This window comes from Bidens hawaiensis, unplaced genomic scaffold (genome assembly GCF_021521415.1).
Source record: "Bidens hawaiensis isolate Kalapana, Puna unplaced genomic scaffold, B.hawaiensis_p1.1 tig00019080_1, whole genome shotgun sequence".
Lineage (NCBI taxonomy): Eukaryota > Viridiplantae > Streptophyta > Magnoliopsida > Asterales > Asteraceae > Bidens > Bidens hawaiensis.
This window is the reverse complement of record NW_027492897.1, coordinates 198,705-270,793: the sequence shown is the minus strand read 5'-3', so window position 1 is coordinate 270,793 and position 72,089 is coordinate 198,705. Positions and strand designations below refer to the sequence as shown.

Here is a 72,089-nt window from a genome sequence, read left to right as displayed (position 1 = left end):
AGATGAGAAAGTGATGTGTAATTCCTTGGAAATTCATTGAGTGTAAACTGTAACGTATGATTTAATATATGTTAATGACAAATTCACTAAGTGTGAATTGTAACATATATGACGTACTAACTCTTTGGAAATTCACTAAGTATGAATTATAACATATGAATTAATATATGTTAATGACGTATTAACTCCTTGGAAATTCACTAAGTGTAGATTGTAATATATGAATTAATATATGTTAATGATGGATTAACTCCTTGGAAATTCACTAAGTGTGGATTGTAACATATGAATTAATATATGTTAATGATGGATTAACTCCTTGGAAATTCACTAAGTGTGAATTGTAACATATGAATTAATATATGGTAATGAGATATTTAAATCCTTAGATATTCATCATTGAAGATTCACCGAACCCCTCGAGATGATTCACACCGATGTGTGTAATTTAAAAGCAATTCCTACTCGTGGTGGGAACAAGTACTTCATCATGTTTCATTGATGATAGTACAAGATATTGCTATGTTTACTTAATAAAAAGTAAAGACGAGGCTATTGATAAGTTTATCTTATTTAAATCCGAAGTTGAGAATCAACTAAATCGAAAAATTAAAAGAGTAAGGAGTGATCGAGGAGGTGAATATATTTCACCTTTTATTGACGTGTGTGAAAAAGAAGGAATCATACATGAAGTCACGCCTCCTTACTTCCCTCAATCAAATGGCATAGCGGAACGTAAGAACCGAACCTTGAAAGAAATTATGAATGCCATGATGATAAGTTCTGGGGTAAGCCCGGACATGTGGGGGAAGCAATCTTATCGGATAATTATGTCTTAAACATGATACCGAATAAGAAGAAAGATCTAACTCCATATGAGTTATGGACGAGAATTAAACCACCATAAAAATACTTGCGAGTGTGGGGGTGCCTAGCCAAGGTAGTGGTGACTCCACCAAAACGCCGACTAATAGGACCCAAAACCGTGGATTGTGTGTTTATAGGATATTCCCTTCCCGGTGGTGCATATGGATTTCTTGTCCATGATTCCAAGAATCCTGGAATAAACAATGGCACTATAATAGAAGCAAAGGATGCATCATGGTTTGAATATAAGTTCTCATGTTTGGATAAGGGAAAACCGAGCTATTCTAGACCGGTTGAGGAAAGTATTCAAAACGAGAGTACTGGAGATGAACCTCGGGAACAATCCGAGACAGAGGAGGTTGAAATCAGAAAAAGTAAACGGCAAAGGATTGAAAAATCCTTCGGCCCTGATTTCCTTACCTACATGGTAGAAGAGGAACCTCAAACGTATCAACAAGCGGTGAATTCCGCTGAAGGGCCTCAGTGGATGGAGGCCATCAAATTTGAGATAGATTCTATATTACAAAATCATACGTGGGAACTAGTGGATCTTCCTCAAGGGTTCCTTACCTACATGGTAGAAGAGGAACCTCAAACGTATCAACAAGCGGTGAATTCCGCTGAAGGACCTCAGTGGATGGAGGCCATCAAATGTGAGATAGATTATATCTTACAAAATCATACGTGGGAACTAGTGGATCTTCCTCAAGGGTGTAAACCATTAGGATATCGATGGATCTTCAAGAAGAATATGAAACCTGATGGCACCATCGATAAGTATAAGGCAAGATTGGTGATCAAAGGATATAAACAACGAAAAGGTTTAGATTACTTTGATACATATTCGCCGGTTACGCGAATAACATCTATAAAGTTGGTGCTTGCCATTGACGCCATTAGAAACTTGGAAGTTCACCAAATGGATGTAAAAACGGCTTTCTTGAATGGAAATCCAGAGGAAGAGATTTACATGGAACAACTCGAAGGCTTCATAGCCGTTGGGCAAGAAAAGAAAGTATGTAAACTTGTGAAATCCTTGTATGGATTGAAACAAGCTACTAAACAATGGCACCAAAAGTTTGATCATGTCATGCTTGATGCTGGGTTCAAAATCAATGAATGTGACAAATGTGTGTACGTGAAGGACACATCCGATGGATATGTCATTTTGTGTCTATACGTAGATGATATGCTCATTGCTGGTAGTGATGACAAAATCATAACGTTCACTAAGAACATGTTAAAAGCAAGATTTGACATAAAGGACATGGGTCTTGCGGATGTGATTTTGGGAGTTAAAATCACAGGAACCCAAAATGGACTTGTTTTAAGTCAATCCCATTACGTGAGCAAAATTCTTGAGAAGTTTAATTCGAATGACTCTAATGTAGCTAGAACTCCCATTGACACGAGTCAACATCTAGCTAAGAATAGAGGTGAACCCGTTAACCAGTTGGAAGACTCAAGAATTATTGGCAGCTTGATGTATCTTATGAGTTGCACTAGACCCGACTTAGCATATGCTGTGAGCAAGCTAAGTAGATACACAAGCAACCCAAGTTCAAGTCATTGGAACTGTGTGATTCGGTTGCTTCGGTACCTAAGATACACTAGAGAATACGGGTTACATTATAACAGATATCCTGCAGTTGTCAAAGGACATTGTGATGCAAATTGGATATCTGACACGAATGATTCCAGAGCAACAAGTGGGTATGTATTCACACTTGGAGGTGTTGCTATATCGTGGAAATCGTCTAAACAAACAGTTATAGCTAGATCCACGATGGAATCAGAATTCATCGCCCTAGATAAAGCGGGCGAAGAGGCAGAATGGTTACGTCAATTTGTTGATATACCAAGATGGCCTAAGCCGGCATCGGCCATCTGTATACATTGTGATAGCCAATCGGCAATTGGCAGAGCTCATAGCACAATGTATAATGGTAAGAATAGACATATTAGATGTAGACATAATACGGTACGACAACTAATATCTACTAGAATTATCACTGTTGACTATGTGAAGTCAAAGGATAATATTGCGGATCCGCTAACAAAAGGCCTAAGTAGAGAGTTAGTTCAGAAGTCGTCCATGGGAATGGGACTGAAGCCCTTGGAAAATTAAAGTTCATGCGAAGGAAACCTAACTCAACAGACTGGATATCCCAAGAATTGAGTTCAATAGGAAAACCTAATTGTAAGAATTAGTGCGGTCACTGTGGGGGGGGGGGATAACCCTACAATTTTAAGAGGGAGTTTACCACGTGGCAAGGTAACCTTCCTAGTCCATTCCTAAAAGTGACAAGTGTGAGGCTAAGCATATGGCTTTTAATGATTCGACCAAGGTATTCATACATGGTGAATCACCTATGTGAGAAAGAAGTGGGGTCGCTTCGAAGGGTATTGTTGGGCACAATACTTAATAGCTCTTGCAGAACCAGGCGCATGTTCATGACCATAACGAACATAACTATGAGGACTTGACTTTGTCAGGGAGAGTCTTGTATGAAGTGTATTGTCGTCTACACAAACGGCCTCGAGTTCAAAGACATCACCGTCTACTCAGAGCCAGTGGGCTAAGTATGCTTCATAAGCAAAGGTTCAAAGGATAACACCTACCTATTGTACCAAGATTCAAATGTTGAAATCTAATCGGGCCTCCATTCATGTGGGAGATTGTTGGAAGTTTTAAGTGTGTGAATGAAGGAAGTGGTGGAAGTGGTAAATGTTTGTCCCACATCGGGTTGGGAACAAAATAATTAATGGTTTATAAGGTTGTGACCTTACATCCATTTGAATTCTTTATGACATGTTTTACCACAAGTCCTATGCGCGTAGGGGGTGCAAATTTGGGTTTCTGGACTAGAAATTCATCGAACTCGTGTGTGCCCGCACGTCCCGCGGACACGAATGCAAGTCCGAAAACCCGAGCCCGCGTCAAATGATTTTTTGAATTCGGTTTTGAAATTCAAAATATGGTGGTCTAGTCAATACCATTAATAATCATAATGATTATGATTATTGTGTTTCAGTTTCAATTCTTTTTGATAATGGTCATTAGATGAGTATTATTATTATTTAATATTCTTTAATGGTCATAATAAGAGTTGATTATATGGTTATGACTCTTGGTTATAAAGACCATGACATTCTACATTTGTAGACACACCAACTCAAAAACACTTCATCTTCTTCCTAGTTCAAACAGTGTTATTTCCGATTGCATTTCAGGCAAGTGTCCGAGTCCGGCAGAGCAACGATTCTGTTTCGAACCGGAGTACCCTGGGAACATACCGAGAATCTGTTTAAGGGAATTGTGTTAAACACAAGCCCAGTTTACTGTGTCGATTATTTCTTATTTCTTTATTTTCTGGTTATTATTAATACAAGATTTCCAACAATACATTCATATAACTTTTTAACAGCCTACGCAATTTATATGTACTTAGAGAACGAAATTTTAGATATACCTACAAAAATTTTAAGTGCCTACATAGGTTATATTCATCTAGATAACCGGATTGACATGTGCCTACACAAAGTTTTAACAACCTACAAAGTTCTCCTAGCATGTTGATTGTGTATGAGTATGGTTGCGTAGGGATAAACTGATTGTGTAGGGAGATGTAATTGACAACCTACTCGTGCGTGTCCATTTTATTGATTATTAAATTACATCTCCCTACACAATCAGTTTATCCCTACGCAACCATACTCATACACAATCAACATGCTAGGAGAACGATTAGAAACATATCAATACACAACCAACATATATCTATATAATTTTTAATAGCCTTTACAAATTATATGTACTTGGAGAATGAGATTAACATATACCTACATAAATTTTTAAGTGTCTACACAGATTATATGCATTTGGATAACCAAATTGACATATAGCTACACCAAAATTTAAGAACTTACACAGTTTATATGTATATGAATAAACATATTAAATATACCTACACAACATTGTATCAAAATACACAAATTAAATAAAAACTTTTAGTTTATTAAAACTATTACGTTTACATAAATAAAAAAATATGTCCAAATAATACACCATCCTACTAGTTCAAATAAAGTTTTCATATAATCTTTGTCACGTATCTCCTTTTCTTAAACTTCATACGTTTTGTTGTGCCTAGATTATTAAAATCAACCATCACAATAATATAGTTGTGTACCTTGTCATGTAGGTGTATTAAATAAACTAGGTTAACAACCCGTGTATTACACAGGATAGGTATACTAGTAAAACTAATAAATTTGTGTATACCTCTAAGGAAAAAATATAAAAAATAAACACACAACAAAATAAGTATCACCCTCTATTTTTGGTTAGCTTATGTTTTTCCATACATGTCTTCGTTATCACTGGTGCTAAAATTGTAATGACTTAAAAAGTAAAAAGGTTTTTGATTTCACGTAAAATTCAAATTTATTCGAGTTAGAAAAAGTTAAGGGTAAAAAACATCAAACTTATTATAAAAAAATTTATGATTGAATTGTTATAAAAAAAAAGAGGTATTAAACCTATAAATTGTCAATCAAACTTTGGGACAAACTTATTTTGTTAATTAACTATATTAACACAAATAAGAGAAAAAAAATAATTAGGTTTTTTTATTTTTATTATTATTAGATTCTTTGAATAGATGATTAATTATGCATAATATCTTACATGATTTTGAATATTCTATAGTATGTGCAAACATATCTGAACATAATTATATAAATGGTTTTGGGTTATGCAGTGGCTTTGAGAAGATAATTGGTGACCTAGCGGATGATGGTTTTGGCATTTCCTAACTCGTTTTCAACATGCCACCAAATTCAAGGACACTCCATGACAACATTGTGCATCAGAAACTCGAACTTGGCGTTATCCCATGCCTCATAGTACCTAGCTACTAAATCCACCTGCATTGTTAAAGCACCAAATAAATCAGTTACAAAAGGTTCTGATGTGTAATATCCAAACATATTTACCATTTCACCAAACAAATTAAAGAAATCAAACTTAGTTTAATGATTTGACTGTGCTAATGGGTGAAAAGTCAAATTTTACCATTGCCTTTGCTAGTAGGTGAGAAGTCAAACTTTAAACATTAGAACTTACCATATCATAATCATCAAGAAATATGATCTCCACCACTGTTTTCTTCTTTGTCCACATGGTCGGCCAAACTTGACATGTCACCTACTTATGCCATGTAATCTATTTGATCAAACTTGTGTGGCATCAAATTAATCATGATTTAATACACTTTAACTTTCTAAAACAATCAAAAGAACATGCAGTTAACTTCCTTGTGAAAACACCCTTAAAAGAACATTAAAATAATTAGAAACATAGAAATTGATAATTCAACTCAAAAACACAATTCCAAGTTTAATTTAATAAAAATGCAATAAAAGCATCCATTTGCAACAAACAATATACAACAAAACCACTTACAATCAGATAATGAAACAAAAATAAGGTATCTTCCATTGAGGCATTACAACAAAAGGGTGGTGTGCATGTTCACTTACAAGCTGCCATATCTCCCAAAAATGAAAAAAGAAGACGAATAAATGTATAACCGCACAAAAAAATTCTATTACCTAAATAAAGATTAAACTTTTGGTCCATAGATTAACCACACGTTGAATGAAAAAACCTAACTGTAAATTGCAGAAATTGACAATTCTAGACTTCATTTCGCATAAAAGTCTAAAACCCTTAACTTAAAAACACTCAACAAAGATGCCCATGGACACCACTTTTTTAATAAATAATATAGAGATAAAAATATGATAAATTCTTCATTTAAACGTTTTTTATAAAGACGTGCTCTCGTCCATACTTACTTTGACACAAACATTGCAACATCTAACCAATCATGTAGATTGGTTTTATAAAAGATTTAAAAAAACATTTTATATAAAAGTTAAAAAATATGATCGAGAAACTATAAAAATTTATAATTCTAAATTAACTCAACTCCTCAATACATCCTGCAAATAGTCAAAATCATTATTTCTCTCAATCCCTGCTGCAACACCATTACTTGAAATTCGAAATTGTTGGTGATATAAACAATCAATTATACATTTGGTTGAATATATTGAAAGATTCATTTGCTTACTCAAATGTAAACTCTTTTGACTTTTGAGTACACTCCAATAATTTCTTGACACAACCCTCATTTTTCATTTTATAACCCAGTCTGAACACCAAAGAAACAAATTAACACAAAAAAAAATAACAAAGAATGCATCAAGAATTTATATATTCACGAACATAAAAATAAAAAAGTACAAAATACAAATAAAAAATAGATCTATTGCAATAAATGAACAAAAAAAATACAGAAATTTGAAATTAAAAACCAATCTGCAGCTTAATTTTTGTTCTAAGTTATTCAATTTTGTATTTACCACAATAAACTAATACACAAAAATACAAATAAAAAATAGCATTCATGAAACCATCATATATGTTCAACCCTTTATGTTGTAATGCTCTATGTTTATATAGATCTACTCGTTTAACCTTCTAGATGAATAGATAATAGATATAACCCAAATTAACCCAATAATTAGTTTAACCTTTAGCACCATATTCGATTAAAAATGGATTAATAAAATCCCAATTGGCATATCATTCACAATTATTTAACACAAACCCTAATGGTTAGATATTTGAATTGTTACCTAACAATGACTTCAGCAAGAACCAAGAATCATTAAATATTTTAATTGATAAATCTTTAACATGTAGAATTAACGATTTGAAAGATTTATAGCTTAAATAAGACAATCATTACCTCTAATCAGATGAACACGACTAGGAATCAAAGAACCCTATCACTGGATGAACAATGCGATGATGGATTTGGATTATTGTTTGATCGGCAACCATTGAAGAAGAGCAACCCACGACAAAAGTTGAATTGAACTGATACACGGGAGGCTTGGGATTGTCTATGACCAGAATTGAAAGCGTGCCATTAACTAATTCGCGTTAATTAGGGATTTAGAGGATGTGAATTTGGAAAGTCACTAAATGGGTCAGTGTGAAATTATATGAGACAATAGAGAAGCGATATTTTTTTAAATCAGGGCTCCAATTAGATGCCACGTGTATGTTTTCTGAATAAGAGGTCTAATTAAGTGTCACCTGGCAGTCACATTTGTGTTTATTATAATAATAATAATAGTAGATATATTATACTAAATTATGTGAATATATTGATATCATATTTATGGTGTTTAATGGTAACTAGAATTTGATAATTATAATTTGGGCATAAAAAGGGAAACTGTTAGTTGATTTAATTAGTTCAATGCACAAAGGTCACAAACATCCTTTTATATTAAAAACATGTATTGATTAGTTGTTATTTATTATTAAATTGTAATTTATTTTATATGCCATTGATTAGAATGATCAACGGTCAAGATCCACTTCTCGCATTTCTCGCTTTAAAATCACTTCTCGCATGATCCATCCCCTATATATATATATATAGGGTTGGTATCATTTAAGAACTCTAAACAATCAAATATTTTTTAATTTTTTTTTATATACTAACATTATTTAAGAGTAGTTTTATCATATTTTATATAAAAAATTTTGATTATATATATTAATCACAAGGTTACATATGTGTAAAATTTATGTACTACCAAATTTACATAGGTGTAAAACAAAACATAGATATGTATAAAAACTAATTTTTAAAATTATAATTGTAAATATAGATATATAAAATGATAAAACTACTCTCAAATAACATTAACATACAAAAATTTTTATTAAAAACGTTAGGTTTCGATAGTTCCTTCAAGTTCTTAAATAATTTAACAGTTCTGTAATGATACTCATCCTATATATATATATATAATATAAACGAAGATATAAAAATCCTACGTGTCGCGATGTGGTCGCTCCCCCTTTTTTGGAGTCACTAGATTTGCTTGATTTTTAAATAGAGTCTTCTCATGCATTTGACCCAAATTCATGGGTATGGGTCTTACCAAACCCAGATATTCCTTAAACGGGTTAAAACATCTCATTTAATTAAAAAATAATTCTCACCAAATTATTGATGTAAAAATTCTATAAAATAGGATATAATAAAAATTAATATATGATTTATTTTAAAAAAGATATATATATTATTTAAATTAAAAAACCAATTTGATAGTAAAAAAAATAAATAGGTTTTGGGTCTCATCAAAACCATACAGCTGTTAAACCGGGTTATAACATCTCATTTATTTGTGAAACAATTTATTATCAAACCATAAGTATATTATTAACTTTCATACAATAAGAAAATATAATTTCAAAAAATAAATAAATATTAGAACAAACAATATAAAACAACCCCCGTAATACGGGGGTTAAAAACTAGTATATATATATATATATATGGTTAGTATCATTTAAAAACTCTAGTTTTTTTGTAAGAACCTTAAGAACTAATCACCACCCTTAATAATTTGATTAGTGATTCAAAATAATAACGGCATGATGGTAAATAAATGGACTTTTAAAGGCATTTTGACAAACAAAAAGGGCAATATGGTAACTGCGATGTATAATTTTCCATATAATTCTCCAAATTTATTGCATCATCAAACAGTAACGGTTATGAAGAGGTAGGTTCCCGCAAAGCCCAGTTGGACTCACAAGACTCACCTTGAAGAGGTACGTCTACGCAAAGACCAACTGGATCCGCAGGACCCACCATGCTCAGAGAGATGAAGACCTTACACGCAGTAAGCCAGCTGTCCCCGCAGGAAATCCTCCCTTGGTACAGTACCCTGCCTGTCCCCGCAGCTGTGGGTACAAGCCAAGAAGGAAGGCTACCCGCACTAACAGTAAGGCTACACGTATAAGGCACTAACTCTTATATTTCAGTAATGTCACCTGAAGAAGGAATGAGCAGGGCGGGAGTATTCCCGCCCAAAAGAGCCAGTCCGTACGCTTCTAGAAGATCTTTTGTACTATACCTACCAAGGTATGGACAAATAGACAAGATCTGACAAAAGCAACCCATGAACCAATCACAGGGTGACAGCTCACTGACAATAGTACGAGGAGGAGCACGCTCCAGTACAAAATGTCACTATCAGCCGCTGCCTACCCACCAACTCCCATCATGGCACGAACGTAGCCCATAGTTGGTGGAAAAGGAATATTATATACAGCTGGCCGTACCTGCTTGGAAACCTACCTTCAGTTATAAATACTCCAACACCTTGGAATGGTATCATTATCTTCTCTCTAGCTATTTCTCTCTATATTTAGAGCAACCTAGACTGATTCTCACGCCGGAGGGTGGTCACAAGGAGGAACCCCCCCCCCCCCTTCTCAGTGCAGTAAACAATCCTCTCCTGGGATTCATTGATACCCAGTTGGGGAAACAACAGACGAGACTTCCCCAACAAACACCAGAACAAGTTAAAGCTTGGGCGGAAGCACGTCAGAAAGAATTCCAAGCCGAGTTGGACGAACGTTTACGTTCACTCCAACAGGCCAATGACAAATTCGGAAGCACTCGACAACAGCTCAACATGAGCAATGATTGCGAGTATGTGGATGATGAAGATTGGGAAGAATCTGACAGTGACGCAAACCCACGTCATAAGGCGAAAGGGAAGTGTAAAGAAGCAGACTTCCACTCGAGAAGAAATTTCGAAGAAACTTTCAAACCAAAGAACACGGGGGGAAACCCACGTGACTTCTCCAAAACTTTCAGACCAACTGTTGCGAATGCGGGAACGTCCAAATTTGCAAGGGACATTGCGGAAGCAATCGCTCCAAAGAGTGCCAAACAGATGTCCAACATAGGCACTTACGATGACATATCTGACCCGGACGATCACATGAACAGATTTATAGCGGGGGCAACCGTCAGTAATTGGACGGAACCCACATGGTGTTACATGTTCCAAATGACGCTCGTCGGGGCAGCCAGAGCGTGGTTTGATCGTCTACCGGTCCACCACATCTACGATTAGGCAGACTTCCAGCACAAATTCAGCCAGCACTTCAGTCAACAAAGAAAATATACTGAAGAGCAATGGACGATCCTCAACTGCATCCGAGAAGAAGACGAATCTTTGCTAGACTTCATCACTCGCTTCAACTCAAAGAAGCTAAGTCTGGGCACTATTAGCGAAGATTTTGTTCGCGCCGCTTTCATCCAGGGCGCTGAGTACCCAGAGCTCATCCGCACGTTGACAGGTAAAGACGGCATGCCACCCACGTGGGATGCCATCATGACGGCAGCTAAACGCTTTGCCGAAACGGAGAAGCAACTGGGTAGAAATCTTCCCCAGAGCACAAACCTCTACACCCAGAGAACAAGAGAAAATAATGTCCGTACCGCCCGACAAAACAAAAAGAGGAAGCTTGGTATTTGGCAGTCAAGGGTAAACTTTGACACCTCATCCAGCTCTCGCCCTCTCTTAAGCGGAAGGGACAACATGCAGTCGTCGAACCGGAATCCCAGATGGACGCCACTCACCAAAAGCGTCACCGAGATATTTGCCACCGAGAAGCTCCCATAGAACAAGAGAAAATAATGTCCGTACCGCTGATCAGCGTCAAAACGGTGATCAGAGCAAATCCTGTGACTTCCACGGGACAAAAGGCCACACCACGGAGGAATGCACATCCTTGAAGGATGTCGTCGAAACATTCGTCAAAGATGGGAAACTCACACACCTCGTGGCGTCAATCAAGAACGGAGGGAGGAAAGACAATCGGTACAAGGGCAATGGACGGAAACCCGTCGACATCAGCATTTACATGGTTCACGACAACATCAGAGAAAGAAAACGACGAACAACAGAGCCAAGTGCGTGGAAGGAAGCAGAAGTGCGCTTCCCGCGTGTGCCAGGGGGGCCCAACAAAGAAGGCCCCATAATCATCAAAAGCCAGCTGGGGCACTACATCACCTCCCGCACCCTTGCTAATAATGGCGCTTCATCAACGGTCATGTATAGGCAGTTCTTCGATAAGCTAGACAACGAAGAAAAAGAACGCCTAGAAACAGTTTACGCCTCGATGGAAGGGTTCAACGGCAGCACAAACACCCCCTTGGGAATCCTATCTTTCCCCGTCACTCTCACGGACGGGAAGTACTCCCGCACAGAAGACGTGGACTTCGTTGTAATGAGGAAGCCACACCACACATACGACATTCTCTTCGGGAGAGATGGGATGGCAAGATTTAATGCCGTGGTGTCTTCGGTCCATGGTATGATGGGATGGCCAACAGCTGAGGGCGTCGCTATGATCACGGGCATTCCCCAGGTATGCATCGCATCTGTCTCATCTAAACCCAAACCAAAAATGGCTAAACCAACCACCCCTGAGCCAGAAAAATGGGCCTTCAATGGCAAATACCCTGACCAGGCCGTTACCATTGGCCCAACGATCACTAATCCCACACGCACCTTACTCAAACGCTTGTTGCAAAAAAAATGCCGACATCTTCGCGTGGACACCAGCTGACATGACTGGTGTACCTCGAAGTAAGGCTGAGCATAAGCTCAAGTGTGACCCGGCTTTTACGCCGGTCATACAAAAGCGTCGCGTAATGGGTTCGGAACAGGCTAACGCGTGTACAACCCAAGTCAAGGAACTCCTTGACGCAGGCATCGTACGCGTTAGTAAATATCAAACATGGGTTGCAAATCCCGTCATGGTACCGAAATCCAATAAACAATGGCGCATGTGCATAGATTTTAAAAACCTAAACAAGGCATGCCCCAAGGATTGTTACCCGTTACCCGAAATTGACCTTAAGGTAGATTCATTAGCACCGTTTCGCCTTAAATGCTTCCTTGATGCGTATAAAGGGTACCATCAAATCCACATGGCTGTTGACGATCAGGATAAAACCGCATTTCGGACGCCCGATGGCACATTTTGTTACCAAATGATGCCATTCGGACTAAAGAATGCCGGATCCACATACCAACGCCTGATGGACAAAGAGTTTCATGCCCAAATCGGGAGGAACTTGGAAGTTTACATGGATGACTTGGTCATCAAAAGCCTCGAGCCAGAGGCGATGTTGAAAGACATCGAAGAAACTTTCAACACGCTCAGAAAGATAAACATGAAGCTCAACCCGAGCAAGTGTTCCTTTGGGATGGAAGATGGGAAGTTCTTAGGAGTCATCGTTACCAAAGATGGCTTCAGAGCGAAGCCCGAAAAGGTTGAAGCCATTATGAAAATGGAATCACCTACTACCATCAAACAGGCTTAGACACTGAATGGACGACTAGTCGCACTTAACCGCTTTTTGGCAAACCATGCGGAAAGGTCGTTCCCATTCGTGTCAACATTGAGAAATTGTTTGAAGAAAACGCACTTCCGCTGGACACCAGAAGCGGAAGCAGCCTTTCAAGAGATTCGGTTACGCTTGATCGAACTCCCAACACTCACAGCACCAGAAGTGGGGGAGGAATTAATTCTCTACCTCTCCACCATAGACAGAGCAACTGGGGCAGTCTTACTAGTAGAACGAAAGGGCATCCAGATGCCCATCTACTATGTAAGCCGCGTCTTAACAGACGTGGAAACCCGGTACTCCACCCTGGAAAAATTAGTCTTAGCGCTTGTACAGGCTTCACGCAGGCTAAGACGATATTTCCAAGGCCACCCAATCACCATTCTCACCAACTTCAAACTTGCAAATGTTCTAGGCAAACCCGAGTTGTCAGGGCGCCTAGCCAAATGGGCAATTGAGTTGGGAGAATACGTGATAAAGTACAAGCCAAGACCAGCCATAAAAGGCCAAGTCTTGGCCGACTTTATTGCAGAAGTTCCCGCTTCGGGGGAAAAAGAGTGCCAGGAAGAGGCTCAACCCTCTCCAGCACAAGACATTAACGATGTCTGACGACTCTATACTGATGGAGCATCCAACAACGAAGGTTCAGGCGCAGGGATGAAACTAACTAACCCAGCAGGCCAAGAATACACTTACGCTATTCGGCTGGATTTCCCAAGTACGAATAACGAAGCGGAGTACGAAGCATTCTTGGCCGGATTAAGAATTGCGCGTAAGATGGGGGTGAAAAACTTGGAAGCCCACATGGATTCCATGCTAGTAGCCAACCAGATAAACGGGACGTACACGGCCGTGAACGACACAATGGCCCTGTACCTCGCACAAGCAAAAACCCTTATGCGCGATTTCAACAATTGCAAAGTTGTGCACATCAAGCGAAGCGAAAACAAATCTGCGGATGCGCTAAACAAGCTTGTATCGTTAGCCTTCACCCACTTGGGAAAGGACATCCGCGTTAAACTTCTTAGAGAACCATCAGTCCCGCACAAGGAAATTTGTGTCATCCAAACCGGCACGGAAACATGGATGACGCCAATCATAAATTACCTTGCGACGGGTGTACTACCAGAGTCAAAGACACAGGCAAGAAAGATACGCTGTAAATTACTGAATTATCAACTTGTTGATGACATACTTTACAGGCGTAATTTCCTTGGCCCACTCCTCAGATGCGTTGACGACCAAGATGCCGACTACCTCCTAAGGGAAGTACACGAAGGCATCTGTGGAGTACACGCAGGTCCACGCCCAGTTGTAGCTAAGCTAAACAATGCAGGATACTTTTGGCCGGGGATGCACACGGATGCGCTGGCCTACATCAGAAAATGTAGGTCCTGCCAGCTCTACGCACCCAACACGCATCGCCCGAAGAACGAACTTGTTCCAGTCACTTCTTCATGGCCATTCCAGAAGTGGGCCATCGATGTTACAGGCCCATTTCCCACAGCAGCAGGGAACGTTCAGTTCCTAGTGGTAGCCATCGACTACTTCACCAAGTGGATAGAAGCAAAACCCTTAGCCCAAACAACCGCAAAAAATATCAAAAAATTTATTTGGGAATTTATTATTTGTCATTTTGGACTTCCACGGAATTTGGTGAGCGATAACGGCACCAACTTTGCTGACCAGAAGCTACAAAAGTGGCTGAAAGAGCTTCAAATCACCCACACATTTACCTCAGTGGCACACCCGCTGGGTAATGGTGAGGTGGAAAGAGCAAACATGAGCATCGTCGACGGCATAAAGAAAAGACTCTTTGAGCATAGATCCGGCTGGGTGGATGAAGTTCCACATGTCCTTTGGGCAAACAGAACGCTGAAAAAAGCAAGCACGGGCGAAACCCCGTTCAGCCTCACCTATGGCACTGAAGCCATGGTTCCAATCGAGATTGGTCTACTCTCACCAAGAGTCATAACTCAACCAGAAGACAATGATGCGGAAAGACGGTTAGACCTTATGCTAACCGAAGAGCGCAGAGACTTAGCCGCAGCGCGTGAAGAGAACTACAAGCGACAAATGCAAAAGTACTACAACACGCGAGTGAAACTCTGCAACTTCATTGTCGGAGACTACATACTGCGTAACAACGAGGCTTCGAACCAAGAGCGCCTAGGAAAGCTGGCCCCGGTCTGGGAAGGGCCATACATTATTAAAGAAGTTTTGTGAAAGGGCGCATACCGGCTCGAAAGGCTCGATGGCACCCCCATCCCAAGAACATGGAATGGAGCTCAATTACGCAGATGCTACATGTAGATCAATTCCAAACTTGTAACGAACAGGCCTAGAGTCACTTCTAATGGAAATGATTCTCCTTATCACATTGATGCTGATAGCCTTACCTTTCTACTTATGATCTGACCACACTGATATGTCGGTATTCACCGCATAAATAAGTGAGAGAGGAAGTAAGTCGTTGCGTGTAGAAAGCGGCACAACCCGCATAAACACAAATAAACAGTAAAAATTTCTAAGGAAAAGATGAGGAAAACCTTCACGCAGGTCAGATATAGATAAAGTTTGGTCATCCTACTAAGTGAAAGTGACGGTCCTACCCGCACAATCATGATAGAGGAAACAGAACATTAACCTATTATCTGACACGCGTCGAAAGGTTAACTTATTCAAAACACATAGAAAATATGCATGAGCAAATCATATAATGTTTATAAGGAAAGGCATTAACAAAACAATTATATTCACGATAAAAGCTGTTCAAACATTACAAAATGGCTAGGTATCTACCCGGCTACAAAAAGTGCAAATCTATCCTAACGGCTTGGAGGAATCTCAAGATTCAGGCTTCGGGACCACTCCCTCCAAACCCACTTGAACCCGCACCATCAGTTGGCTGCGGCTGTTCAAGGAAAGCTTTGAGAACAGCTAGCCCGTCATCAGTAGCAACAACTTCATTCACCTTTTCCACGACCAGATGAGAGAAAGCAGCATACTGGTTCACAGCTTAGTCATAGGCAGCCTCAGTATCAACATCGTGTGGAGGAAATCTGGAAGGCGAGATACCTTTCTCTGCAAATCCTAGGCCAAGTAAGAAACCAACTTTCTCTCCATCCTCATGAGAAGCGTTGAGGGCTGTGCTCATGGCATCATCATAGGATGTGTTCGCGAAAATCCGATGCACAACCTACAAAAAAAAAAAAAAACTTTTCTAAGTATAAAAAGCAAAAAGCAAAGAATAATTGAGCTATGCGTACCTGCGTCAACGCTTCTCGTAGAAGCCAATCGTTATTGGACAAGGACTCTTGAAGGGTATCTTGAGCTTGATCGCGTGCGCGTTCGGCCTCATTCTTATTAAGGTTGGCAAGCAATACCTCCTTGGCAGTAGCTTCCTCAACGCCTTTAAGCTTACGCTCAGTGCGATCAAGCACACCCCTCTGATCCAAGAGCTCTTGTAGCTTCTTGGCGTCCTCCAAAGCCAAAGCCTCATGAGCCTGCTGAAGCTTCTCCAGTTTAGCTTTCAGTTCTTCATTCTCAGTGCGTAGAGGCTCAGCAACAGCTTCAGCTTTTGTAGCCCTTTCAGTCGCATTACGCGCAGTTTCCTTGGCCAACCTAAGCTGTTCGTTAACAGCTTGAGAAGCCTTGGAACGGGCCTCATGCCTAGCTTGCATTTCGGCCTCAAGGTCCTTGAAGGCCTTTTCTCTCTCAGTGATGGCGACGGCAAGCTTCTTGTTCTCTTCCCTCAGTGATCGCACCTGAGACCCCTCCAAGCTACGCGCAGTCCTTAACTTATCGTTTTCACGACAAAGTAATTCGACGCGCGGCTGCATCCGGGCAAGTAGAATTCGGAGCTCGGTGGACAACCTGCCTTCCTGGTAGCTAACCATTGCCTCCCCCCAATGCACCACTTGGAGCGGCATGGCGCGTCCAATCGACGCAGTCTGCAGCCGTCCTGAGAGTTGTTCCTCGGCGGATATTCCACCTTGGAGCATAAACCTCATTGGAATCCGAAACTGCAAAAACAGAAAACAGTTAGGAAAAAATGACAAGGATGGATAACAGGCCAAAATAACCCCACGCACCTGTAGGGTCGATAACAGGCCGATAGCCGCTAAACCCATCACCCGAACCTAAAGGATATCCATCCAAGAGGTCAAGGAGATGGGAAGGAGGCAAAGATCAGACCCCCTCATCAACAGAGGTAAGTCTAGAGGTCCCAACTCTAAACATACCTGAAGAACGGGCCAAGGACGAAGTAGTCGTTGACGCCGAATGTGACACCGTAGAAGTCACAGAGGTAGAGACCATTGGAGATGAACTCATTTGAGATGAACTCATAACCGTTGCAGTCGCTGCAGATGAGCTCATTGCAGATGAGCTCATGGAAAAAGTCACCGCCGGGCCGGTGAATAACGTGGTAAATATGGCACTAACGGCTGGCGAAGAAGTTGAACTGCTCAACGCTGCAACGAAAGTGGACGCCATCGTCGGCACAGCAGCCATGACAGACGACGTCATAACCAGAACAGTTGCTTCAACAGTAAAAGCAACAGAACCAGTACCAGAAACAGACACAACCGCCTGGGTCATCGCCTCGGATAGGTTGACCAAACCTATCGTCGTGGGTCCTGAACCAACTCCTCCCGCACCACTCTCCTAAAAAACAGATAAGTCTACTTCTGCATAAAGAAAAACCTTAAGATATCAAAAACGAAGGCGGAAGGAGATGCGGAAAAGGTACACATAAAGTACACTTACTGATTTTCTTGATCTTGAAAGTCCTGTTAGGCGGAGATGGACCCGATGAAAATAGCCTCTTCACGCCAGTTACCATCGCAATGCTTAGCGGCTCGGAAGTGACAGTCGTTGTCTCAACCTCTGAGACAATGGTTTCGTCACCACCACCAAGGTTCCTCGCCGCCTCCTCACTCTCAGTCTCGGAATCAGACTGATCCCCCAAGTCAACGAAGGTAGCAACCTTCGTTTTGCCCTTCACGCTAGCCGCCTTCTTTTTCCTTACAACAAAAGGCCCATCTGCGGATCCCTCATCAGAAGATGACAAGATCAGAAGAATTCCAGCAGAAGTGTGAGCACGAAGAGGACGAGGATTAAAGAACTCATTACCTGGCCGAGTGGCGCTTAAAATCTCATGGCCTGGCGGGTAGACCTCTACGAACCTATCCGCAGTTTTCTCCAAAACGGACAACTCGTTCTCATCAAGATCACGAGTACCCAACCGCGTTGGACCACCAGTCTCCATCGGGTGCAAAAGCGACTGTAAGTCGTTCACTTCTAAAATAAAAATGATAACAATGTTAGAAGGAAAACCCTAAACCAACACAAAGGACGGGGCGTACCATAAGGAATATAGTTCAAACCGTATTCAAGAACGATGGGTATCTGCGGCGTCCCAGACCCGGCGTCCTTCCACACGCGACTCATCCCAAGAATGACCATCCCAGATTTCGAGAAGCGATAAACAGGAGTCTGAATCTGGGAAATCTTGGTGAACCACTCCGTCTCCTGGTAATTTGAAGCCGGAAGATTAGGAAGTGCCCTCCCATTCTTGAACGTCATCGCAATGGGAACGACACGAGCGGAAATATAGAAAAATTCACGCTTCCAAGAACGAAGACTACGCTCAGTAGTACAGATCTTCAAACCCTTGATCCGAGTGACAAGGGTATACCAACCCTGGATGCACCTCCAAGTATAGAAGGTCATCAGGCGGTCGACTCGAGGCTCGATATCCAAAATACGGCACACCCATTCGAAATGGCGAACTTTAGCAATTGCCATTAGGTGCACCTCTGTCAAATGAACACCGTGTTTCTCCAAAACACGGTATACGAACTTCGTTAATGAGAATCTTAGATTCCCATATATGAAGAACGATGCGTAAACCCCTATCTTGCCCTTAGGGGCGTCGTATACCGTCTGGTTGGTCTCCGGCAACTCCGGCTCATAGGGCTCCAGCATGAATTGCTTGACGATGTAATTGTATACATCGAGAGAAAGAGTACACTGACACTCGCCAGCAGTACTCTTATCGTCCTTATCGGACGTTGACGTCGGGTTCTCGGGGAAAACGTCGGACTCTTCGACGTTAACCTCTAGGTCATGAGAAGAAGAAGACATTTTTTAATGTTAAGGATGAAAGAAAGCGGTTTCAGGAGAATGCTCGCCGGAAAAGATGAGAATTCGCCGGAAATCGCTTAAAAGAAAAACAAGAGTGACGTGAAGATAATGGACGAAATACACCCTCTCCACCTTATATACTCATCGCAATGAATGCGATGAATTTAATGCGAATGAGAGAGAAAGCGTAGGAGCAATGACACGGCGACACGTGTGGATAAAGCAAGCTGGCAACAGATGTCAGAATGGCGCGAAACTCGCGCCCACGCGCTTGAAAAAGCGTTCAGATTGACCACATGCTGTCACGTCGTCACAATTTCCAGCACATCCTGAAACCGTCAGAAGACGCCAACGTCCTTTCACCAACCCTCCAAATTTCAAAAAGATTCAAAAAGATTCAAAAATAAGAGGGAATATACCCCCTTAACTTGGAAAGCAAGAAACCATAAGACAAGTGCGGGTACAGTGTCAAGGCGAAACCCTTCACATACTTAGCACTTGCAGGGAATTGAAGCCAAGAAGATCGATCTTATGGGCCATGCTTGCGGAAAGAGAAATAACACCCCCGCATGGCGGGAACGTTGAGAACTAGATTGTTTGAAGCTTCAAGGTGGAATTGGTTGTTTAACATAACTGATCACTATGTCTTAAACTACCAAAACCTCGTGGAGAATCTACACAAGTGAAACTCAACGCTCCCGACTTGCGAAGAGGTTACACACCTACCCGCATCATACCCAAAGATCAGGCAGAAAAGTCGGGAATTTTCTGCAAGTGACATTAGGAAAACTGCGGGAAGAATCCCCACGGAGAACCTTAAAAAACGAAAACCCCTTTTTAAAACCCCTTGCTTAAATTCCAAAAATTCCCCTCACTTATTAACAATTCATGAGAAGAACAATGGACTGGGGGACTTGAAGAGGTAGGTTCCCGCAAAGCCCAGTTGAACCCACAAGACTCACATTGAAGAGGTACGTCTACGCAAAGACCAACTGGATCAGCAGGACCCACCATGCTCAAAGAGATGAAGACCTTACACGCAGTAAGCCAGCTGTCCTCGCAGGAAAGCCTCCCTTGGTACAGTACCCTGCCTGTCCCCACAGCTGTGGGTACAAGCCAAGAAGGAAGGCTACCCGCACTAACAGTAAGGCTACACGTATAAGGCACTAACTCTTATACTTCAGTAATGTCACCTGAAGAAGGAATGAGCAGGGCGGGAGTATTCCCGCCCAAAAGAGCCAGTCCGTAGGCTTCTAGAAGATCTTTTGTACTATACCTACCAAGGTATGGACAAATAGACAAGATCTGACAAAAGCAACCCATGAACCAATCACAGGGTGACAGCTCATTGACAATAGTACGAGGAGGAGTTCGCTCTAGTACAAAATGTCACTATCAGTCGCTGCCTACCCACCAACTCCCATCATGGCACGAACGTAGCCCATAGTTGGTGGAAAAGGAATATTATATACAGCTGGTCGTACCTGCTTGGAAACCTACCTTCGGCTATAAATACTCCAACACCTTGGAACGGTATCATTATCTTCTCTCTAGCTATTTCCCTCTATATACACTTATATTTAGAGCAACCTAGACTGATTCTCACGCCGGAGGGTGGTCACAAGGAAGAACCCCACCCTTCTCAGTGACGAGCTTACGGTGTCTGTTTTGCAGGTTGAGAAGAATAGCCATCTTTGCCGGACCTAACCCTCGTGGGAAACATCTACTTAACCCTAAGATTATCCTTAATCTGTCGGGGTCACTTAGTGTTTCTTCAGGTTATATGTATATAATTCTAACCATTTAATATATAGTAATTAGATTTTCATACATATTTTATTTTTGAATGGTTTGTTTGCACATGTGTTAAGTTGTTGACATCTAATTGTTTTTTTACATACTCTGAAAATATTTTGACATGTATGTAAATATTGTAGATTTGTTAATGAAGATTTTTTTACATAAATTGTAATATAGGTATATAAGATAAAATATTAAATATGTATGTTTGGTTACCTATAGACGTTTGAGCATATGTTTATAGAAAATTAATTAGACACCAAAAAATATGATCGGGTAATAGGCTTTTCATACGAGATGCATATTTATTCGTTGTTTTTTTCCATAATATTATGTTTTTAATTACAAACAAATGTGTAAAATATTAACACATATGTAAAAGAACGGTCACTTTGAGAAACATGAGTAATATGAAGATTTACATTTATGTAAATAAACACATGGTTGATAATATTAACACACATGTAAAAGGTTTATACATTTTATGTTGACTTCACTTTGAAAAACATAAGTAATAAAGATTTACATCTATGTAAACATGCGTGATTAATATGAAGAATTACATACATGTAAAGTTAAGAAACGATGGTGATTATGAATATTTTAATACATGTAAATAAACTATCGGTATAGTTAGTTAGATGTAAAATAGGGAATCACATTATTTGAAAAAAAGTGATACATAAATAAATGATTAACATGTTTAATTATTATTATTTTATATCCATAAAATTTGGATAGAAAAAGAGAAAAAATAGGTCGAAAAATTAATCACTTAATTAAAGAGAGGAACAATGATTAGTTACAATTATACCCTTTTATTTTACTTTTAATATTTTAATATTAGATAAAAATGAGTGGTTAAGATTGGTTCTTAATGTTCTTAATATAATTAGAGTTCTTATATATATATATAATACACTAGTTTTTAACCCATGTATTACGGGAGTTGTTTTATATTGTTTGTTCTAATATTTATTTATTTTTTGAATTTATATTTTTTTTATTGTATGAAAGTTAATAATATACTTATGGTTTGATAATAAATTGTTTGACAAATAAATGAGATGTTATAACCCTGTTTAAAAGCTATATGGTTTTGATGAGACTCAAGACCCGTTTATTTCTTTTACTATAAAATTGGTTTTTTAATTATAAATAATATTTATGAAAGTTAATAATATATGTATGGTTTGATGTGACCCAAGACCTGTTTATTTTTTTTACTATCAAATTGGTTTTTTTAATTTAAATAATATATATCTTTTTTAAAATAAATCATATATTAGTTTTTATTATATCCTATTTTATAGGATTTTTACATCAATAATTTGGTGAAAATAATTTTTAATTTAATGAGATGTTATAACCCGTTTAAGGAATATCTGGGTTTGGTAAGACCCATACCCATGAATTCGGGTCAAATGCATGAGAAACCTCCATTTAAAAATCAAGCAAATCTGGTGACTCCAAAAAAACGGGGAGCTACCATATCGCGACACGTAGGATTTTTATGTTTTCGTTTATATATATTATATATATATATATAGGGATGGGTTATTGTAAAAAGATGAGTGTGTCTAAAAAGTGTAGGAAGTAATATGGATGGTTGGATCTTGGTAGTTAATTGTCAATATCTAAAGATGGATCTATAAGAGGAGTGTTTTAATTTTAAGTGGTATTTTGATGTGTTAAAGGGTATTTTAGTCATAGTGTTTATAATAACTTTCTGAAATGTCAACTGAATATCTTTAGTAGTTCCTGGTTTTAAGCCAATATTCTCTCACTCTTCCATAAGTTTAATTATATAATATCTTTTTATTTTATAACTAGGTTAGTTACCCGTGTAACACACGGGTTAGAATAAATAAATAAATTTATTTAAATAATAAGACAATATAAAATTTAAAAAAATACGTTCTAATAAATATAAAGATATATTATATGATAGAATAAATTACACAATACAAAATATGGAAATAAAAAGTTGTTACAAAATTCATGAATCTTAAAACATTTCTTTATACACAGTATTTGTAGTTTTATTTGCAACTTTACTTTTTATATAAAAACTTAGTAGTTTCTTATTATTTATGCTTTTAACTATGAATAATACAACACACAACTGATCATAAACTAAAATAAATTGTTTAAAAAAGAAACCAACTATCTATAATGATTTACCTTAGTTTTTATTAATCTTCATTGCAAAACAAAAATAAAGTGAAAATTTCATTATTTGAAATTAATTATTTTATCTAAAGGTGTAGGATTATATTTAAGAATGAAAGTATGAGTTCCAATATTACTTCCAGATATGATTTCGGCTTCTATTGCACGATTATCATATTGTATTTTCATATGTAGTTTAGTTTCATTACGTAGACAAATTTTCTAGTTAATATTTTAAGCAACATCACTTCAACATCGGCTTTTATGACTAACATATGACTTGACAACCTTAGATTTTAAGACAATTTAAAACATCAGGAAACTAATACATTCTTGTAACGTATCATTTTATGTCTGATAGATACCATTTGAAAAATAGTAATATTTTTCATCTCCCAGAAACATGGATAACTAACGTTTGCTAATGTAACGATTCCGACGAAACCCGGTATACCCTAACCGGTAGATAATAGTTACGTCATATTTAATGTCGGATACATGAATTACCATAGTAATTATACGAGAATACAGGGTTCACTGTATGGATTGTACTTGAATATATAATTCATCGTATTGAATATGCGATCAATCGATCGATAGTTATTGAAACCCGAACGAATATAGGGTTCAATTATAGACGAGATATATGATATGTAGTGATTTTACGAAGCATTAATGCTTCGGGATAAGTAAAGTACGACACAGAAAAAGAATTTCGATTTAATGTACGTCGGTACGTTAAACGAAACCTTTAATACCAAACCGAGCAAGAGACGATCGATCAAGCCGAAAAAGATGCGCAATAATTAATGATATGATGTTTTAAGTTAATAAATGTCATGGTTTAAGTTTTAAAGTTCTTTAATCGGTTTTATATAAATTTCATTTTTAAGCCGAAAAACGACCGTTTTAGCCTCGTTTTAAGCCAAATTAAACATTTAACCAAAAAACGAACTGAGCAAGATTATCCAAAACATTATCTGGATTGCGAGAATCCAAATGAATGGCCAAGAATGGAGAGGTGGGTCCCACCCCACCCTCCTTATGTTTCCGATCGGACATGGGGTGTTATCCCCTAGTCCTTATTTTTTTTTTCACCCAACAATCCAACAATCCTAACTTCCTCACAAGATCATGATCCAAAACCGAGCTTTTGTAGCAAGAAAACAAGGTAAAGAATCGAGTTAATCACGTTTCCATCTTCGTTTCTTGAGTTTAATTGCAAGAAAATGAGGTTTCAAAGATGAAAACCGATTCTTGCATGATCAAGTGATGTATACGGGTTATACAAGGGATCTTGGTCCAAGAAAGGAGTTAAACGAATCAAAAACGAATTTTTACGGTTAAATATTTGTTTTTGGAATCATAACCGAAACCGTGAAAGAAATGGCTTGATCGTGAGTGTAACTTGCTTGGTATTGTGGTATGTTGTTTGTAGGTTCTGTGTTTAGTGGTAAATAAGGCGGAAAGACGAGTTTGTAGCTTGTAGTGGCGGAAAACGAAAGGTATATTCGGTTATGTTCGGTTTTGGGATATTTGGACAGATGGTGATACGTGTAGAGTTAGGTCATGAAATTTTACAGGGATGATCTACACATGAAAATATGAGTTCTGTGAACTTTTGGTAATTTTTGGATAAAGGATGATTATTTGGTGAATTTAATGCTCGGTTTTGGCCAAAAATGGTGAAAAATAGTTAAATATCATGAAAAATTCTGGAAAATTTCAGATAAGCTTTTTATATCATGTATAAGTCACACACAAAATTTGAGGTCAGTTGGAGAAGTCTAAGTAGGCTTTTCGGATTAACGAGTTCTAGGGTTTTCTAGCCCGGTTTTAGTGAAAATGGCATGTAAAAGAAGATTTTGGTTCTGGAAAAATTACAGGGGACTATGTGGATGGCAGGGGACATCCAGGAAAAATTTGGGATTTTTCTAAGATCGTTTGGTATTTACGACATATTTAGTGTTTAAATGGTGTTTAAAAATAGATAAATAAATTTTAAATATAAAAATTAATTCTGGAAATATTTCTATAAATTTCCCCACTGTCAAAATGTTATTTGTCCAAAATTTCAAGATCCGAGGTTAAACGGATAATTATTTGTGCTAATTATCAAACTTTTAAAGTTAAAACGCGTAAACCGGTGAAGTTCGCTTAAGCGAGCTGACTGGTGTATAAAAACCCTAAAAATGAACTATTTTCATATAATTGAGTTAAACAAGTAAGAATGAATCATCCGAAAATAATTCGGATGATTTGGGTATTTTTAACCGATTTAACAGTTTCCGGTACGCCAAATACGGAAACGGGTCCCGCGGCCAATCGGGGCGTCTAAACCAAGCTCTAATTTCACATCTTTAATTAAATTATCAGTCAACCACTACTCTCGGGTCGTGTGTGACCAAACTCATTTTTGAAACGTAAAAACGGATAACCGTGCTAGGCACGCAAAACGAGAAAAACGACTAATAGTAGTAGTGACCATGGAACTCTAAACGACATCACAATCTGAGTCCGGAGAAGTGTTTCTGGGTTAACCTTGCCCCCGGAATGGGTACAGTACTGGGTGGACAGTGTCCCCAGATGTACCGGTTGATACGGTTAAAGATTTTATAAACAATAATTGTATAATAACGATCGTAGGGATCATATTACAGATTGGACGTGTTAATTGATAATGATTGTTGTTACCTGCTTGCATGTGCTAAGGTGAGTTTCACGAGCCCCTTTTTCTGAATTGTTTTCAAATATTTTCCCGGGGCGGAAGCATGTTACTATTGAAATGTTTAAATACATACTGAACGCATGGATTTGCGTGTATTTATAAATATTTGATTGTACGGGAATCGTACGGAATGGGTACAGTATTGGGTTAACTGTGTCCCCAGATGTCTTTGGAAGTGTTACTGGGTTAACTGTGTCCCCAGATGTCTTTGGAAGTGTTTCTGGGTTAACGTTGCCCCCAGAATGAGTACAGTACTGGGTTAACAGTGTCCCCAGATAATATTATATTATGATATGGATTTATCATGGTTTACTCAAATTGTGAAACTCACCAACTATTCGTAGTTGACCTGTTTTCTCACATGCTTTTCAGGTACAACTAAGATGAAATGATTGCTTACGTGCTAAGTGCTTGATGTGTGTAAGATTTGCGTGCGGAATGTTAGGATACATTACAATAAATAGAATTATGTATCGTATTGTATGATGTGTGTATCACCTAGACGGTAATGAAATACAAGATAATGTAATTTGAAGTATATTAATGTATTCAGTTTTCTTTATAAACAATGTGGTTGATATCAGAGGTGTCTGTTGGATCCCGTTTACGTTTCCGCTGCGGTTACGGGGTGTTACAGCTAATTTCTTGAACGACCTAATTTTTTGGTGCATGTACAACTCGTTTTACTAAAGAAATCTATATTTTTGAAATCTCCAATAGTAGAAGGATATACAAAGTCAATTTGTCATTTGATTAACAGTGTGCTAATATCTAACATTTGTATTCCAAATATAAAAAGTTGTATTATCCACCTGAAAACCAAAACATGTAGTCTAGTGTTTATATTTTTATGAATTTTTAAGATGATGAACGTAACATAAATGATGAATTGTTTAAACAATCAATTAAAAAAAGAAGTTGTAAATGGTTTTTTAAACCAACCCGTGATCGAAACATTCTAATCATAAATATTTTTTACTTGAACAATGTTTAATACTTTAACCAGTTAAAAAATTCGCTCGTTTAAATTAATATAAACACTGAGAATACATCGATCGTGAATTTGCATTTTAAGAGTTTGAAAGAAAAAAACATGTAATTTAATAAACAATCACACATTCAATAAGTTAAAATTTATTGAAATTTTAAATTTAAGTTAATCTTGTCTCTTCATCCAATAATATCTTTATTAAAAATAGAAAATTAAAGATTAAAAAGAGAAAAATGAAATGCAAAACTATTAATAAGAAAGATAAATGTATTTAATATGAGAGATGAGATTGAAAATTTTGTATTTAATAGGAGAGAGAGGAGGGAAAATTTTTGTAAGAAATACTAGAGTGATGACATATGGCAATAAAAACATTTATTTATTATATATTATAGATTCAATCTTATCATTAAAAGTTAACCTTTTTTCTTTATTTTATCTCTCAACCGTCGACGTGTTCTATAATCAACGTAGTCTCGCTTTCAAACTTCGACGCCTACGAAAACACAATCGGTGGGTTATATTTTGTTATAGTGCAAGTAATTAATAGAATATTGGGTTGATTTTGATGTGTTATTCGATTGTTCTGCAGGAATAGTCTAATGGAGAAGAAGAAGTCACCGTTGAGTGTGTGTGCCGTTATCTCAAAACCACCAGGTGTGTCTATCTTTGGTTTGTATTGATTATGTGTTTTTTTGTTTTTGGATTGTGTGTTTTTTTAGTCAGTTGCGAAAACCCCCAAATCTTAGGGTTTTGTATTACTTTTTTTGTCGTGTCACGGTTTATAGGTAATGTGTTAATTTGGTGATTGGAATTTTGTATTGGTGTGTTCAATTGTTTATGGGGTTTTGTGTGTTGTTTGTTACTGCCAAGGTTGTATCAACCTTGTGTTTTTTTTCGTTATGTTTTTTTTTTTGTGGAACGGGTTGTGTGTTGGTGGTTTTGTGTGGTTTTTGTGTTAATATTACTGTAAGAATTGTATGGAAAATTTTTTTTTTGTTTTTTTTTGTCATAAACACACTAACATGTGTAAAGGGTGTTGTATTTTGTGTTTAAAGTGAACTGTTTTAATGGCTTTGATCACGTTATTGTGTTTTGCTGGTAGTGTAACATAATGAAATAAAAGTGTCAATGTATTTATGTGTTTTATTGTTTGATTGAAGACTTTATTTGAAACCCCAATTGGTAGTGTTTGTTGATGTGTTTTTTGGTAGTTAAACATAAAGTTTGGACCAACTACATGTGTAAAGGGTGTTGGATTTGCCCGTCGTTGTCGACGCCGCTGTGCCTTGCTCCGGCGACCGGTGCAGGTGCATTGCCTCTTAAGTTAGTTATTGCTTAAATTGGAATTAATATCATTATAAACACTTTTGATTTTGTACATGTTTGTGATGGCTGGTATAAGATATATCAACTGCGCAGCTTGTCGTCGGTTTGCCTTATGTGAAACTATTGTTTTGGTTATTATTTCCATATTTACATAATAATTTTTAAGCATTATTTCATAACAGAAAAAATGAATATAAGAATGTTGTAAGTTCAGAACTCAAAATGGAAATTAGCTACAAGTTTCAATACAAATTTGATGCTAAAATCTTTAATTCAATCTTACATTATTTCGTTATTAGATATTATGGTGGTAAGAAGGGAATTTATAGAAAGAAAGAATGGTTTGAGTTTAACGTGTGTTGAACTAACAATGTTGGTTATGACCATAATATTTCTTTCATAGGACAGGGCTATATATGGATGGTACATAAGGTTCCAGGGAGTGACAAATGGGAGTTAGCATTGAGAAGCCGTCAACTGTGGGAGCAATTTGCAGAGGATATTAAGCATCAGGGAATGGATCCTTAAGAGCTTCTTGGCTGGATGAAGACAGGTGCACCCTATACACAACTCATTGTTAAATATTTAATGATGTGAACATTGCTGGTTGGTACAGATGAAATAACATCACTTAACTGAAGGTGGAGCAGCTATCAAAAGCTGGGCTCAAAGCAGAGCTTTTATCCAGCAAGGATTTGCAGGAAGTGGAACCTGCACTTGTGATTGGTGAAGAAGGCGGCGCTTCATTTTTACCAGATGATTACCAAATTGATGCTCGACGTCTGTTGCCTATATTGAAAAGGTACAAAACATTGATCTACGGACGCGTATTATATTTTAACTACTATATATCATGCATGTCCGTATGAGATGTTGATTTATTGCTAATATAACATTAATAATATGAGGCTTGCATGTCCGTATTATTTATTTATAAAATTATATTATGTTTTGATGCATGATTTAAAAAGCACACAGAAAATACAAGAAACTCGGATGATGATTTTTACAGCGTATTATGGACTATAAGCACTGCCTTTAGATGAAAAAGAAAAGCTGCAAAAGACTGCCTCATCGAGGATCTTAAAACATTTAAAGTCAAGTCGATAGGAAGAAATAGCGTGGTATAAGGGGTATATGGATGATGGCGGACATTTTATGTTAAAACATGTCTTTATACTATGTTTGTTGGTTTGGTAGATTATTAATTTTATATGATATTTGGGTTTTGTTTTGTTTTGATTTGATTTGATGAAGAAAATCTGGATTACGACAACTTGAACGTTTATGGCATGGTTGGTTAATTAAGTTTGGAATTTACTTTTGCTTGTATAAGTGGTTGGTGGCCATATGCGTTACAAATAATTATTCAATCAGTTTGGGTGTTTATAATACATTTCTCACTAAAAATGGAATGGAATGATTTTCGATATGTATTGTTGAAGAAATCGTGGTTTATAAATTGTGGAATAATATTAATCTGAATATCTGATCATGGTGAGATCAGTTTATAAAATGTGAGCAAATTCATCATAGAATTAGGAATTGTGATTTAAATACCATAATTATATTATTTGATTATTTACCATCCTACCCCTGTGTGTTTTATTAAATTCAATGGTCCTAATTACTTCATACACTTTTTAGGATATGTTTACTTTTTATTTTAACCTTGCTACATATATATATATATATATATATATATATATATATATATATATATATATATATATATATATATATATATATATATTGGGTCAAGTTATTCTACAAAGGATAATAAAAATGAGAAGTGTGAGAAGCCATAAATAATTGACATGTGTTAAATGAGGACCAAATGAAAAAGGGTATAAAGGTAATTGTACACATTTATACTCTCCACATGCAAGACACATGTTAATACCCTCATCATTTTAGAACGTTTATAACTTTTTCGTATGATATTTTTTTTTAGAAAAAAATCATCATAATAACAAGCATTTTTTTATCTTTAATTTGAGTAAGATTTTTGTTATATAAAATATAAAACAAAAATCACGTAATTGTGTCTTTTCGCACACCATTGTGTCTTTTCGCTTATCATTGTGTCTTTTTTCGTCATTGTGTCTTTTCGCTTATCATTATATCTTTTTTCATCATTGTGTCTTTTTGCCTATCATTGTGTGTTTTTTCGTCATTATGTCTTTTCGCAGACCATTGTATCTTTTCGTTTATCATTGTGTCTTTTTTCGTCATTGTGTCTTTTCGCATACCATTGTGTCTTTTTGCTTATAAGTTTGTCTTTTTTCGTCATTGTGTCTTTTCACACACCATTGTGTCTTTTCGCACACCATTGTGTCTTTTTTCGTCATTGTGTCTTTTCACACACCATTGTGTCTTTTCGCACACCATTGTGTCTTTTTTCACTATTGCGTCTTTTCGCAGACCATAGTGTCTTTTCGCACACCATTGTGTCTTTTTTTGCCACTGTGTCTTTTTCCGCACACCATTGTGTCTTTTCGCACATCATTGTGTCTTTTTTCGTCATTGTGTTTTTCGTCATTGTGTCTTTCAACTCATCATTATGTTTTTTTAAATACTAATAACACCATTGTGTAATAATAATATGTAAAAATAATGATAAAATAACAACAAATTATCTAATACATAAAACACAATGATTAATACATGTTGCACAAAAACTTGAAACGTAAAACACAATGGTGAATACGTATAACACAATGACCTAAAACGTAAGACACAATGATGAATACGTATAACACAATGGCCTAAAACGTAAGACACAACGGTGAATATATATAACACAATGACTTGAAACGTAAAATACAATGGAAACAACATAACACTAGCCACCACATCAATAGGCCGTCCATGCCCACTTGACATGGTTCAAGAAAACAATGAGATGAAAAAAGGGTCTACCATTGACTTTCATACCAGACAATTCAACTGATAGGATCATTCATGAATCATGAATCCACTGATCTTAACATTTAGTTCCCAAGTAAAATAAAACAATGTGGCCAGCCCGCAATTTGAAGGCATGAAACCATAAACGGGCAATGGTTCTTCTCAAGCCGTGGGACCACGGTGAAACCCAGCAAGGATACATTTATTCAACTGGTTCAAGATAGAGAGAGATGGAGGAAACGGTAATAAACTTTGTTCACTGCCCTACGGTTTACACATGCAGTCTAATTTGAGGTGACATTGGTGTTGCTAAAGGCAAACGTAGAAGTTTAGTTGTAAGCAAGGAGCCTTTAATTGGCGCAAAGCTATGCAAGACGAATTCGTCTACAACGCCACCTCCCCTCATCCTAATGAACCAACAACCGTTACTCAAGCCCTCAAAAGTCAACTATGGCGCAAAGCTATGCAAGACGAATTCGATGCGCTTCAACGAAACAAAACTTGGTCCCTTGTACCACCCGATTCCGCATCCAACCTCGTTGGTTGTAAATGGGTTTTTCGAACTAAGTTTAAACCGGATGGAACGGTGGATCGTCTAAAAGCTCGCCTAGTAGCCAAAGGCTTTCATCAACGTCCCGGCCTAGATTATGACGAAACATTTAGCCTGGTTATCAAACCCGCTACTCTTCGCCTCATTCTTTCCTTAGCCACTTCTCAAAGTTGGTCTCTTCGTCAACTTGACATAAACAATGCATTTCTCCAAGGTACTCTAACCGAGGATGTTTTCATGTCTCAACCACCCGGCTTTGCAGATCCATTATTTCCTAATCATGTTTGCAAATTACAAAAGGCCATCTATGGTCTTCGCCAAGCTTCACGTGCTTGGTATGATGAACTAAAATCATACCTTCTCTCGGTTGGTTTCACACCAACCATTTCCGATCCATCGCTATTCCTTAATCATGTTACTCAATCTCCTATCTATATTCTCGTCAATGTGGATGATATTATTGTCACTGGCCCGGATTCATCGCTTATCAATTGTTTCATTAAATCTCTTTCATCTCTTTTTTCCCTCAAAGACCTAGGTTCTCTATCATATTTTTTAGGTGTTGAAGTCATTCTCCAAAACAATGGTCTTTTTCTTTCTCAATCCAAATATGTCCTTGATTTATTAAACCGCGCCAACATGAGTGATTGCAAGCCGGCGTCTACTCCAATGTCCTACTCGGATCATCTCACACCCACCGATGGAACACCTCTACCATCGCCGACCCAATACCGTGCATTTGTTGGTGCCTTGCAGTACCTGTCCCTCACGAGACCCGATGTTGCATTTGATGTTAACGAACTTTCCCAGTTCATACATTCACCTACTAATATACATTGGGCAGCTCTCAAACGGTTATTTCGCTACCTTCACGGTACTTTACACCATGGGTTATTCTTCAAAAACAATTCTCCTTTAAATCTCCATGCATTTACCGATGCAGATTGGGCTAGTGACTGACCTACTTATCGTAGTACCACGGGCTACATTGTTTATCTCGGATCTAATCCAGTCGCTTGGAGCTCCAAACGCCAACCAACAATAGCGAGATCATCTACCGAAGCAGAATTTAGGGCCGTTGAGTTCAATGGCTTATATCACTTTTATCTGAGCTTGGTTACAAGTCAACCGTCACACCAGCAATCTATTGTGATAATCTAAGTGCCACACATTACTCGGCAAACCCGGTTTTTCACTCATGTATGAAATATCTCGCTCTTGATTTTCACTTTGTACGAGAAAAGGTTCAAAAACGTGCACTACGTGTCTCACACATCTCCGGCGATGATCAACTTGCTGACGCCCTCACTAAACCACTACTGAAGCATAGATTTCATACTCTCATTTCCAAGATTGGACTAATCTCTCGATCGTCCATCTTGCGGGGGCATATTAACACTACAAAAGAATAAAATAATTTGAATATCAAATTATTATTACATATTTGACCGAATATTTTTAGTTATAGTGTTTCCTTAGTTGTTGTAATCAATCACTGATTCTTAGCCTAAACTCTTGTTGTAGTGTTGTATATATTGACAATCAATATAATAAGAATAATTGATTTGGTTGAATACCCTTTATATGTATGCCTAAAACTACAATCCAATTCCCCATCTGTTAATCTTAATCTTAATCTTAATCTTAATCTTCACCATCTCATTGTACCTCCAACCCTAATATGCACCACATAAAAAAATCGGTAGCCCTCAAAATTACGAGGCCCAACCGCTTCACTCACATATGGAAATAGGCTGCCTTACATGAATAACTCAAAATCAAAACCAATACTTAGAAAAATGAGTTGTGTTGAAGAACGTGAGAACTGATGAAGATGAAGAGATGTGTTTGTTGGTATTGTAATTTGAACATGGGTGAAGGGTAAATAGGTAACTTAATATAAAAAGGGGAAATGTGTAATTGATTTTTGAATTTGGGGAAATATGTAATTGATGGGTTTAAGATGGAGAAATATGTAAAAAACCCTATTTTCTAGTATACTTATGATATAGATATGTCTAATACATCATTCATAATTCTATTTTTGGAATACATGACTATAAATTATTTCTAGTTGCTAAATCTATCTTTGGCTTGTGCTTCACATCTACCATTGACGTATAATTTTAACATACATGTGTATGAAGTTGATAAATACCCACCGCATGACACTACGTCATTGATAATCTTCTTTACGTCTTGCAACACTAGCTTAAAAATGGCCAACACCACACTAATTTTCCATATTAAAAATGAAGATATGTTTTTGTGTTTTCATCATCTTGTGCATGTTTACACTTTCCTCGGCCCAAGTTTCATCTCCTGTCCTTGACATGGACGGAAATTCCCTCAGATACGACACGAGTTACTACATCTTGCCCGTCACACGTGGCATGGGAGGCGGCATAGCCCTAAGACCCACATCAGTAAACCTGAAATGAATGCTTGCGGTGGCCCAAGAAAGCACCGAGTACCACGGGTCACCGTTAACTTTCTTACCAGCCAACACTAGCAAAGATGCCATCATTTGTGAATCCACTGATCTTAACATTATGTTCTCGGGTAATGTCACCATTTGTGGCAAGCCTTCGGTTTGGAGGTTTGAGGTTATGAACCAACAAGAGTTTATCTCGAGCTATGGGACGGTAGGGAATCCAGGTAGGGATACCTTAAGGAATTGGTTCAAGATAGAGAAGTATGGTCCCGGCAAGGGTTACAAGCTAGTTTATTGTCCTACGGTGTGCAACACCTGCAGCCCGGCTTGCGGTGATATTGGTGTGGCTAAAGACCGGCAAAGAACTCTGATTTTGAGTAACAAGCCTCTAGTGGTTATGTTCAAGAAGACATCATAACTTTATTCCTCAACAAGAGTGGTTTACATGTAATAAATAAATAACACAGCCTCTGTCGTCTGACATGTAAACATTATAAAATGATCAATAAATAACACAACCATATACGATAACATCTATGTGTGCCTTGTGCTTGACATCTGCTACTGATGTGCTTTGCACATACATGTCCTATAACCAGCAACATACAGCAATAACACTTGATATCAACCGAGAATTCGTCAGATTTCCTCCACCCAAACTCCATCCGTCCTTGATATCAACCGAGAATTCCTAAGCTCAGGCAAAAGCTACTACATCTAGCCTATCATGCGCAGTAGAGTCGCCGCGGCAGCGGCATAACACTAACCACCACATCAATAGGCCGTCCATGCCCACTTGACATGGTTCAAGAAAACAATGAGATGAAGAAGGGGGCTACCGTTGGCTTTCATACCAGACAATTCAACTGATAGGAACATTCATGAATCATGAATCCACTTTATCTTAACAATAAGTTCCCAAGTAAAATAAAACAATGTGGCCAGCCCGCAATTTGGAGGCATGAAACCATAAACAGGCAATTGTTCTTCTCAAGCCGTGGGACCTCGCTGAATCCCAGCAAGGATACATTTATTCAACTGGTTCAAGGTAGAGAGAGATGGAGGAAACGGTAATAAACTTTGTTCACGGCCTTACGGTTTACACATGCAGTCTAATTTGAGGTGACATTGGTGTTGCTAAAGGCAAACGTAGAAGTTTAGTTGTAAGCAAGGAGCCTTTAATTGGCATGTCTAATTTGAGGTGACATTATGACTTTATACCATTTACATGTAATAACAAATAAAGTTGATGTAACGTTATAAGAATATAAATAAAACACAGCCATATACAAGGATTCTATGTTCTGTTTAAAAAACATCATGCCAAGAACAATATCCAGATTCTACCTTTAGAAGCATGCAATCAAATCCACAAGCAGAAAGCTTCAACCATTAATCAAATTTTAAAAAACTCGAGATATAACAACTAACTCTGCATAGCATGGTAGTTCTCGAGTTCCTTATCGAGTTCATCAGCCGACTTGTCCACAGCTGCCTTCCTGCCTCGACCGCGGCCCCGCCCGCTACTTTGACCACGACCACGCCCACGACCACCACCAATGCCGCCACGCGTGTTTGACATGCCACCACGGCCGTTCCTTATACCTCCACCATATCTCTGCCTAAGAACACAAACCAGTATACATATAAAAAAATTCAAAACTTTTCTTGTGAAACCAAACGATAACGATATTAAAATTTGTGGTTTTAAAAAGAAACAAAATAAAAGGTAAAAAACCATCACAAGGTGCATACCCAAAGGAACGATTAGCTGTAGTAGCACCTCTACCTCGGCCCAATCTTGACCTGCAAGGGAGTATGTTACATTAGATCACAATCTTAGTTTTAAAGTGCGCGCTTATTGCGCTGATGCGCTATTACGAGGATCATGTCGCATTGCAGCAACTCAGTGTTGCGCCAAATTCGTGACATGCGCTCGCAACAGGCATCCATTTTTTGAACAAAACGCAACCGAGCACAACATTCCCAACACAAAGGCCAAAATATAATTGTTATTTCTATATATATGTGTTTAAATTAAACAACTAGAATGTTACTTTCTTATCCATGTGCAACTTTAAATAGAAACTGTAAAAAATATTTAAAAATGACATAAATAGTGTAAATCCATTAGCTACGTGTTGTATATGTCGAGACTTGTTTTATGGATTCTTTAAAACAATGTATATAAAGCTAAAATTTCAGTTACGTGTTTTACATACAATAAGATAATACATAATGTGGCCAACTAGAATGTAAATCAAGCAATAGGTAAAAACACCAACTTTACAAAAACAACGAAAACTCAATGTCAATATCCAAAATGATCAAGATCATCTTATTTGCTAACAATTGCCAACTTTTTAAGTTGGCAATTGTTAGAATCAAATACAATAATTTGATTGTTTTAGAGATTGGTAAGGAGATTGCGCTTTTTTGTAAAGTTAGTGCATTCAACTGTTGTTCAGGTTAGATTCTAGATTGCAACAAATACTGCTTTATTGGGATATGAATACACATAAACATAAATTTTAGCATTGTATAATTTATGTTTTAAAAAGAAAATCATAAAATAAGTCTAGCACTCAACAACACGTCCAAGTTTAATTGCAATTCTCCTTTTTAACCAAGTTTAAAGGTCAATTTATCTAGTTGGCAAACTATCTTTAGCTTTAAAATAATTAAGCAAGGCTATCTTTTATTTTGTCTTAATCAATATAAAGAAATGAGAAAAATAACATACGCCATCACAACCATCCTCTGGCCATTTAAACCTCCAACAACATTGACACGAGCAGAAACAGGAACCTTAGTGTTGGACCCTTCAATTTCAATCTTCATAGGCTTCCCGTCCAATTGCACATTGTTATACCGCTTTATTGCCTGAAAAGCATCACTTCTTCTAGCAAACAACACTTCAGCTGAGCCCTGTAAAACGAATACACGATATTATTTGATTTTACATTTTTACCCTTCACAATCACTCTTATATCATTTTCATATAAACTTACACTTGGACGACCATGTTTGTCATAATGAATTGCATATCTTTTCAGCTCCCCAATCTCAGAGAAAAGTTCCTACAGTTTAAAACCCATTATCAAAAAACTAAAAAAGAAAACTTGCTAGAGCAAGGCACATAAAATACATATATAAACAAGTTGTTAGAATGTACCCTAATATCTGAATTTGTCACTCCAATGTCCAAGTTGGAAATGTTTAATTTTGCACCATTATCGAATCCGGGAACACCTGCTGCAGTTAAACTCTCTTCAAGCAAGTTGTGCTGCCAAGGTGAATTCTTTGGTTTGCGGAAAGACTGAAGCAAGCATACCAAAAAAGTCCAAATTGGGACAAAGTCAGTCTATTACCATAAGTTAAACAATTCACCGTTCTTCATGAATGAATCCAGAAACATTCAAATATTGAAACGATGAAATACTCATAACAATGAGGAATGTGGAGCTACACTAAACCCATTGCACAAAAAGTTTTGCTATTGTATAGAAACAAGCTCCAGTTCTGAAGTTCACGCGAAGGAATCCCCTTTGCAAAAACACCATGAACTAGGAGAGTAACTGATACTTTTGCTGGTGATATATCCCAGAAAAAGCAATAATTCCATCATATATCCACCATCAAAAAATAGTATTGATGCGAGTAAATTGACCAAAAATAGATAGGCACGTGTTAGAATTTGAAAATGAGTATACTGTTTGGACTTTTGGTTATTTGAAATGATGAAGCTCCTTTAAATGATGTGGCAAGAAAGTAAGCAATCTAACACAGCAATAACATCAAAGAACTTTTGTATCATCAAGCAGATGCATAAGGAAACCCTCAATGCAACTCAAATAACAATTCTTTAGTAGCAGATCTGATATGTACTTTGCCATGAAGATGATGGTATCAAACACTCCCCACGTTAGAATTTCTAGCACAATGTTATGAGGTCCTCATGTTTGGTTTCTACTCAATTCTTAATCAAATGCATAAGTTATCCATAAATTTGAAGCTTGCCTTGGCAATAGTATAAGCTGACGGCCGAGCATTGACAGCAAGGGGACCTCTGCGAGGTGGCCCTGTTGGTCTTCCACCACCAAATGACCTTTGTTGACCTCGGCCACCACGGGCCCGGCCACGACCTCGATCTCTACCTCTAACAGTAGTACGCCTACTCTTTATCATATCATCAAGCGACATATCCAAAGATGCCATTTCAAAGAACACTGTGCAACCTTACTTTTAGAAGTAAACAACCTGTCAAACACCAAAACTTATAAGAAACCTAGATCCAATAACATCACCAGAGAACAGTTATGCAACATGACACAACTATCTAACATGAGAATATGTACAAAAGTTGATAGTAAACGAAGGTGATCATGACACAACTATCTAACAATCACAATATCACCTATATGAACAATGATATGTCATTGCATCAATGATGCCTGAAAGTTAGACGAATGAAGAATTATTAGTGCTAACTAATTTAGTTATAACTATTTACAAATTCTAAATTTCCAAGCTTAATCATTACAAAAAACTAAACTAGCATCCCAAGTAAGGTAAAGCACACAAAATCACTGAATCACAAATATTGCAAGTTAAAACTGTGGAATCTAGACATCCAATGCATTGACCAGGGCGCTATGAATAACTTCCTACAAGACATGGTTCTAATATCATAGTTGTTAATAACGAATAGCAGTCAATAGCGACAAACTACCTATACGCTACGTAGTGATAACGATGAAATAGTGGGCGCTATTTGATGTTTAGCGACAATGAATTAGAAAAAAAATACTTCAAAAATTGGCTTTTATTCACGCATCTATATTTTCACAGATTAATTAGTGAAGATTGGTGCTGTTTGGTCGATTAAAATGCCTAAAAAGTCGGTTTTTAATATTTAAAAAAAAATATTGCCGCTAACGCTATTAAGCGCTAAACATCAAATAGCGCTGAATCATTGCGTCTCTACGCTATGAGAGCTATCAACAACAAAGTCTAAAATTCTTGCAAAATACCGATATGATAAACATTCACCTATGTTTGTTCAGTAGCTAGCAATAAACAAGCTCAGAATTCAAATATTAAGACAAAAACAATCAAGATCTACCGTAAAAAAAGCAACGAGCATTCAAATTTTAATACAACTATCTATGAATGCATTATATGCATGTAACACAATATCACATTATATGTCATTGCAGCAGTGATGTTCTCACTGATTTAATTATACTTACTCACAAATCCTAACTTTCCAAGCTTATATCGTCACAAATAGACTAAACTCAGATCTAAAACAGTAAGAAAGAAACAAGCTTAGAAGGTTATTAGGCATGTTGCTTTAGATCGACGAATCACATATATAATAAGCATTGACCTATGTTTATTCAGTAGCTAGCAATAAACAAGACTAAACTCAGATCTCAATAATCAGGGCAAAAGCAAGCAAGATCTACGGTGAAAAAATCAACGACCATTCAAATCTTACTAATCAACATTTTTCGAACAAAAAACCTAATTAAATCCGTATATGTGAAATTAATAACGCTGCTGAGACGATCTAACGATTAATTTATACGAATACAAAATGCATACAGGATATTAACTAGTAACGTAAATCTACCTGAAGAAGGTCGCAGATCTGTGACGTTAGGATATATGAGACGAATTGATGAAGGATTATATGATGTGATTTATTGAGAAAGTGATTCAATTAGGGTTTGGGTAGAGAGGCGATGGGGATAAAGACCGTAGAGTTAGGCATCGAACATATTGGTAAATGGGGCTAGGGTTTTGTACAGCCTATACTGGGCCCGGTCAACCTTTTTTTATTCTTTTTCTTTTATTTTTGTTAACCCACCAACAAAGCCCGACCGCCTGGGTAAACTCATTAGCAAAAGTATGAGTTCATAGACAACTGTTAGTGTACGATTTTGGTGTCCGTAGCGATCGAATAAGTTATAGGCGGTTTAGTCTTTGTATTTAATCTATATTTATCGTGAATTGGGCTTTGGCCTATAAATAGGTAGATTATGTCATAATTTAGGTAGAGAACTTGTACATAGTTAAATTATTCTCTTCATAACTTATCTTCACCACAATGTATTTACTCCATATTTATCAATAAAATATTATATTTAAAGTAACGATTTTGTGTTGATGTATCGTATTAGTGGCTAGATCTTGGTCTCTATGACGTTCTATCAATTGGTATCAGAGCAGGAGCTGCTCTCGATGCATCAATAAGGTAAATCTGAGTTTTCGTGTTTTTCATGTTATTCGAGTTTTGGTCAGATCTGGAGTAAATTAGTGTGTTATAGATGGATCTGAGTGTGAATTCGTGTTTATGGATGGAAGATGATGCTTCCTGTGTGAGTTGGTGTTAAGTTATGGTGTATTGAGTGATTCACCATGGAAGAGTATGTTAACTTTTGATTCGGTTTATGATGATTTAGTGATTGTTAAGTTAATTGGATGATGGATTTGTGATTATAATTGAAATCCACATGTTTCTGTGGATTTTGGTGGTTAATTATGGTGTATTGAAGGTTTTTCCATGAAAGAGCATGGTTTCGGGTTGATTTATTTGATGATAAATCAGTGGTTGTTAAGTTAAATGGTTGATAGATTCGTGATCAGTGTGAAAAACCGAGTGTTCAGGTAGATTTTCATGGGTAATTATGGTGTTTTGATAATTTCACCATGGTTGAAGCTTGGATCTGCAGATTCCGGTCAGATCTATGATTTTCCGGCGATGTAACAGTATTTTTCGGCGAATTACGTTTTTCCGGCGAATACCTCAGATCCAACAACCTGATTCGTTGTTACTGTAGCTAATTCTTTAAGGAGTCTAACGAATCTACTATGGCAATTCGTTAAGGAAAATTTAACGAATTAAGAGTTAATTCGTTAAGGTAATAGTAATGAATTAAGTTAATTCATCAAGGAGATTTGTTAAGTTAACGGTAACGAATTAAGGCAATTCGTTAAGTTAATTCGTTAAGTTAATGATAACGAATTAAGGCAATTCGTTAAGGTATGGGTAACGAATTAAGACTAATTCGTTATGTATGACGAAGTGTGGACATCTTAACGAATGGGAAGTCATTCGTGTAACTGTTATAACGAACTGAAGTTGGTAATTTATAACGAATTGAATAGATTCATTAAAGGTGTAACGAATGGTGGATATGTATAACGAATGAGAGAGGTGATTCGTTAAACAAAAAAAAAAGAGTAAAATGGCGGGAAAATATTTCTTGCGCAAATTTTTTCCTTAATACTCTTAGTAAGTGAGATTTAATTCTTGAAAATTTTGGCGATAATATTTATTTTTCGAAAATTCTCGGTGAATTTTTGGCGGGAAAATAGGGAAAAATTTTCTTAACCGAAATTTTTCTGGGATGTTCCTAAGGTATTGAAGACTCTTTGTGTAAATTTTGGTAATATATTTTCCGGCCGACTGTTTACGTGTTTCGGCTGGCCGAGGAAGAGATCTCGTGTAATTTAAGGAGGAGCGTGTTTGTTTGTGAACCTTGAAGATTATTCAAAGACCTTGCTTATTTTGTCAAGAAAAGGGGGAGATAAAACTTTCATCTGAGTTTATTTAGCTTGCATCTTCCTACGTTTGCAAGGTTTCTTGAAAAATTACTGCAATTCGGGTGGTAATTCATGCTTGCAAAACTACGTTTGACTGAGTTTAAGACTGCAATTGTTCTTCGATTGGTGATTGATTTGTTCAAAGATTGAAACCTGACTATGTGGGATACGAGTGTCTGTTCGTTTACTTCTTTCTGAGGGACTTGATCCTGACTATGTTGGCTACGAGTATACGACGGATTACTTCTGTTGAGGGGGACGATTCTCGAACGTGTTGATCTTATTGAAGAATATACGAGTCTTGTCATTAGATTGAATAATTTGATCATTTGGGGTTTATTAATGGAGGTTGGAACTCTGAATCTTATGATGCCCAAACATTAGTGCATCTTTGCGAATGAGATGTGGAAGAGCTTCAAAGAGTATATTTGGATACACGTTATCAAGAGAGGGAAAACCGAAGTGAAAGATGTTGAATGATCGGGTTTTTCATGAAGATGTGTGACGAGGTTAAACGTAAAGATATGTTTTTCTTTACCGGTGCTGATGGATAGCCGATGACTTGTTGCTGATTGTTGAAATATTGAACCATATCATACGCCAATGGATGATCGGGATGATCTCCAAGAGTTGCTCACCTCGAGGGGGAGATCTGATGTGAGAAGCTACAAGTTATTGGTTTGCTGAAAAAGATTTAGAGATTGTCTGTCTGCACAAGCCCGAAAATCATCAGTCAAGGAGGTGTCTGTTAGTGCACGGTTTGTGACTGGTGATTTGCAGTTAAAGTATTCAAGGATAAAGTATTCGATAGCTACGGAAAAGGGGGAGTTTGTTAGTGCACGGTTTTGGTGTCCGTAGCGATCGAATAAGTTATAGGCAGTTTAGTCTTTGTATTTAATCTATATTTATTGTGAATTGGGCTTTGGCCTATAAATAGGTAGATTATGTCATAATTTAGGTAGAGAACTTGCACATAGTTAAATTATTCTCTCCATAACTTATCTTCACCATAATGTATTTACTCCATATTTATCAATAAAGTATTATATTTAAAGTAACGATTTCGTGTTGATGTATCGTATTAGCAGCTAGATCTTGGTCTCTATGACGTTCTATCAACAACGCTGGTGACCCAGACCGCCACCATTTTCAAGGGAAACCAACTGCACGAAGGCTCGTTGTGGTAAGACGCATGGTTTGCGTACGATATTTTTGTCATGGATAAGACTCGAGCTCATGACCTCTAATAATGAAACTTATGAGGCTGCTATTGGACCAATGGTCTTTGGTATTCGTTCCTTTTCAAAAAAATGGATTATTACTTGCTTAGTTGTATTATTTTTTCTAAACAACACTAGTTTGGTGGGAGCGGTGTCTCTTCCAAAGCTTTGATTACTGGTTGAAGAAACACTAGATGACCCCGGCAGATTAAGGATAATCTGGGGGTTAAGTAGATGTTTCCCACGAGGGTTAGGTCCAGCAAAGATGGTTATTCTTCTCGACCTGCAAAACAGACACCATGAGCTCGTCACTGAGAAGGGGGGGTTGCTCCTTGTGACCACCCTCCGGCGTGAGAATCAGACTAGATTGCTTTGAATATAAGTGTATATCGAGAGAAATAGCTAGAGAGAAGATGATGATACCGTTCCAAGGTGTTGGAGTATTTATAGCCGAAGGTAGGTTTCCAAGCATGTACGGCCAGCTGTATAATATTCCTTTTCCACCAACTACGGGCTATGTTCGTGCCACGATGGGAGTTGCTGGGTAGGCAGCGGCTGATAGTGACATTTTGTACTGGAGCGTGCTGCTCCTCGTACTATTGTCGGTGAGCTGTCACCCTGTGATTGGTTCATGGGTTGCTTTTGCCATATCTTGTCTATTTGTCCATACCTTGGTAGGTATAGTACAAAAGATCTTCTAGAAGCGTACGGACTGGCTCTTTTGGGCGGGAATATTCCCGCCCTGCTCATTCCTTCTTCAGGTGACATTACTGAAGTATAAGAGTTAGTGCCTTATGCGTGTAGCCTTACTGTTAGTGCGGGTAGCCTTCCTTCTTGGCTTGTATCTGCAGCTGCGGGAACAGGCAGGGTACTTTACCAAGGGAGGCTTTCCTGCGGGAACAGCTGGCTTACTGCGTGTAAGGTCTTCATCTCTCTGAGCATGGTGGGTCCTGCGGATCCAGTTGGTCTTTGCGCAGACGTCCCTCTTCAAGGTGAGTCTTGCGGGTCCAACATGGCTTTGCTGGGACCTACCTCTTTAAGTTCCCCCAGTCCATTGTTCTTCTCATGAATTGTTAATAAGTGAGGGGAACTTTTGGACTTTAAGCAAGGGGTTTTGAAAAAGGTTTTTCGTTTTTTAAGGTTTTCCGTGGGGATTCTTCCCGTAGTTTTCCTAATGTCACTTGCAGAAATTCCCGGCTTTTCTGCCTGATCTTTGGGTATGATGCGGGTAGGTGTGTAACCTCCTCGCAAGTCGGGAGCGTTGAGTTTCACTTGTGTAGATTCTCCACGAGGTTTTGGTAGTTTGACATAGTGATCAGTTATGTTAAACAACCAATTCCTCCCTGAAGCTTCAAACAATCTAGTTCTCAACGTTCCCGCCACGCGGGGGTGCTATTTCTCTTTCCGCAAGCATGGTTCATAAGATCCTTCTTGGTTTCAATTCCCTGCAGGTGCTAAGTATTTGAAGGGTTTCGCCTTGACACTGTACCCGCACTTGTCTTATGGTTTCTTATTTTCCAAGGTAAGGGGGTATATTCCCTCTTATTTTTGAATCTTTTTGGAATTCGGAGAGTTGGTGAAAGGATAAGGACAGTCCAAACGGTTGAAGGGACGTTGACGTCTTCTGACGGTTTCAGGACGTGCAGGAAGTTATGATGACGTGACAGCATGTGGTCAATCAGGACGCTTTTTCAGGCGCGTGGGCGCGAGTTTCATGACAAGCGCCATTCCGACACCTGTTTCCAGCTTGCTGTATCCACACGTGTCGCCGTGTCATTGCGCCTGCGCTTTCTCTCTCATCCGCATTAAATTCATCGCATTCATTGCGATGAGTTTATAAGGGGGGAGAGGGTGTATCTCGTCCCATACCTTCACTTCACCTTTCCTTTTCCTTTTAAGCGATTTCCGGCGAATACTCATCTTTTCCAGCGAGCATTCTCCTGAAACCGCTTTCTTTAACATTTAAAAAATGTATTCTACTCATGATCCTGAGGTTAACGTCGAGGAGTCTGACGTTTACCTCGAGAACCCGACGTCTACGTCTGATAAGGACGATAAGAGTACTGCTGGCGAGTGTCAGTGTACTCTTTCTGTCGATGTATACCATTACATCGTCAAGAAGTTCATGCTGGAACCGTATGAGCCAGAGTTTTCGGAGCCCAACCAGACGGTGTACGATGCCCCTAAGGGCAAGATAGGGGTTTACGCTTCGTTCTTCCTATATGGGAATCTAAGATTCCCATTAACGAAGTTCGTGTACCGTGTTCTGGAGAAACACGGTGTTCATTTGACGGAGGTGCACCCAATGGCGATTGCTAAAGTTCGCCATTTCGAATGGGTGTGCTGTATTTTGGACATCGAGCCCCGCGTCGATCGTCTGATGACCTTCTACACCTGGAGGTGCATCCAGGGCTGGTATACCCTTGTTACTCGGATCAAGGGGTTGAAGATCTGCGCTACTGAGCGTAGTCTTCGTTCTTGGAAGCGGGAGTTTTTCTACCTCTCCGCTCGCGTCGTCCCCATCGCGATGACGTTCAAGAATGGGAGGGCACTCCCTAACCTTGACGCCTCCAATTACCAGGAGACGGAATGGTTCGCCAAGATCTCCCAGATCCAGACTCCGGTTTATCTCTTCGCGGAGTCTGGGATGGTGATGCATGGGATGAGCCGCGCGTGGAAGGATGCCGGGTCTGGGACGCCGCAAATACCCATCGTCCTTGAATACGGTTTGAACTATATCCCTTACGGTATGCTTCATCTTTTGTGTTGGTTTAGGGTTTTTCTTCTAACATTGTCTTTTTCTTTTTTTTTTCTTTTTTTTTTATTTCAGAGGGGAACGACTTACAGTCGCTCTTGCATCCTCGGGAGACTGGTGGTCCCGCACGGTTGGGTACTCGTGATCTCGATGAGAACAAGTTGCCCATTTTGGAGCAGACGACGGATAGATTCGTAGATGTCTACCCACCGGGCCACGAAATTTTAAGCGCCACTCGGCCAGGTAAGGAGTTCTTTAATCCTCGTCCTCTCCATGCTCAAACTTCTGCTGGAATTCCTCTGATTTTGTCATCTTCTGATGAGGGATCCGCAGATGGGCCTTTCTTTGTGAGGAAGAAGAAGGCTGCTGGCGTGAAGGGCAAGGCGAAAGTTGCTTCCGTCGTCGACCTGAGGAATCATTCTGATTCCGAGACTGAAAGTGAGGAGGTGGCGGGGAACCTTGGTGGTGGTGACGAGACCATTGTCTCAGAGGTTGAGACAACGGCTGTCACTTCCGAGCCACCAAGCGATGCGAAGGTGACTGGCGCGAAGAGGCCAGTTTCATCGGGTCTATCTCCGCCTGTCAGGTCTTTCAGGATCAAGAAAGCCAGTAAGTATATTTTTTGTGTACCTTTTCTGCATTTCCTTCCGCCTTTGTTTTTAATATCTTTTTTCTTCATGCAGGAGTGGACTTATCCGCTTTCGAGAGCGGTGCGGGAGGAAGCGGTTCAGGACCCACGACGATAGGTTTGGTCAACCTATCCGAGGCGATGACCCAGGCGGCTGCGCCTGTTTCTGATGCTGGTTCAGTTGCTCATATTGTTGAAGCAACTGTTCCAGTTATGACGTCATCTCCGCCGGCCGTCAGTGCCATCTTTACTACATCCTTCACCGGACCGGCGGTGACATTTTCCGCGAGCTCATCTGCGGCTGCTACCACGGTAATGAGTTCATCTCAAATGAGTTCATCTCCGATGGTGTCTACCTCAATGGCTTCTGCATTGTCACATTCGGCGTCAGCGACTACCTCTGTTGGGGCCAGTTCTTCAGGTATGTTTAGAGTTGGGACCTCTAGACTTACCTCTGTTGATGAGGGAGTCCAACCTTTGCCTCCTTCCCATCTCCTTGACCTCTTGGATGGATATCCTTTAGGTTCAGGTGATGGGTTTAGCGGCTATCGGCCTGTTATCGACCCTACAGGTGCGTGGGGTTACTTTGGCCTGTTATTCCTCCTGATTCAGTTTTTCTTAACTGTTTTTTGTTGCAGTTTCAGATTCCAATGAGGTCTATGCGCCAAGGTGGAATATCCGCCAAGGCACGACTCTCAGGACGGCTGCAGACTGCGTCGACTGGGCGCGCCATGCCGCTCCAAGCGGTGCACTGGGGGAGGCTATGGCTAGCTACCAGGAGGGCAGGTTGTCCAACGAGCTTCGAATTCTTCTCGCCCGGATGCAGCCGCGTGTCGAGTTACTTTGTCGTGAAAACGACAAGTTAAAGACTGCGCATAGCCTGGAGGTGGCTCAGGTGCGATCGCTGCGGGAGGAGAACAAGAAGCTTGCTGCACCGCTGCTGAAAAAGAAAAGGCCTTCAAGGATCTTGAGGCCGAGATCCAAGCCAGGCATGAGGCCCGTTCCAAGGCGACCCAAGCTGTTAACGAACAGCTTAGGTTGGCTAAGGAAACTGCGCTTAATGCCACTGAAAGGGCCACCAAAGCTGAAGCCGTTGCTGAGCCTCTGCGCACTGAGAATGAAGAGCTGAAAGCCAAACTGGAGAAGCTTCAGCAGGCTCATGAGGCTTTGGCTTTAGAGGATGCCAAGAAGCTACAGGAGCTCTTGGATCAGAGGGCTGTGCTTGATCGCACTGAGCGCAAGCTTAAAGGCGTTGAAGAGGCTGCTGCCAAGGACGTGTTGCTTGCCAACCTCAACAAGAATGAAGCCGAACGCGCCCGCGATCAAGCTCAAGCTACCCTTCAAGAAGCTCTATCCAATAAGGATTGGCTTCTACGAGAAGCGTTGCCGCAGGTACGCATAGCTCCATAATTTCTTTGCTTTGCGCTTTTCTTTATACTTAGAAAAGTTTTTTATATATATTTGTTATTGTAGATTGTGCATCGGATATTCGCGAACACATCCTATGATGATGCCATGAGCGCAGCCCTCAACGCTTCTCATGAGGATGGGGAGAAGGCTGGTTTCTTGCTTGGTCTAGGATTTGCAGAGAAAGGCATCCCGCCTTCCAATTTTCCTTTACACGATGTTCATACTGAAGCTGCCTATGACCAAGCTGTGAACCAGTATGCTGCCTTCCCGCATCCGGTTGTGGAGAAGGTGAATGAAGTTGCTGCTGCTGATGACGGGCTAGCTGTTCTCAAAGCTTTCCTCGAACCGCCGCAGCCGACTGATGGTGCGGGTTCAAGTGGGTTTGGAGGAAGTGGTCCTGAAGCTTGAATCTTGAGATTCCTTCCCACCGTTAGGATAGATTTGTATTTTTTGTAGGCGGGTAGATACCTAGCCATTTTGTAATGTTTGAACAACTTTTATTGTGAATATAAATGTTTTGTTAACGCCTTGCCTCGTAAACATCATATGATTTGCTCATGCATATTTTAGTTTAACTTAGCAATTTTCTAAGTGTTTTGAATAAGTTAACCTTTCGACGCGTGTTAGCTAATAGGTTAATGTTCTGTTTCCACTATCATGATTGTGCGGGTAGGACCGTCACTTTCACTTAGTAGGATGACCAAACTTTATCTATATCTGACCTGCGTGAAGGTTTTCCTCATCTTCCCATTAGAAATTTTTACTGTTTTTGTGTTTATGCGGGTTGTGCCGCTTTCCACACGCAACGACTTACTTCCTCCCTCACTTATTTAATCGGTGAATACCGGCATATCAGTGTGGTCAGTTCATAAGTATAAAGGTAAGGCTATCAACACAATGTGATAAGGAGAATAATTTCCATTAGAAGTGGCTCTAGGCCTTTTCTTTACAAGTTTGGAATTGATCTACATGTAACATCTGCGTAATTGAGCTCCATTCCATGTTCTTGGGATGGGGGTGCCATCGAGCCTTTCGAGCCGGTATGCGCCATTTCACAAAACTTCTTTAATAATGTATGGCCCTTCCCAGACCGGGGCCAGCTTTCCTGGGCGCTCTTGGTTCGAAGCCTCGTTGTTACGCAGTATGTAGTCTCCGACATTGAAGTTGCAGAGTTTCACCCGCGTGTTGTAGTACTTTTGCATTTGTCGCTTGTAGTTCTCTTCACGCGCGGCGGCTAGGTCTCTGCGCTCTTCGGTTAGCATAAGGTCTAACCGTCTTTCCGCATCATTGTCTTCTGGTTGAGTTATGACTCTTGGTGAGGGTAGACCAATCTCGACTGGAACCATGGCTTCAGTGCCATAGGTGAGGCTGAACGGAGTCTCGCCCGTGCTTGCTTTTTTCAGCGTTCTGTTTGCCCAAAGGACATGTGGAACTTCGTCCACCCAGCCGGATCTATGCTCCAAGAGTCTTTTCTTTATGCCGTCGACGATGCTCTTGTTTGCTCTTTCCACCTCACCATTACCCTGCGGGTGTGCCACTGAGGTAAAGGTGTGGGTGATTTAAAGCTCTTTCAGCCACTTTTGTAGCTTCTGGTCAGCAAAGTTGGTGCCGTTATCGCTCACCAAGTTCTGTGGAAGTCCAAAACGACAAATAATAAATTCCCAAATAAATTTTTTGATATGTTTTGCGGTTGTTTGGGCTAAGGGTTTTGCTTCTATCCACTTGGTGAGTAGTTGATGGCTACCACTAGGAACTGAACGTTCCATGCTGCTGTGGGAAATGGGCCTGTCACATCGATGGCCCACTTCTGGAATGGCCATGAAGAAGTGACTGGAACAAGTTCGTTCTTCGGGCGATGCGTGTTGGGTGCGTAAAGCTGGCAGGACCTACATTTTCTGATGTAGGCCAGCGCATCCATGTGCATCCCCATCCAAAAGTATCCCGCGTTGTTTAGCTTAGCTACAACTGTACGTGGACCTGCGTGTACTCCACAGATGCCTTCGTGTACTTCCCTTAGGAGGTAGTCGGCATCTTGGTCGTCAACGCATCTGAGGAGTGGGCCAAGAAAGTTACGCCTGCAAAGTATGTCATCAACAAGTTGATAGTTCAGTGATTTACAGCGTATCTTTCTTGCCTGTGTCTTCGATTCTTGTAGTATACCCGCTGCAAGGTAATTTATGATTGGTGTCATCCATGTTTCCGTGCCGGTTTGAATGACACAAATTTCCTTGTGTGGGACTGATGGTGCTCCAAGAAGTTTAACGCGGATGTTTTTTCCCAAGTGGGTGAAGGCTAACGATGCAAGCTTGCTTAACGCATCCGCAAATTTGTTTTCGCTTCGCTTGATGTGCACAACTTTGCAATCGTTAAAATCGCGCATAAGGGTTTTGGCTTGCGCAAGGTACAGGGCCATTATGTCATTCACGGCCGTGTACGTCCCGTTTATCTGGTTGGCTACTAGCATGGAGTCCACGTGGGCTTTCAAGTTTTTCACTCCCATCTTACGCGCAATTCTTAATCCGGCCAAGAATGCTTCGTACGCCGCTTCATTGTTCGTACTTGGGAAATCAAGCTGAATAGCGTAAGTGTATTCTTGGCCTGCTGGGTTAATTAGTTTCAACCCTGCGCCTGAACCTTCGTTGTTGGCTGCTCCATCAGTATAGAGTCGCCAGACATCGTTAATGTCTTGTGCTGAAGAGGGTTGAGCCTCTTCCTGGCACTCTTTTTCCCGCGATGCGGGGACTTCCGCAATAAAGTCGGCCAAGACCTGGCCTTTTATGGCTGGTCTTGGCTTGTACTTTATCGCGTATTCCCTCAACTCAATTGCCCATTTGGCTAGGCGTCCCGACAACTCAGGTTTGCCTATAACGTTTGCAAGTTTGAAGTTGGTGAGAATGGTGATTGGGTGACCTTGGAAATATCGTCTTAGCCTGCGTGAAGCTTGTACAAGTGCTAAGACTAATTTTTCCATGGTAGAGTACCGGGCTTCCACGTCCGTTAAGACGCGGCTTACATAGTAAATGGGCATCTGGATGCCTTTCCGTTCTACTAGTAAGACTGCCCCGGTTGCTCTGTCTGTGGCGGAGAGGTAGAGAATTAATTCCTCCCCCACTTCTGGTGCTGTGAGCGTTGGGAGTTCGATCAAGCGTGACCGAATCTCTTGAAAAGCTGCTTCCGCTTCTCGTGTCCAGCGGAAGTGCGTTTTCTTCAAGCAATTTCTCAATGTTGACACGAATGGAAATGACCTATCCGCATGGTTTGCCAAAAAGCGGTTAAGTGCGACTAGTCGTCCATTCAGTGTCTGAGCCTGTTTGATGGTAGTAGGTGATTCCATTTTCATAATGGCTTCGACCTTTTCAGGGTTCGCTCTAAAGCCATCTTTGGTAATGATGACTCCTAAGAACTTCCCTTCTTCCATCCCAAAGGAACACTTGCTCGGGTTGAGCTTCATGTTTATTTTTCTGAGCGTGTTGAAAGTTTCTTCGATGTCTGTCAACATCGCCTCTGGCTCAAGGCTTTTGATGACCAAGTCATCCATGTAAACTTCTAAGTTCCTCCCGATTTGGGCATGGAACTCTTTGTCCATCAGGCGTTGGTACGTGAACCCAGCATTCTTAAGTCCGAATGGCATCATTGGTAACAAAATGCGCCATCGGGCGTCCGAAATGCGGTTTTGTCCTGATCGTCAACGGCCATGTGGATTTGATGGTATCCCTTATACGCATCAAGGAAGCATTTAAGGCGAAACGGTGCTAACGAATCTACCTTAAGGTCAATTTCGGGTAACGGGTAACAATCCTTGGGGCATGCTTTGTTTAGGTCTTTAAAATCTATGCACATGCGCAATTGTTTGTTGGATTTCGGTACCATGACGGGATTTGCAACCCATGTTTGATATTTACTAACGCGTACGATGCCTGCGTCAAGGAGTTCCTTGACTTGGGTTCTACACGCGTTAGCCTGTTCCAAACCCATTACGCGACGCTTTTGTATGACCGGCGTAAAAGCCGGGTCACACTTGAGCTTATGCTCCGCCTTACTTCGGGGTACACCAGTCATGTCGTATGTGTGGTGTGGCTTCCTCATTACGACAAAGTCCACGTCTTCTGTGCGGGAGTACTTCCCGTCCGTGAGAGTGACGGGGAAAGATAGGATACCCAAGGGGGTGTTTGTGCTGCCATCGAACCCTTCCATCGAGGCGTAAACCGTTTCTAGGCGTTCTTTGTCTTCGTCGTCTAGCTTGTCGAAGAACTGCCTGTACATGACCGTTGACGAAGCGCCGTTATCCGCAAGAGTGCGGGAGGTGATATAGTGCCCCAGCTGGCTTTTGATGACTATGGGGCCTTCTTTGTTGGGCCTTCCTGGCACACGCGGGAAGCGCACTTCAGCTTCCTTCCACGCACTTGGCTCTGTTGTTCGTCGTTTTCTTCCTCTGACGTTGCCATGAACCATGTGAATGCTGATGTCTACGGGCTTTCGTCCATTGCCTTTGTACCGATTGTCATTCCTCCCTCCGTTCTTGATTGACGCTACGAGGTGTGTGAGTTTCCCATATTTGACGAATGTTTCGACGATATCCTTCAAAGATGTGCACTCCTCCGTGGTGTGGCCTTTGGTCCCGTGGAAGTCACAGGATTTGCTCTGATCAGCGTTATGACGCTGTCGGATTATTGGAGCCTTTGGCCATGGGAGTTTCTCGGTGGCAAATATCTCGGTGACGCTTTTGGTGAGTGGCGTCCATCTGGGATACCGATTCGACGGGTGCGTGTTGTCCCTTCCGCCTAAGAAAGGGCGAGAGCCGGATGAGGTGTCGAAATTTATCCTTGACTGCCAAATACCAAGCTTCCTCTTCTTATTTTGTCGGGCGGTACGGACGTTATTTTCTCTTGTTCTTTGCATGTAGAGGTTTGTGCTCTGAGGAAGATTTCTACCCAGTTGCTTCTCCGTCTCGGCGAAGCGTTTAGCTGCCGTCATGATGGCATCCCACGTGGATGGCATGCCATCTTTACCCGTCAACGTGCGGATGAGCTCTGGGTACTCAGCGCCCTGGATGAAAGCGGCGCGAACAAGATCTTCGCTAATGGTGCCCAGACTTAGCTTCTTTGAGTTGAAGCGAGTGATGAAGTCTAGCAAAGATTCGTCTTCCTCTCGGACGCAGTTGAGGATCGTCCACTGCTCTTCAGTATATTTTCTTTGTTGACTGAAGTGCTGGCTAAACTTGTGCTGGAAGTCTGCCCAATCATAGATGTGGTGGACTGGTAGACGATCAAACCACGCTCTGGCTGCCCCGACGAGCGTCATTTGGAATATGTAACACCACGTGGGTTCCGTCCAATTACTGACGGTTGCCCCCGCTATAAATCTATTCAGGTGATCGTCCGGGTCAGATATGCCATCGTAAGTGCCTATGTTGGACATCTGTTTGGCACTCTTTGGAGCGATTGCTTCCGCAATGTCCCTTGCGAATTTGGACGTTCCCGCATTCGCAACAATTGGTCTGAAAGTTTTGGAGAGGTCCCGTGGGTTTCCCCCCGTGTTCTTTGGTTTGAAGGTTTCCTCGAAATTTCTCTTCGAGTAGAAGTCTTCTTTACGCTTCCCTTTCGCCTTATGACGAGGGTTTGCGTCATTGTCAGATTCTTCCCAATCTTCATCATCCACATACTCGCAATCGTTGCTCATGTTGAGCTGTTGTCTAGTGCTTCCGAATTTGTCATTGGCCTGCTGGAGTGAACGTAAACGTTCGTCCAACTCAGCCTGGAATTCTTTCTGACGTGCTTCCGCCCAAGCTTTAACTTGTTCAAGTGTTTGTTGGGGAAGTCTCGTCTGTTGTTTCTCCACCTGGGTATCAATGAATCCCATGGGAGGATTGTTTACTGCACTTGCCCCGGCTTGGGTAACCGGGGTAGTGTTCGTAAAAATCGTGTATTCACCGGTGTTCCCCCCCAGTAACTGGGGTTGTGGTTACCGGAGTTTCTTGGTCACTCGGTGGCCTTGGCGTTGGAGTAACCTTAACCATCTTTCCAGAAGTTTGAAAAAACTGAGAAAAGAATTAGTTCTAGCTTAATGCACGGATGGTGCCAATGAAGAAACACTAGATGACCCCGGCAGATTAAGGATAATCTGGGGGTTAAGTAGATGTTTCACACGAGGGTTAGGTCCAGCAAAGATGGTTATTCTTCTCGACCTGCAAAACAGACACCATGAGCTCGTCACTGAGAAGGGGGGGGGATTGCTCCTTGTGACCACCCTCCGGCGTGAGAATCAGACTAGATTGCTCTGAATATAAGTGTATATCGAGAGAAATAGCTAGAGAGAAGATGATGATACTGTTCCAAGGTGTTGGAGTATTTATAGCCGAAGGTAGGTTTCCAAGCATGTACGGCCAGCTGTATAATATTCCTTTTCCACCAACTACGGGCTATGTTCGTTCCACGATGGGAGTTGCTGGGTAGGCAGCGGCTGATAGTGACATTTTGTACTGGAGCGTGCTGCTCCTCGTACTATTGTCGGTGAGCTGTCACCCTGTGATTGGTTCATGGGTTGCTTTTGCCATATCTTGTCTATTTGTCCATACCTTGGTAGGTATAGTACAAAAGATCTTCTAAAAGCGTACGGACTGGCTCTTTTGCGTAGACGTCCCTCTTCAAGGTGAGTCTTGCGGGTCCAACATGGCTTTGCTGGGACCTACCTCTTCACTGGTAGTAAGCCGATTCAAGATGGTTAATCTTCTAATAGATAGATCATTTAAGCAGGTTAGACTCCAAAAAAATAGAGAGAACAAGAGATAATTTTATTTTGATTTCCTTCTTAATATTTAACAAAACTAGGAGACCTTTAATAAGACTTACAAACTTAAAGAATGAAACGTGAATATGCATGAACTACTAAAAATATGGGAATAATGGAATTCTAAACTATTATAATAAACTATAAGTAAACATAATGTTAAAGTGAACATGAAGTTTTTGTTGTTGGGTAGATGTCATGTGAGTGAAGATACGAGTTGTTGTGTGGGTACGTATCAATTACATATTACGTAAATTGGAAACATAAATCATATTGCAATACACTAAACAAGATTAACACAAAGACGAATGCTCAATTCGACAAAATTGGAGGATTGTTTCTATACCTGACCTGATGGTTCTACTTATCATATCTGAAAGTATGCGTTAAGTTTTTAGCTAGTTTCGTTAAGATTAAGTTGTCTGTTGTTTCATTAAAGTAATCAATTCATGAATTATCATTTGGTTGATATTTTATAACCAACTTTTATCATGAGTCGGTAATCACACATAGATTCAGAATTGACAGGCTTACGACGTCGTTTAAAGTCCTTGTTTCCCAATACTCCCTCGCGGCAATTGATTAAACCATAGGCCTCGTTTTTCCGCCAATCAACTAACAGCCGCTAGTATTCATTCATGACAACCAGAAGCCAAGCCAAGCCAAGCCAAGCCAAGCCAAGCGGAAGTCTCAATCCACTGGTAAACATTATTAATCTGCATCATTCTTATTTTCTGTAATTTCGCATACATTTATAACTCCTATTTCTGATAAACAATACAATTCCTAGCCACCTGACATCTGTTTTAGCTCGTGCTTTAAGACTTGGGATCGGTTTTGCTATTCAAAAAGGGGTTGCGCCGTTTGCCTACCACTTTATTGTAATCGTCTGGGTTTAAGACTATTAATTTGAAGGGGGGGGGGGGGAAAGAAAACTTAAGTTAGTGTTACACGTTTTTGTTATTTAATTTGGTAAAACAATTGATGATGAAAAAGTGGATGAAATTAGGGTTTTTTTTTATTTATTTATTTTGCAGGTGAAGGTGAAGTGAGTAGGGAATCGGGACACGACACAAAAGCAAAAGGTATTGGTTTGTTCATGTTTACTACTTAACCACATTATATATGTATACTTGATGTTGGTGCTTACTGTGTTACCAACGTAATTTAGCATAATTGGATTTGTGAAATAAGGCCAAAGAAATTCAAGTCAAATGCATGCTTTTTATATACTTACCTGAATTTCTTTATTAAAACATGGCCAAGTCTTAACTTTTGAAGTTTTCCAAACACTGACGTCTGCACGGATATTTGGATCTGATGTACATTCAATAAAATAGGCATGGCAAAAATGCAGCTGTTGTAAATGTCAGTTATTCGGTTATAACTATCTTTCTCTCCAAAAGTGAAAATGTGTCATTTTTTGTTAGAAGGTGTACCTATTTGTAACTAACTTTTCATGAACAATTGCATTTTTACATGAAAACGTGCATCTGTTTATATAATACATCATATTGACCTTAAAGACAGGCATAAATAATCAATACACAATTCATGTCTTTGAGTTTTGCTTAAGTTAGTGCCTTATACTTGAAGTGTTTGTTTCTTATATTATCCCAGAGTTGATCTTGTGATACCCAAAGCATTAAAGGGTCAAAATACTATGTTTGTAAAGTGATATTCACCACACAATATGAGGAAACATATCTAGCTTGTTTGTGAAACACTATTATTTCTGTCTTCTATACTGGTAGGACAGCTTAAGGGAAAAGTTGGTAAATATTTGAAAATGTGAAATCTAGATTACAAATCACAGTAGACCTGTATATCCTGAAGATTCACTGGCAGTTTTATAAATATTTGAAGTGACCCTGTTTCAGGCACTCTTGCTAATACATCACGTGATGGTGTCAACAAGTTTCTGAAACAAGCTGGTTCACGTCGTTCTCGTGGGTCAAAAAAACAAGATAATCACACTCTTAGTTGGGAGACTGCTGATAAGGTTAGTTTACTTGGCTTCAACTTGCAAGCATGCAAAGAACTGGCTCTTATTTGTTACTGCTTATTGTTGATCTTAATCATCGTTTCATTTTCCAGTTAAAGGAGAAGGAAAAACAAGTTGAAGCTGACACAAATGACGGAAGTCCTCAGCAAGCTAATAAGTCTGAAGTGGAAGATGTAATGGCTGATTCAGATTGGGAAGATGGATCAAATCCCAATTTAAATTCTGAAAATAATAATCCAGGTTATATAAACAAGGATATCACTATAGAGTTTGATTCATCACCTGGTACAGCTAAGCGGAAACCTATACGCCGAGCTTCTGCTGAAGAAAAGGTTAATGTTAACAATTATTTTGGTCAACAATCTATTAAATGTTAAAAATTCTTTTAGTTAAAAGTTGTTTTTTTTTCGGTTACAGGAAGTGGCTGAGCTTGTACACAGGGCACATTTACTCTGTTTAATTGGACGGGGGCGATTGATTGATAGTGCTTGTGACGATCCTTTAATTCAGGTTATTTTCCTAATTATAACTTACACTTGACATTGTTTTGCACTCTTTTAATGCGGTACTCATTATGGAATATCTGTTTTTATAACAGGCTGCCTTGTTGTCACTTTTGCCAGCAAAATTGCTGAAGTTATTAGAAGCCACAAATCTCACAGTGGATGTTTTGACTTCTTTAGTCAACTGGGTACACTTCTTTCTTATCCCTTTCTTTAAATTTTATGCTCTTCGAATTAGTTTAAAAATTGTTGTAATTGCTGTTTTATTACTTGTAGTTCCATAGTAACTTCCACGCCAGCATTTTAAGCAGTGATAGACCCTTCCAGTTAGCTTTAGCTAAGGCTCTTGAGACCCATGTGGGGACTCCAGAGGAGGTATAAAAGAAATGAATAAATTTATTTTTTGAATATTTTCGCATATGAACTACTGATCAATTTTTTATCAATATTGTTGCAGGTGGCTGCGTTATCTGTGGCACTATTTAGAGCATTGAATTTTCCAACAAGGTAAGGTTTTTGAAAATTTAATTCTGTTAGAATACGTGGTTTTGTTAATAACAAAAGGGTTGTTTTGGGTTTTTCAGATTTATATCCATTTTAGATGCTGCATCCTTGAAGCCAGATGCTGATAAATGTGATAATACGTCTCAAGGAAGAAAAACTAATAAGGGTGTATTTGGCTCATCAACGATCATGGTGACTCAATCAAATGAGGCTTCTACATCTTCTACAAAAGCATCAAGCCAAAAGAAAATAAAAAAGCCAGGTCAAAGTCGAAGTCAAACAATCTTTCAAGATGCAGACTCTCCCATTGTTGACCAGTCAAATGAAAAGAACACAGGTTCTTCTGAGGGATCAAAGAGGAAAGGGGATATTGAGTTTGAGTTGCAGATGGAAATGGCACTTGCTGCAACTGCAGCACAGACTTCTGAAAGCAATCTTGACAATGATGTTAAAAATTCTAAGATTAGCACTTCAAGTATATCTCCTTTCAAGAGATTGAAAAAAGTCAAATTTGAAGAATCTCAGGACATTTCTACTGCAATTGGATCATCAAGAAAAACAGGAGCTCCATTGTATTGGGCAGAAGTTTACTGCAGTGGAAAGAGTTCAACTGGCAAATGGGTTCATGTTGATGCAGTAAATGCAATTATTGATGGTGAACACAAAGTAGAAGCTTCAGCTGCTGCATGTAAAACTAACTTAAGATATGTAGTTGCTTTCGCTGGTCAAGGAGCTAAAGACGTGACTCGCAGGTAACAAAACTGTAATCAGTTGAGTTTAGAGATAGAAAATAGTGAGTGACTAAGCTTTTATCATGATTCAGGTTAATCAAAAACGAGAAATAACATATTTAAACATCTATTATTTATATACTATCTAGATTTTACAAGGGTAGTATGGTCCTTTCAGGTATTGTGCAAAGTGGCACAAGATAGCTTCACATCGAGTTAACTCGACTTGGTGGGACGCGGTGTTGCTGCCACTTAAAGATTTGGAGTCTAGAGCAACTGAAGGTGTGGTCTTTTTTCATTTATCATATAAGATTGATAATGAATAATAATGAATAGTTATTGTATTATTATATTAAACCAAACTGAATAGTTTTGGTACTTGATCAGGCACTAGCAGAACGTCTATTGAAGATATGGAGCTTGAGACGAAAGCATTAACCGAGCCACTTCCAACTAATCAACAGGTTAGATGCATAAAGGATGATATTTTTAGTTTATGCATTTATACGATTTATTAATATATTGTTATTAATATGTATCCAGGCGTATAAAAACCATCATTTATATGCTCTTGAAAGGTGGCTTACAAAGTACCAAATTCTTCACCCGAAGGGCCCAGTTTTAGGGTTTTGTTCGGGTCATTCTGTTTACCCGAGAGCTTGTGTCCAAATGCTGCACACTAAAGAGAGATGGATGCGTGAAGGGCTACAGTTAAAAGTCAATGAACTTCCAGTTAAGGTGTTAAAGCGGTCAACAAAAGTCAACAAGTTGAAAACTCCAGAAGCCGATGAAGATGATGAAAATGATCATGTAGGGCCCAGAGGCACCATCGATCTTTATGGGAAATGGCAAACTGAACCCTTGCGTTTACCTTCTGCAGAAAATGGAATTGTGCCAAAGGTCATAACTCATAATCATATTGTTTTGATTTTGATTATAAAGTTTATATATTTTTATAACGTATTGTATGTTACATTTGTCTATAGAATGACCGTGGGCAAGTAGATGTGTGGTCCGAGAAGTGTTTGCCCCCGGGAACCGTGCACTTAGGGTTTCCAAGAATCTGGTCTATCGCAAAGAAGTTGGAGATCGATTGGGCACCTGCAATGGTTGGATTTGAATTCCGTAATGGTCATTCCATTCCCGTATTTAATGGAATTGTGGTGTGTAGTGAATTCAAGAATACAATTCTAGAGGTAACTTAATTAACTTTTGATGCCATATATATTAGAGTTAAATACATTTTAGTCCTTGTGGTTTGGCCCAAATAACCCTTTTAGTCCATTAATTTAAGTGACTTTTTTAGTCCATTAGTTTCATTTTGTATCAATTAAAGTCCAGCCCACTAACCCATCCAAATATTCTGTTAGTTTTTTATTAAATGACCAATATACCCTTAGATTATTTGTGTTAGTCAAAATAATAAAATCTTTTTGACCCACTTAATATAAAGTATATATACTAATACCATATGTACAATATAAGGGTATTTAAAAGTTAATAGAAAATTTGGATGGGGGTTAGAGGACTGAACTTTAACTGATACGATAATAACACTAATGGACTGAAAAGTCAAATTTTAACTAATGGACTGAAAGGGTTATTTGAGTCAAACCACATAGACTAAATCGTATTTAACTCTATTTATTATTTCGTAATATTTATAGATTCTGGTTTTGTAGGCATATGCAGAAGAAGAAGAGAGAAGGGGAGAAGAAGAGAGAAAGAAGAACGAAGCTCAAGCACTATCGAGGTGGTATCAACTTCTTTCATCAATAATTACTCGACAAAGATTGAATAATCGATACGCAGAAGGAAATTCTTTGCAACCTCCAAATGATGTGTTTCATCATACAAATGAGGATATACAGAAACCGATATCTGAGCAAGCAAATGAAGATGTTGGTCAACCTGATGTTGTGCCACAGCCATTGTTTGAAGAAGACCATGAGCATGTGTTTTTGGCAAGTGATCCTGGTTCTGATGTTGAGAGTTCGATAAGGACAAAACGGTGTCGGTGTGGGTTTTCTATCGAAGTTGAAGAGTTGTAGTGACAGTTATTCGTGTCTTAAAAATTGTTTTGTTTTGTGAAAACGTTTGTACTCGTAATGTAGTAAATTAACCGGTGATTAGGTTTATTTAAACAGCTCAGTATATATCCAGCTGGTTACATATTTACTAAGAAAATATTTCTTGATAAGTTTTTGTCCGTAGCAACTTAATAATGATTCAGTTTAAAGTAGACGAATTGTCAACCCATAAACACAAAAGTAATCTGAGTCGCCTTCCGTCCTATGTTATGTCTTCATCAAAAGTTTTGTCTTCAATAAGGGCTATTTAAATCGGTTGACAAAGTAACGGTCACCAGTTTCTGTCTTAATAGTCTTGTTATTATCTTCCCACTGATGTTGGTAGTAATCGTGGCTATTATTTCTATGCGAGGAATAGAAAATCGTCTCTAAATACTTGGTAGGGATAACACTCACATATACAATGCAAGTGTTTGAATTTGAATGTTAAAATAAGCCTCAACAGGCACCAGTGGCGTAGCTAGAAATTTTTTTCCAACGGGTTCGAAAATTTTTTAGGGACAAAAGGCCGACTGTTTACCACTTATATTTGGGTTTTCTACGGGTTCGCTGTTGAAATTTCTACGGGTTCGATGTCAAAATACACTAATATATAACACTAAAACAAAATTTTGTACGGGTTCGGCCGAACCCATTCCCCAAAGGCTGGCTACGCCCCTGACAGGCACAAGTGTGGCAATTACTTGAAGATAACTTTAGAGGACTTGAATTTTTGTGTGTAAGAGGATATTTTAAACGCCATAAAAATGTTTGCTTAAATAAGTTAAAATTCAACTTTCATAAGAAGTCTAACATCAAAACACAATTTCATCATAAAAAAAATATTACATTTATGTATATTTTTCGAATGTTGAAAATTTTGCTTTAAGAACTGGTTTTCCGTTATCCAGAGGACCAGAACTCCTTACATCCAAAGGCCCACAAATCGTTTCTTCCAAACTTTCAAAAGTTTCCCAATAAATTGTATATAGGGGGTGTTTGGACCAACTTATAACTTAATAACTTTTTGAAAAGTTAATAAGTTGTCTGGGATTGTTTATTTTGTGAAATAATAAGTTAATAAGTCAAGATATTCTCTTATAAGAAGGTAAAATAAGGAATCCCAAACACCAATACCCCTAAAGGGTCGTATTTAATCATCTAATTTACATAATTTTTCAATCTATGTTCTGCTTTTGGGTTATAAAAAACAATATTCCACTTTATACAAAGCCTAGAAAAGCATCTCCTTTGTCCATGTCTTTAATAAGATGACCATAATTGCTTTTTCCTTCTTTTCTCAACGGACATAATTGCTTTACAACTTTTGGTATGCCCATGTTATACTTGTACATTATGCTATAGAAGTTATATCTTAAATATTTTACCACATCTTTTGTTATGCACCAAATGTACCACTTTAGAATCTACCAACTTTAGGAGATGTACTAGCCAATCAAATACCACAAGCATAAATGTTATCTAAATATATTTATTTTTGTAACGAGAGATGAGTTCATGTCAACTTATTTATGGCTTAATGCTAAAGATATAGGGTTATCTCAAATCTCAACAGCAACACTATCTGGTTAAATAGATTGTAACCAAATATTAACGTAAGACACATACAAAGGTGCATGGTTTACCCGGTATGATAAAGAGTGTAGATTGCATGCATTGGGAATGAGCTAATTATCCAGCTGTATGGCGAGGTCAATACACACGAAGTGACTAAAAGGGACTAACGGTCAGCCTACAAGCGATTGCTTCATACGACATTTGGATTTGGTCGGCATTCTTTGGTGTTCCCGGTTCCAACCATGACATAACCGTCTTAGAGCATATAACACCCCGGCTAAAACGAAAACGCCTGAGTGTGACGTACAGATTGCCCAAAACACATGTGACACTATTAAGTGACAATATTATCATTAATTCATTCCAAAGCATCAAGCACACAAGTTATTTGAAATGAACAAACACAAGGGGAAAGGAACAAAACAAACTTCTTCTTCTTTATTATCTAGATAACCTAACTTCTAGTATCCTCTTCATTTCATCATCTAATGAAAGTACCTGTAGCATATATATAAAATAATGTCAACTAACTTAATAGTTGGTGAGTTCACACAATTTAAATAATATATAAAAACCATACAATTCCATGAAAACTTGTGAAAAACACATAAGGGTTCTTTACACTAGAATCAATGGTCCATGAGTGTAAAGAATAAATGAAGGTCTTTTCATGAGTGCACCAACGTACTCAGATCGGAGTCCCTTTTTCCATTAAAAACAATGGTCCATGAGTGCAAAGGGGGGCGTATGATCATACTTATCGAAGAAAACCATGCACGTAATAATTGAGCAAGTAATAAGTAAACACACAAGTCCATGATGCGAATTGTAGCTTGTAAATAATAAATAAACGGAATTGAATTTTGATAGGATATATATGCTACCCCCAAAATTAATAAAAAGGTAAAAAGGGGGTGTGAGAAACTCACCTTTGATATTGGAGACAACTTGAAATAAATAACCGAAAGCGAGTTAACAAACGAAGCAATTGAATCTCACGAAACTATAAATAATAACGAAGATATAAAAATCAAGGACTAGTAACCGGAATTATAAAGTTAATTAACTTATGGTAAATGGGGACTTGGGATTTTTAATGAGTTTAACAAAAATGAATAAAGTTTATATAAATCATTTGATGTTTATTAGTTAAGAATGGTTTGTAGACAAATAATTATAACTTATTAATATAAGATTAAATAATAATATTAATAACAATTTATGATTAAATATTTGTTTCCAAGTAACATAATTAATTAATATATTCTCATAAATAGTAGTTATGTTGAAATAAAATAAACAATAATTAATTTACTCAATTATTAATTCAAATATATGAAGTATGTTACATCTATTATCAAATATTTTAAGTAAAAGAAATTTTTATAAATAATCTTATTTAAAGAAAGTTTATAAGTTATGATGATCAACGAATCATTAGATTTAGATAAATACACATATTCATGTTTGTTCTTGCAAAATAACTAGGCTTAATCCAGGACTTAGAAAAAATCAAAGTGTTCATCTTGGATATCCATGATCATAATGATTCTTAAAACCAAAATATAATATTTTTATAATAAAAGTAACATGATCATGAAGAACAACTTATGAACACGTATGAACATTCAAGATAAAATCAAAACAAAAGCTATAAAATGCTTGAAATAACAACTTACTTGTTAGTGCTCTTAAACTTAAGAAAAGAATGGATTGAGGTGTGAAAATAATGGAGGATTTGTCCTCCTTTTATATTGAAAATATAGAGTTGTTATGTCTTAAGGAAATTATGAAAATTAATCATATTTAATATAATTAAAACACAAATTAAAAATTGTTTAATAGGGTATTCAAAAGATTTAACTATTTTAATAAATTTTATTGAATTAAAACATTAATTAGTTTTTATTAGTTAAGTAACATATGAAAAGATGATGATAATAATAAAATTAATAATAATAATAATAATAATAAATAAAAGTAGTAGTTGTAGTTAAATAATAATTATAGTAAATTGTATGAGACATGTACTTAAATATTTGATATTGATTATGAATGTTTTAAATGAGTATGTAATACTACAAAGGTGGTGAAATGTATAATTGCATTATGATCACATAAAATACATTAATGAAAATTGAGATTAATTAATAATATTATAAAAATATATAAATTTAAATAGAAACAAAACCGAAAGTTTAAAATGGGTCGAGTTTTCGGGTTTGAAAGTAACGAATGTTATAGAGCAGTCTCCTGTGATGGAGAGTTACATATCTGGGACCGTTCCCGTCGCTTCGTTTTGGGCTAACGATAACTTCTACCATCATGGGTACTATCTGGGTGATGGAATATATCTAGAGTATGCGATAATCGTTAAAACACTCAGAGACCCGATAGATGAAAAAAGACAGTATTTTAAGAAAGTGCAAGAGTCTGCGAGAAAGGATATTGAGAGATGTTTTGGTGTTCTTCAACAACGATGACATTTTGTTAAAAATCCTTGTCGTCTATGGTCTTTAAAAAGAATGAAATGTGCTATGTATGCGTGCATCATAATGCATAACATGATCATCGAGGACGAGGGAAGAGCAATATGTCCAACTTTCATACCGGACCCGGATCCACCACGAACTCCAGCAAGTATGGAGCAAAGATTCGAAAACTCGGATTTCGTGTGGTCAAAAGAGATACATGACGCACTAAAGGGGGATTTGGTCAAACATATTTTGATGAATCGACGTTTGCCTGGTGAAAACGAGAATCAAAACGAAGGCAACAATGAAGACGTTGGCGACGACGAGGGCGAAGACGATGAAGACGAAAAGAGCGAAGACGACAACGACGAGTAGTTTTTTTTATTTTAATGTACAAGTTATTTAATAAAATATTATTATTATTTGATAATTCTTAATAAAAATTAACAAAACAACAAAAAAGTGTACAAGAGACTGACCGTCACGTGATGCATAATACATGGGGGTAAGTCCTCTGACTAGACGCCACATGAGGTATAATGCCTAAAATAAAACTTTATTACTACACATGACACATAATGCCTAAAATAAAGCTCTATTACAACACATGGTCTTACCTTTGAAAAAAAAGATGGCATTAAAATTCAATTGTGATAATTTGATTTCAAAATTATGGCAAGGATGTATTTGGATCAATAGTCAAAAAGTTTCAAAGAAATTTCCATTCAAATCTAGAAAAATTTAAGCTTTTCCTTAAGGATTATTTATTTCATAGTAAATTTCAGCTTTTATATGAAAACAAAGTTTTAAAATTTAGCATATTCAAATTTCAAATTCTAACTTTGATATCATTAAAACACCTAAATAAATGTTATGTGGGCCTTCACAATTCACATGAAAAGTAGCTACCCAACAAACACACAGATTCATTTAACATTAAAAAGGCTAAATTACAAGAAAAACCTAATGACATAAACTAATAACCCAACTTAGAGATAATTTTATGTTAGGTAATTCTTTCGAACAGACATGAAATTCCCAAATCCAGATCCATAACATCCTACCCACTTGTACATCATGCATCCGGACTTGTACACCACTCTAAACATAACAACAAACCTACACCGATTATTATTAAAACCTCAATTAGCTTCAACTCCAGCAAGCTCCGGCTGCACCTTACGCGGCCGCCCCCTGCCCCTGCCGCTCTTCGACGGTGGCGTTGGATTCGTTGCAACCTTGACCTTCTTCGGAGCCGAGGGAGCATTCGGGTCCTTCTTCGGCCGCCCCCGCCCTCTCTTAACCTCAGATCCAGGTTGCGCCGAAGCCGACGCCGACACCGGCGCCGCAGAGTCAGGTCCAGGGACCTGACTCTCCGAGGCCGGGTCCTTGGCCTTTGGAGGACGGCCACGCCCACGCTTAGCGGGCGTGACCGTATCCGGGCGTGAGTAGTTGTCGTTAATAACAACTAGCTCACCGCTCTCAACAAGTTTGTTGAGCTGATCTGTTAAGATATTATTATGCTCTTTGGGTAAACACCCACAAGTTGATTCGATGTAGTTTGAGATAGCTGAAGTGCTTGATCCTTCTTTGACTTTCAAAGCATCCACAGCTGCGAAAATCATCTGTACAACAAATATTTAAAATAGGTCAATTGATTTGGATTGAAACCCTAGAAGCCAAAGATGTGTTGAAATTATTACTACCTCTGAATATGGAGGAAGAGATGGTGGTCGGTTAAGTTCTTCTCCGGCCATTGAAGAGGTGAAAACAAAAGAAAAGTGATGTCAGCTAATAAGAAGAATCAAGGTGTTAAAAGTGAGTGCATGGTTGAGACCTTTTGGGGCTGATTTATGTTAATAATTTCTAGGTTGAAGAAACAAATCAACGGTTGAGGTTTAAGGTGGTGATGTGATCAACGGTGGTGGATATTTTGTGTAATGGGTCACGCGGATCGGTGACGTGGCGGATGGGTTTTCATGAAGTGTTTTTGTTGTATGAGTGAGTTTTAATACTTTTTTTATTCATTTGTTTTTTCTTCTCTATTTGAAGTTGGAGAGAGAGTGAAGAATCATTTAGTGGATATTTTTTTATTTATTTTATTAAACAATAATGTAGTGACTTTTTTTTTAATAATAGTTTTTGGTTTGAACGGCAAAAAGCTATATAATAATTTCAAAAGAGAAGACTAGCAAACTATAGCTTAAAATTTAAAATCATCCATAATTTTAAATTTACAATTAACTTTACACGCGTGCAAAGTGCAACTCAATATTTCAATTATACTACTCAGTTTAGTGTTTATATCATGTGGAAAATCATTTAGAACTGGATCTAGCGCTTTGGATTGTTTAACTCAACTAAACTTTTCATGGAATTATTAGTTTACGATTTGAATCAATTTGGGCGAAGATCTAGTAAGTGTATAAAGATTTGTTTGTCTAATTTTCTCGAGTTATTTAATAATGTTTTTAGTTGTCTTAATTATTTGTTTACTTCGTGATACGTTAAAGATAATTTGATAATTTGTATTAGCTTAATTCTTTTTAGATGAATGTAACATCTCCTTTTTTTAGTTATATTAGATAATGTTAATTATGATAGTTGCATTTATAAACATTGGTTTTTTTTTTTCATTAAAAGGTTAAATGAGACATGTTATGATAGTATAAGGTTGTTAACTCAATTAAACAAACTTGAGGTGTTTGATATGTTTTAACTTTTAATTTAAAGGAAACATAAAGGGGTAATATGAAACTATACTCGTGAATATCACACAAAGACGTGATTGCTCCGATGCAGCATTGAAGGCGGCATCGGGCAATGTTGCTAAACACGAGAAAGCTTGTTTGGAGAATCAACACATGTTTATCCCATTCGCCTTTGACACTTTTGGTTTCTTAGCTCCGGATGCCGTGAACCTTTTGAATAGGGTTCAGAAAGCTGTGTATAGTAACGTATCAGCCCATAAGAATCAAAACTTTGTTTTTAGTCGGATTGGGTTTGCTATCCAAAAGGGGGTTGCGTCGCAGCTTGTTGCCCGCTTACCTGCCACTTCATTGTAAATCGTTTGGATGTTTCTATGAAATATAAAAGGAAACAAAATTATATATAAAATATAAATATTTTTTTTAACAAAAAAAGAGAAGGAAAGAGCAATCATTGGTTATTTAAGAATAAAAAAGACTCAAGTGCAATTTGAAGTCTTGAATCAAGAAACAAGGATTATTTAATCATCTTCTTTAAAGCGTAAATTGGTGAGTGAATTGGTGTATCAAACTGAATGATTTTGTTGTTGGTGGTGAGTTATAATGATGATGTTCGAAATTTGACAGATCATAGGGTGTATTTTGATGTGTAAAACAATTACACTGGTTATAAACAAGCCATTTTTTTAGTATTTGATTATAATGAAGAAAAAAAAAACACAATTAATTGTTGTCTATATATAGATGTTATACATAATATAATATCATGCTCATGTTAGGCCTACCCGTGGCACACCCATATTATCAACCCATATAAAACCTAGACATACTATCAATCCATGTTTAGCCTACTCATGTCACATGCATATGCTTTGAAGCTCAATTTGTGTATATAATCATATGTGCTCGTAGGACCTTCTAATGCAAGACTCTTTTCTCCTAGCCGTTTACTTCCTATAATGTCAACTTTCATTGTTGATTCAACCGGTGTAATCGTATAACCCCAATATACTAAAAACATGGCCTATTCAGCTGTATATCATCATTATACCTTTATATACCATTTCAATAACACAAATGTTGTTATAATCAATTACAGATGCCATTGTAACGTTTACAATTCATCTTCACTCCTATAGATAAAATCTCTAAGAAAGGTAAAGACGTTGCATTTAGTCACCAATTACTATGCACAAAAATAAAATTAACAAAAAAACAAAAACAAATCAAATATCTGTCCTCTTGGCAACAATTTTGTTTATCCAAAGTTCAAACCATTATTTTCGACTAAGAATTTGCACTTAAACTCCTACTTTATATATCTCCTTTCGAATCTTTTCTAGAACATACTTATGGTCCAAGCGGAATGGATGCTTCCGCTTTGTCATTAATACCCTCGATATCAAAGACATAAAGCGGTTTGTTTTCCTTATAATCGTTAATTCCTTCCAAACTCATTTTCCTAGCATGATCCTGGTTTAAATCATTCGTCAATGTCATTAATGACTCATCAAGCTCCTTAAACTCATATAGAAGCCACCGTTTCTCAATCTCAAACTCTACAACAGGTTCATCATGTGACCTTACTCTCTTAGAATCTAAAACCTTAATGTCGACTAAGGATTTCTCGGATATGCAACATGAATCATTTGGGCAATTTTGTATCATTTTCGACTTCGTTTTTCCTTCGTAATATGAAACTTTCTCTTTGTACGTTTCAAGCTCGTTCTCAAGCTCAATATTATCCTTCTCTAGCTTCATAACAAGTTCATTTAAGAGCTGAAAAACTTCGTGATCATACTCCGCTTGCTCATCCATCATTCTTTGATTTTGAATTGATTCAAGCTGAATTGCAACCTTTTCTTCTTGAAGTCTGGTTATCATAACCATTGCTTGATTTGCAGCTACTGCAGAAGCCTTGCGTTCTTCATCTAGTTTTATGTATAAACCACGTACTACAAGTCTTTCAGTTTTTAGTTCTGCCATTAAACTATCAGTGGTGACAAATCTATCTTTTTTGTCTTCATCATCTCGACATGATGCTTGCAAGAGCCTGACTTCTGTATAGCGCATACCATTAGTATTGGATAAAATGATTGAAACTTGTGATTAAGTATAGCAAATCAAAACAAGTAGATTGCAAATCATTAACAAAGTCTATGTAAATTATGGAAAATAATCAAAAGCCACTCATTAGTTAAACAAATAGTCGTGACTTTTTCTTTTTAACAACAAAATATCTCATTTGATTATTATTTTTTTAAAGACGATGAAGAATATTGGGCACAAGCCGCACCAAGGCACTTGTTAAGCACCAGCTGATTGAAGAATTATAAATGTCAAGGCTATTTTGTCAAAATCATCAGCCAAGACGATCAATTTTACTCTTTTAGTGACTTTCCGTTTTTATAATCTTTCGGTCATGACTTTACTTATTTTATACTAGTTGGTCTAGAAATGAAGTATGCAATCTTTACCTTGATTTTCATGTTCATCACCATTCACACTTGAACTTCTGCTACAATTAACTAGTTGATGAATCAGTCCACTCAAGAGGGATCATCTGGTCAAAAACTTGCAAGTGTGGACTCTTATTCCCAACAGGAAGATCCATGAATTCCGCCACTCCATTTTCTTCAAATTTTGATTCGATCTTTGACGCATTGCTGAATGATCTATCAACAGACATTGCCTCAAAGTTAATGCTAAAACACGAGCACCTTCTGCCATTCTCAGTTGCCAACTTTTGATTGTCAAGGCAATGATAATGATTCAAAAACTCAGTTGCATGTGCTTCACAAATAAGGTTTTGATATGGGCTTACGTTGGCGTTCGGGTCAAACAAATGATCAATTGTGGTACACCAAACACATGGGGGTTTAAGAGTGTAATAAGTAGCAAATTTTCGGAATGAGATATGAGAAGATAGAGTTGAAAAGAAGCATTATGATTAGGATCCATTCGAGTAGTGCATAGGATAGCATAAGGATTGTTTTGTGGGTGGCAGCCATTGATGTTCTTGAGAATGATTTGAAAGATATAAAGAATAGGGAAAAGAAAAAGGAGGAGACATAGTTGATCAAATTAGGGGAGTTATGATCATTATGATGGCCATGGTCATTATTATTATGATTCCCACACACCAATTTTTGTCTACTCGATCCCTAATGAAAGTAATTTTGAGTTAAGACTTTTTTTTTTCCCGAAAGGTATGCTTTATAAAAACCGCCCCACAAAAAGAGCAAAACAAACACAAACGAAACTACAACATAATTGCAAGAAATTGTAGTTAAGACTTGTTTAATCTTAAGAGTTTTATAGGATACTTGCTTTTTTGATAGTTTGTTAACTTCGTTTAATAAATAACACGACTAGAAATTGAGTATGGGCCCATGACACATAAATATCATCAACAGAGATGTACTCAGTCACACCCTACAAACATATGTCGACACATATTCCCTCGCTCAACCTGCTACAGCTATGGCCTATCGGAAGATAGTATGTGACTATGTGTTGGTGGTTGGAGGCTGAAGAAAGTCGACTCTTCGGGTTCAAGAACACTCACAATTTCCATTATAACATCACCAGTGAACCCGTTACCTTCAACACTAAAAGATCTCATGTTACTCATCATGATTCATAGGCATGTATTTTATCATCCATTAAATTATCCAATTTAGTTCATGCCCACCACATTCACGTTGGATAATTATGATGCTAAGACATAGGATCGTTGATTGTTTAAAGGTATGGTATGGTAGTTAACCTTTATAAGATTTTGAGGCCTATAATGTGTTTTATGTTTTGCTTTAGATCTAAACATCTAACCACTACAATGTTCCTCTGAAAATGACGTGCACTAAATGAAAATCACACATATATATTACATGAAAGTTTAAATTTACTATAATCATAACATAAATTAACACAATACATTTTGATAGCAATTTAATTTGATATCATAGTTTAGCTTAGCACAAAACATCTAATAGCTAGCCACCTAGCCAACAATTCTTGGATAACACTTTGACTAAAATGCCCCTTGGTTATCCACACGTACGCTTCAATTTATTCGAACTCAAAATCACATAAATTGATGGAAGAAACAATGAGATCCTTGGGTTAATAGAACAGTCAATTAAACCCCTCTGATCTTTTAGATATATAAAATTCAAGGACACTTGGGTTTGCCTTCTTGTGTCTTCCAGTTGTTGTAGCAAGAACACTTCTGTTTGTTGCCATAAACACCTGGTGGGACGCACAAGCATTTGGCACAACACTTTTGGCAAAAGAACATGCATGGCTTCTTGTGCGATGTTGCCGAGCACCTATATGTGCATCGCGGTTTGCATTCTGCATAAATGAAAATTCAATATCAGTTCAATGTATATGATTTGATCAATGTTTGCACTCTCATCTTGCATGCAACAAGCGTTTAAGTTGACTCAAATTGAATATGACTACATGAACATATCTATGATGAATATAGACTTTATAAACTTATGATGAATATTGTAGAAATTCCATAACTGAGGGACGAAGCCTGTTTTTCCCCTGTAGAATAAAAACAACAAATTAGTTTCCCTATTCAAATAATTTAGGCATGGCATATTTTGAGTTCTATATCTAAAAAGCTAGCTAATAATTTTTTGGTTCCAACTTGATTCATTTATTATTTATGTACTTTTGTTATATCTATTCATTTCATATATGCTATTATAGTTTCAGCATAACTTCATATATGCAACACTTTTAAATGTAACGATATTTATAGTATCTAACATTTAATGTGTATTTATATAGTTAATAATATATTTTATGGAGTATACAATTATAGTTATCATACTTGTTTAATTAAA

General features: G+C 38.2%; 3 protein-coding genes and 1 pseudogene across 3 annotated transcripts; 2 read left to right on the top strand and 2 right to left on the bottom strand.

Annotated features, from left to right (window-relative positions):
* Positions 1-33,975: 33,975 nt before the first annotated feature.
* On the top strand, positions 33,976-34,660 carry LOC143557680 (miraculin pseudogene; annotated as a pseudogene).
* A 949-nt stretch (positions 34,661-35,609) lies between these two features.
* Positions 35,610-39,963, bottom strand: LOC143557674 (THO complex subunit 4D-like). Its single transcript, XM_077046690.1, has 7 exons — positions 39,881-39,963; positions 38,263-38,502; positions 37,418-37,561; positions 37,254-37,322; positions 36,986-37,170; positions 35,998-36,048; positions 35,610-35,864 (listed from the first exon to the last, which is right to left on the bottom strand). Exons 2-7 carry the CDS (start codon positions 38,458-38,460, stop codon positions 35,669-35,671), a joined length of 843 nt encoding a protein of 280 aa, XP_076902805.1. The 5' UTR covers positions 38,461-38,502; positions 39,881-39,963; the 3' UTR covers positions 35,610-35,668.
* A 14,622-nt stretch (positions 39,964-54,585) lies between these two features.
* On the top strand, positions 54,586-60,535 carry LOC143557678 (DNA repair protein RAD4-like). Its single transcript, XM_077046693.1, has 15 exons — positions 54,586-54,621; positions 55,305-55,356; positions 55,693-55,740; positions 56,536-56,657; positions 56,753-56,992; positions 57,078-57,170; positions 57,259-57,351; positions 57,440-57,538; positions 57,621-57,670; positions 57,748-58,419; positions 58,577-58,680; positions 58,786-58,862; positions 58,942-59,298; positions 59,385-59,594; positions 60,081-60,535. Exons 1-15 carry the CDS (start codon positions 54,586-54,588, stop codon positions 60,447-60,449), a joined length of 2,622 nt encoding a protein of 873 aa, XP_076902808.1. The 3' UTR covers positions 60,450-60,535.
* Positions 60,536-65,398: 4,863 nt separating this feature from the next.
* Positions 65,399-66,341, bottom strand: LOC143557666 (HMG-Y-related protein A-like). Its single transcript, XM_077046685.1, has 2 exons — positions 66,226-66,341; positions 65,399-66,144 (listed from the first exon to the last, which is right to left on the bottom strand). The coding sequence occupies exons 1-2, from the start codon at positions 66,274-66,276 to the stop codon at positions 65,662-65,664; spliced, it is 534 nt and encodes a 177-aa protein (XP_076902800.1). The 5' UTR covers positions 66,277-66,341; the 3' UTR covers positions 65,399-65,661.
* Positions 66,342-72,089: the final 5,748 nt, after the last annotated feature.

Bases quoted from the DNA above. Each gene is read 5' to 3' on its own strand.
- LOC143557674 (XM_077046690.1), bottom strand. From the start codon at position 38,460: ATGGCATCTTTGGATATGTCGCTTGATGATATGATAAAGAGTAGGCGT. The intron at 37,323-37,417 runs GTACATTCTAAC...TTTAAACTGTAG, and splicing joins TGACAAATTCAGATATTAGG to GAACTTTTCTCTGAGATTGG. The intron at 37,171-37,253 runs GTAAGTTTATAT...TTCGTTTTACAG, and splicing joins ACAAACATGGTCGTCCAAGT to GGCTCAGCTGAAGTGTTGTT.
- LOC143557678 (XM_077046693.1), top strand. From the start codon at position 54,586: ATGGTTAATCTTCTAATAGATAGATCATTTAAGCAG. The intron at 57,171-57,258 runs GTTATTTTCCTA...TTTTTATAACAG, and splicing joins GTGACGATCCTTTAATTCAG to GCTGCCTTGTTGTCACTTTT. The intron at 57,671-57,747 runs GTAAGGTTTTTG...TGGGTTTTTCAG, and splicing joins GCATTGAATTTTCCAACAAG to ATTTATATCCATTTTAGATG.
- LOC143557666 (XM_077046685.1), bottom strand. From the start codon at position 66,276: ATGGCCGGAGAAGAACTTAACCGACCACCATCTCTTCCTCCATATTCA. The intron at 66,145-66,225 runs GTAGTAATAATT...TTTGTTGTACAG, and splicing joins CTCTTCCTCCATATTCAGAG to ATGATTTTCGCAGCTGTGGA.